Source organism: Pinus tabuliformis, chromosome Q (genome assembly GCF_031772625.1).
Source record: "Pinus tabuliformis cultivar Carrire ecotype Pingquan chromosome Q, CPIR1, whole genome shotgun sequence".
Lineage (NCBI taxonomy): Eukaryota > Viridiplantae > Streptophyta > Pinopsida > Pinales > Pinaceae > Pinus > Pinus tabuliformis.
The window spans coordinates 734,874,799-734,946,887 of record NC_142296.1 but is presented as its reverse complement, the minus strand read 5'-3'; the positions used below and the strand labels follow the sequence as shown (position 1 = coordinate 734,946,887).

The following is a 72,089-nucleotide window of genomic DNA, read 5'->3' as shown; positions in this document are numbered from 1 at the left end:
CTTTTGTTTTTTCTCGACTCTTTAAAATTGAAAAAACAAGTTGTGTCAAAGCGTCTAAAATTTATTTTAAACGGAATAATCATCACCCTTTCCTACATTGATCTTGGGTTGAGAAAATGGAACCCACCAACCAAGGAATTCCCCTTGGAGGAAATCCTAGTCCCTTCTCCTCTTGGGGAGATGTTGGTGCACCCCATATGGCCACATTGTCGCTTCCAGGACTGACAATCGGCTTGCCTGTATGGCTCTTCTCAACCTCTGTCGTTCAGAACACCGCAATTCCTGAACAATCGAGTCAGCAACTAGACGATTCCAGAGTTACCCACCAACCTTCTACTTCCTCCAATTCTTCCTCTCCTCCTTCCTCTTCGCTTGATGGGGCTGGTAAAGCCAAAAGTCAAGTACCTGAGAAGAAGAAGGAAAAGAAGAAGAAAGAGAAGAAGAAGAAGGAGCCAAAAGCAAAAGGGGGAAACCAAGCATCGTCTAGAGAAAATCCACACACTGCACCGACCAGGCCTAAATCGCCATGTGTCATTTGTAAAGGAGACCACTATCATAGAGATTGTCCTTGCATCCCTCGGATCTTAAGGGACTAGTCTCCTCGTTTGCACAACCCAGTGTCGTCAACCTTTGATGATCATGTTGAAAACACACCGTCGACTAGTGAAAGTGAAGCCCCAGGACAAAAAGGAAAATATAGATTTCCTTGTAAAGTGTGCAAAGGCGATCATGTCGTCCACCATTGTCCCTTCTTAGACGAAGCTAAAAGAGTTTTGGACGATCGTCCGGTTTCACCGTTACGACTTCCTCCTAGATATAAAAAACTCTTGCCGAGTCCGTCACTAGTTGAAAATCCGGCTGGCCCGCTCAAGTGGTCAGCTGAAGCATCTATCATTGAAGACAAACCATCTGAACCCATACCAGACGAAAGTCAAAAGGTCGAGGTGGCAGTTGACCCGGTCTTGCCTTCAAAGGTTCCATCTTCAGATGATACAGTCACTGAAGAGAACAAGGATGACACCGTCCAAATTCTTTTCGTAAGCACAGACTTCGATGAACATGGGGGCAATTTACCCATTCCTTTACCGCAGGAAGGAAGTTCGTCAGAGTCGTACCTGGCCGTCTATTCGGTCCCACCTCCAAGCAACCTAGTTGTCTCCTTTGACTGGAACCAACTAGGCAGACCCCGCTTACCGACTAGTGTACCATTCCGAATCATTGTTCAAATATATAGAATGGTTATGGCTGGTGCCATCATAGATGAAGGGGCTTCTGTGAGTATCCTTTCCTCGACTGCTTGGAAAGCGCTTGGTTCACCATCGCTTTTGCCTGAGATGAGAAATCTAACAGGCTTTGACAAAGGAACCAGTCGACCGTTAGGGATCCTTCCCAATGTGCCCATAACATTGAGAGGGAAAACCGTTCAAATGAACGTAATGGTAGTCCAAGGACCCCTGGATTATAATCTACTCCTTGGACGAGACTATATTTATTGCATGGGAGCGATTGTCTCCTCACTCTTTAGAGTAATGTGTTTTCCGCACGAAGGAAGAGTGGTCAAGCTCGTAGACCAGCTTTCATTCCCCGGTTCACGCATAGCAAATAGTCATATACCATCCCTGAATGGTCTTTTCACGCAAGAAATGTCTCAATCCCCAGTCTGTCCACCCGATGAGCGCAAGTGATTCGGGGGACATGACTGAAACCCAGGGGGCATGCACCCTGGTCTGCTTCGGCAGGAAAACTTCGGGTATAGGGTAGGTTTCCGCGAGAGTATATGACCTCCGTACTCCCGTCCGTGATTGGAAGAGGGAGTTGGACTGGAATAAGATTCTCTTGTCAAAGTTATGTGGGTTGGCAGGCATTGCCACTCACCTTTGTTTATTTCGATAAACATCGCCGAAGAAGTGTTTTGTTTACGCCGTGAATAGAACAATCTTTGGTAACCTGTAAGAGGTAGACCTCTCTCGGTAAAACAAATGTTTTAACGGAAAGAAGAAGGGGTAACCTTGAAATTTTGTTTTATACCTGGGGGCATGCAAACCTTTTGGAGTGCAAGCAAAGAGCGATCATTTATCTGTTTTTTGGATTGGTCGTTTCCTAACTTGCATCAAGAAAGGATGTGGGGCAAAATTCTAAAAATTGCCGTTTTAAATGGGACATTCTTATTATACGACTGGATTAATCGAGCAGTTTTAGCGCGGACTTCATGCTCGTTAAAAAATAAACATAAGCAATGAGCACATGTTCCTCCAGAGTTTAAGCTCATTAAAAAATGAACCAATTTCTAGTAAATAACCATCGTGAATGTAATACTTCAGCCTTTAAAGCCTTGGTCGTGTTTGCACCGTCACCTCCACTTTTACATTGGCCGATCATTCACCTCCATTTGATTGTTTACCCATTTTGAGGGACAGCTGCGAAGAGTGATCATGTTAGCCATCCTTGTAACACTACCGTGATTGGAAAATTCCAAACCTTACCTAGAATCAGCTGCTACCCATTTTATCACTCGTTCCTTAAAAGACGAGTCTCCTTTAAGCTCTTTTCAATTGACTCGTAAAATATGAAAAGATTTTGAGCCATTGGCCTCTCCAGCTCGTTAAAGGGACCAGAAGTGCTATCCCTCCTCTATATTTTAATCTTTTTGGACCTGAGGGATTATTACACAAAAAGATTGAGCGCTTGTCTTGTTCGGCTCGTTAAAAGGATCGAAAATTCATCCCTTCTGTATTGTTTTATACTTTTTCGGACTTAAGGGAATAGATGACGAAAAAGGAATTTTGGAGTTGCCTTTACGTTCCTTTTCAGACTCTCTAAAATTGAAAAGGACCGAGTTATCTTTGTCATTAAACTCGTTAAAAATTAATAGCGACAAACTTGTCTATAGACGAGAACGAGTTTCACTATCGCTAGGCTCGTTAAAACATAGCGATGGGTTTGCCCGAAGGGAAAATTATAGAACAAGCATATGTTATCCTCCTCAAGCTTGACAAAAATAAAGAGGTACTGGTCAGCAATGACTGGGGAAAAATTGGGAAGAAAACTTGAAGAAACTTTGTTGGTAGCAAGTCGCTCTTGAACATGACACTTTCACTCCGCATCTGAGTCGGGTTGGGTTGTTTCATTCACCGGTCACATCACCATGGTCTCATCACACCATCCACATTTGGGGTTAATGCTACCAATCCATCACGTCAGTGTCGTTGATATGTTCAAGAGAAGTCATTCAGAGAATTCACCTGTGTCTCACCCACTACAATACATTTATACTCCATTCTTTCATGACCGCCACCCTGAACCTTATATCACCAGATCATTTTCACCTCCATTAAAATCATTTGCTCCGTTCCGTGTCATTGATGTGGGATTCATTAATGCCCTCCTGTGACGGATTGCTTCTTGTCGACATCAACTCATTATCCAAGAAGTTGATCTAGGAACACTCCATTCAGTACTTTGAAGCTTGCATGCCTTAATGGCAATTTTCTCACTTCCGGCGATAGGTTTACATCAATGGCCTTAGACCGAAAGATTTTGCGTGGTGTTCGACGCCAAGTCCTTTATTCACACCATGTGAATTGTACTGCAGTACCTTGAGGGTCATTATCATTATCGGTGATTCCTCTCGCGCCTGTTAACAGCTTACATCATTGGCTGGTAATCAGGCGATGTCTTTCCATGTTCGACGCCAGAACATCTCTCACATGGATCGACTTGTACTTCGAGTGAAGATCGAACGAGATTGAAGACCCCGGATCTAGTTTCATCCATCCGGGCTGCGATATATATTCAGGGAAATAAAGACATTAAATGTACATTGTTGCTGCACAGATAATCATCCAATCAAAGGGATGATGGCTCTACCAGAATCATCAGTCTACACTCAGACGATTGTCTGTCCTATGTACATGAAAATGAATTTATAAAGTTGAGCATGGGAATGCCTGCCTCAGCTAGATCATGAAAATATTATGAAGATAATGTATTGTATTGTATCTTATTACAGGTCTCCTCCCAGCTTGAAATAACTTCGGATCCTCATGATAAAGCATTTCACCCGACATCAAAAAGATTAACGACCTCTTGCTTTAGGGGGCAACTGTTATAGACATTTTTGGGGACTACAACCCCAAGCATGAAATGTCCATAAACCAAGGGCTCCTAAGTCCCTAAAAGTGTTGTTCTAACCCCTAAAGGAATAAGGTCAACTGATTACAGCTTCTCCCAGAAGTTCTCCTTGAAAAACTGCTCAGAGTTGGTCAAAACAGGATCATTTCAGCTGCTCCATAGGCTAAGTGCGTTGCATCTCACCTAAACACACTGTGTGGGTTTGTTGCATTTCAAAAAGCCCTTCTATGGGGTGCGATGGGCGAGAAGTGACAAATGGCAGTGTCATTCCGCGAGGTGGAGAGGCATGGAAAATTCCAGAAACTTCTCCTGTGACACTTGCCTCTCTGAATTTGACCAAGGATGAGTAAGAGATCATCAATCTCCAAGTGGAAGCAAGAACTACCAGAGGGAAGACACTAATCAAATCACAAGCTGACTCATCTCCCTTACAGATATCTATATATGGATCCCTCATCCCAGAGATCCAGAGGATGGAATTTTGCATATTGTAAGGAATTGTTGTTGGTTTCTTGAGATAAAACATCAGATTGTTGGGTGATCTAAGCTTTGTATGAGGTGAAGAGGGGCTTCCTTGCTGAGAGGATGATGCTGGGTCAGAACAACTGGTTGTAACTCCCCTTGGCTCTTTCTTGTTTATCAATAAAAGCTATTCAAGTTTTCCTCCATACTCTTATGTCATTTATGTTTGTTGCATTTGTATGGTCAATTTACATCTGATCCTAGATTGTTTATGATTATAGATCTGTGTTCTTGTATAGTGCTATGCTATTGTGATCTTACAGGTACTCTATGAAGCTGGGCGTGCAAGGGAACGAGTAGCGAAAGACTATCAAGAAAGAGAGGAATCGAACCAGGAGATTAGCACAAGACAGAGGTTGGTCTTCTTTGTTCTTCTCTATCTATACTTCATAAAGGAAAAATGAAAGTAGCTTTACTTTGTTTGTTTCTAAGGCAACTATCACACCTTAGTGGGATAAACAGTTCTGAGTAGACACTTTTCCCTGTAACACCATCCTAGTCCAAACCCCCTTCTTGGACTTATTATCCTCCATATCCTCCTCAACTTGTCAACCATCCTTTTCAGCTATATCCACCCCAATATTCTCAATGGGGAAACCCATCACAAGGGTGGAGGCCTCAAGTTAACCAACCTACTTATTTACTACCTCCGCCCCAACCTCAAACACAACTCACTCATCCTACTCCAACTAACCAACCTCAAATGCTTGCTCAACCAAATACAAACCCGAACAACAAGAAAGACCAACATGTCTACAATGGAGAGACATATTAATCTACTTATGTTGTGGAAATCTAGGAGATTAAACTTCAGTCTGGGAGAGTGCTTCCAGATAACCACCCACCTTCTCCACTTGAAGAGATTAAAGGAGAGAAGGAAGATAGTGTTCCTCAAGTCAATCCACCTCCTTTTCCTAAGGGGATGATCCACTATAGCTAGCACACCCCAGAAGAGGTTGAACTTTTTGGAGAATTGAAGAATTTGTGTGTTAAAATACCCCTTATCCAGGCTATTAAATATGATCCCATCTATAATAATCTCATCAAGGAGAAATGTTTCAAACATCCTAGGAGAATAAAAAGAGACACCCCCACCATAAATGTTGTTGGACAATTATCTGATTTGATGTTTGGGAGGGTGATCTTCTCGAAATATCTAGAACTTGAAATCTCCATAGTATATGTGCACATTGATGGCCTTATAGTCCCTAACACCTTGATTGATCTTGGGGCTACCATCAATGTGATGACTAAGGAAACTATGCTAAAGATAAACCTCTAAGGAGTTTTGAGAAAGGCCACCAAAGTGCTACAGCTGTAGACAGATCCGCAATAGCTTTTGAGGGAGTTGTTGAAGATGTTATTGTCTCCATTGACTCTTGGGAGTATCCTATTGATTTCATGTTTCTCCATCCCAAAATCAAGTTTAATATCTATTGTCTTATCTTGGGAAGGCCATGGTTAGCCACTGTTGGTTCTTATATTAGTTGTAGGGTTGGGAACATGACCATTAAGAATGAATATTTGTTTAAACAATTGGTATTGTATCCTCCTACTCAGTATTCCATTGAGCATGACTTACCTTTATGGCTATAAGAGGAAGAAGAAGATGAACTATATCATAACACCCCCCACCCAATATACACTCTGGACATCATTACAGGAGGGGGGAAAGCTGATGAAGATGATCTCATTGACCACATCCTTCAAAATCAACTTTCCACTCCCATACCCATTGATGAGTTGATGAAAGGATCTGAGAGTAATCCTTGGGCTGACTTATGCCCTATTGACTCATGTCCAAAACATGTCAAGACTGTAGATTTTGGGACATCCAAAACCTTAAATATCAACCCTTCTCTCTTGGCCAAACAAGAAGAACAATTGTGCAAAGCGCTGAGGCAACACTTGGATACTTTTTATTGGGACTATAAGGAAATGAAAGGTGTGCATTCCTCAGTCTATACCCACCATATTTACATCAAGGAGGGATTCAATCATGTGCGCCAACTCCAGAGGAGGATGAACCCAACTCTTAAGGATATTGTGAAGGAAGAACTGCAAAAACAATTAGATGTAGGGTTCATATACCCTATTTAAGATAGTGAGTGGGTGTCACCTCTAGTGTTAGTTCCCAAGAAGAATGGGATGTGGAGGATATTTGTGGATTATAGGGAGCTCAAAAAATCCACAAAGGACCATTTCCCCTTGCCCTTCATTGACTAAGTCCTAGATGGCCTTATCAGGGAAGAAATTCTTCTCCTTCCTGGATGGATTTAGTGGATACAATCAAACCAATATTAGCCTCGAAGATCAAGATAAGGTCACATTCACATGTCCCTGGGGTACCTTTTCTTATAGAGTCCTTCCATTTTGTTTTTACAATGCCCCTACTACTTTCCAGAGGGAAATTTTGAGTATTTTTGCTGAATTGGTTCTTGATTATGTGGAAATCTACATGGATGATTTAAATCCTTATGGATGTGACTTCCATGAAGCTCTCTCCAATCTGTGAAAGGTTTTGAAAAAATGCATTAAAATGAATCTCTCTCTAAGCCCTGAAAAATGTGAGTTCTTGACGAATGAGGGGATTGTCCTCAACCATTCCATCTCCAAGGGATATAGGTGGACCCAAACAAAATTTCTATCATCAAAAGGGTCCCTACCCCTCATAAGCAAAGGGATGTTAGGAGCTTCTTGGGACTAGCAGGGCATTATAGGAGATTCATCCAAGGCTTTAGTAAAATGGCTTCACCTTTGTTTTGTTTACTGGCCAAAGATGCAATTTTTTTTTGGACCAACAGTTTCAAGAGGCCACTGAAGTGTTTAAAGAAAACTTGACTACTACACCCATCCTAAGAGGTCCCAACTGGGCATTTCCTTTCCATATCCATATTGATGCATCAAAAAAAGCTATGGGGGGAGCCTTGGGACAAGTAGAGGATAAGTTGCCTTATGCTATTTACTTCATTAATAAGAATTTGTCTAAAGCTGAGATGAAAAAGAGCTCTTAGCTATAGTACATTCTTTAAACAAATTTAGGAACTATATCATTGGGTACCAAATTTTTGTTCATACTGATCATGCAACTATTAAATATTTGATGAAAAATCTTGATGTTAATGCTAGGATAATTAGGTGGTTGTTATTGCTACAAAAATTTGATTTGACTATCATTGACAAACTAGGAAAACAAAATATGGTTGCAGATTTTTTTGTCCAGGTTAACCTTGCTTGTAGGTAATGAAGTGATGGTGGATGATCAACTTCCATATGAGCAAATATTTTCTATCTTAGTTCTTTCTCCTTAGTTTGCTAACATAACAAACTACTTGGTCGCTGGGAGGTTCCATCCTAATCTATCACCCAGGGAGAAAAGAAAGAATGTAAGGAAAAACTCTCCTTTCACTTGGATTGGAGGAAATCACTTTAGATTGGGACCAGATTAAATATTGAGAAGATGTGTAAGAGAGAAGGAGGCCTTTGACATCCTCTCATCATGTCATGGTGGTCCTCGTGGAGATCATTTTTTTGCAAAAAGGACAGCCTTTAAAGTTTTACAGGTTGGTTACTATTGGCCCACCTTACATCAAGATGCAAGGAGATATACCACTAGACGTGATCAGTGCCAAAGAATGGGCAAACCCATACCCAGGGATGAAATGCCCCTACAACCTCAAGTGGCCTTAAATCCATTTGACAAGTGGGGCATGGAATTCATTGGGCCAATTGATCCACCATCGGGGCAGAAAAATTACATCATTGTGTGCACTGATTACTTGACAAAATGGGATGAGACAAATGCAGTCAAAGCAACAATTGATTAGAAAGTGGAAGATTTTTTAAGAGATAACATCTTCTATAAGTTTGGGTATCCAAGGGAGGTAGTCACTGATCAAGGAGCGCAGTTCACATCCAATTTGATTGGGGATCTCACGAGGCAACACCATATCAAGCACAAGACATCCATATCACACTCAAGCAAATGGGAAAGTAGAGGTCACAAACAAGAGCAATGGAGAGTATCCTCACCAAAGTTTTTAGCAACAGTAAGAAATATTGGGCAGAGAGACTAGTAGAGGCCACTTGGGCCTACAATACCACTTGGAAAACCACCACTGGATTCACTCCATATGATTTGGTTTATGGGAAGAAACCTCTTCTTTCTATTGCGTTTGAATATAACACTTTGAGAATGGCAACTCAGTTGGACTTAGATGTCACCACAACACAATAAGAAAGGATACTCCAACTGAATGGCTTATATGAGTTCATAATGCAAGCTCTCTTACACACTGAAGTCATACAACTGCAAAGGAAGGTTTGGCATGAAAAACATATCAAGGAAAAGAGTTTTCAAGAACTTGGGGATTGGGACTTGTTATATGATTCTAGGTTCAAATATTTTAAAGGGAAGATAATGACAAGATGGTTGGGCCCATACCTAGTGGAAAAGTGTCATGAAAATAGATCTATTCAGATCATAACCATTGATGAGGAAGGAATTCCCTTGATTTTTAATGGTTATAGGTTGAAGTTATATACAAAACCTCTATCCAAGGAGGAATTTATAAGTTTAGTCAGTAAGGAATTGAATGTGATTGGGGGTGCCATAGCTTCCATTCCATAACACTCTTAGAAATTAAAAAAGAAAAAAAAAAAATAAATAAGAGGTCTAGATGAAAACCTCTATGAGGGATCTGAGGCCAACTCCTGGGTTGAAAACCTCTCTGAGGCAACCCAAGAGAAAAAAGAAGAAGAGAGAAAAGTTAATAAATATCCCTAGGTGAGAACCTCTCTTGAGGCACCTAGGGCAGGTATGCAAGATGAAAACCTCCTCTAAGGTGGCCTATGTGTCTTAAGAAAAAGAAAAATAAAAATAAAAAAGAGAGAAAATAAAAGAGAAAAAGGAAGGAGCTTATATCATATTTTCTAACCTTTCTTTTGTTTTGCAGAGTTGTACATAGTGGAAAATTTCATGGTTACAGGCCAAGACCTACAGGCTTCCATCCATTCCTCTATCCATACATGCCATATCCATCCTCTCCATTCACATTACTATCTCTCTCCACCATCCCATCATCATGAAATCCGAAATTTACCTCCTCTTTGTGTGTCTATAGGAAGGACCTGTGTTGCTACAGGAAGGTCCTGTAAATGAAGGTCCTGTAATGCTACAAGAGGAGACTGTGGAGCTATAGGAGGCAGATCCGAGGAGGAAAATGATCCAAAAGACCATCCACTCATTTCACCAAAATTTTGCTCAAACTTATCCACTATGTCCTACCTTAAAAAATATAGAAGCTATCATTTTCTATCTCTACAGTGCCTACACTAATCCTCCATTATTCTAACCATGCCCTCATCACCCATCATCATCTCCATCATGCCAATTGAAGAATTAAAGGGGAGAACAAGAGACTGCTACATGAAGAAACTCCTCCTGTAGCAGCCTATACAACCACACAACAAACACTGATATTATGTTTTTTCACCACCAGAAGGGATGATGAAGCTCGGTTTGCAGCCATGAAGAAACACCTCATTCTTAGGGAGGATTTCCACCACCAACAACAACTTGGATATTAGAAGAAGCCCCTGCAAACACACAACTACATCAATAGTCAAGGAAACATAAAAAATGAATAGATGCACAAGAAATAAGTCAAAGAGGTCAACTCCCTTGTTCATAATGATGTATGGTCCAACTCCAACATGCAAGCCTTTGCAGTATGTCGATCCATAGGTAGGCTTAGGTATGGAAACCCTAACCTCCTCCCTCTACATAAAAATGACAAAATGTGTTTTGGTAGGCTGGAGGTGGCGAGTGAACTTGGCCACCCTCAATTAGTCAACTCAAATGTGAGTTAAGTCACCAATGCAATGTGGAAATGTCAACTCAAAACAAATTGGTGTCCTAGAAGAGTGGGGTGATAATCATGAGGAGGGATAGATGACTACAATTAGTGGGGACAATGGTCTAAAAGAAGAAACTCGTGTTAATTCCAAGTCACCACAACGCTCCAAGATTTTAACCAAAAAAGGATATTATGTGTTGGATCAACTCCATTTACACCATCACTCATTCCAAAAACTAGTGGAGGAAGGACGAGCTAGTGCATCAAGAAGCTAGAGTGCCACTGAGGAGTTTCGAACCCTACTTGCATAGTGCTATAAGAGGAAGCTACAAGAAGGCCTACAATTGCTATAGGAGGGTTGAGAGGAGCTACAGGTGGAATTGAGAGGAGAGAAATGAGTCACAGTGACTCGATACTATCTCAAAAACTTCATGCACACCCATAATTATGTTGATAAGAAGTAAGTGATACCCTCCTTCTTTATTTCTACACCCAACTTCATGAACAATATGCTTGAAATTAAGAGCATATAACAGTCAATTTATTTGTAGGGGATCCTTTTGGTGGTTTCTATGGTTAAGATAAATGAAATATCTTGGTGAATATAAATTTGAGCACCCTTCTTCCTCACTATCACTAAGCACTATGCCACTGTTTCACCACTGAGACTGCTTGAATTTTTGAAATTCCACACCTACATAGCATCAAGGAGTAATAGAGAATAAATGGGGGGAGGATTTAACATAAGGGAACCCTCAGACACTAGGAGAATTCACCAACACCCTCCTGTAGTTGACATCTTTAGAAACCACCAGTGGTTGGGCTTCTTTGAGCTACTAAAGGGGTATGATGATGACCTTGCCCATGAATTTTCCACAACATTACACTCTCAAGGGGAAGATAGTGCCACAACTGTTGTTAGAGGGTTGGCCATTTCTCTCAGTCTAGAAACTATCAGCAGAGTAACCACCTTGCCTCTAGGAATGAGATGGAGCAAAGAAGACAAGCAAGTAAGTGTCATAGCTAGGAAAAACTTCTTCCTTTCAAAAGAGAAGCATGTAGAAGACAAGAATGGAGTGAGGAGAGAAAGTCTGCCTTACCCTTGGGATGAGGTAGCCTACCATATCCTTAAATACATATCTTGTGAATGGAGATTAAGTGTAGTTTATGCCTACCACTTCAAGTTGCTCCAAGAGCTGAGATTCAAGGTAGAATTACCCATTTCTCAAAGACTTAGTGTCCCTAATTTCCTTCTACAGTCAATCATGGAGATGAGTCAGAAGATAAGAGAAGAAAAACATCAACATTTAGCTCACCACGGCCTCGTCAATATAGTGGTAGATTTTATGAACCATTTGAGAATCCCTGTCTAATGGAACAAATTTGTAGACATCGATAGGGAGACTTTCATAGAAACACAAGCCCTCACACCAAGAGAAACCCCAACCTCTAGTGTTGGAGGAAGAGAGGGAAAAACAAAGGAAGAATAAGGGGAAAAGACAGAAGAGGAAGAGGCAGTAAGGTCAGAAGAAGAAGAAAGAAAGATAGAAGAGGAAGAGGCAACAAGGTCAGAAGAAGAAGAAAGAAACACAGAAGAGGAAGAGGCAACATGAGCAGAAGAAGAAGAAACAAAGGCAAAAGATAAAGAGGCAACGGAGACAAAGGAAGGAGAAGCAGAGATGAAAGGAGAAGAGGAGGAGAAGAAAGGAGAAGAAATAATAAGCCCGGAGAATACTTCTCCACCCCAAGGAACAAATGACACTGAACATGAAGTGGTTGCAACCTTAACTACATTGGGCACTCATGTTAAGACAAAAAGGAAGCAATCAAGACCAAGTCAAATGTATTTCAGAACCAGGAATAGCACTAGAATTAGACAAGGAAAGACACAAACTCCTACAAGGGTGGATATAATTATTGATGAGTCACCAAGAAAACAGGAAGAAATAGAACCCAACGAGGGAAAAATTGAGGCGACCACTCCTCCTAGAACCAAAAACAAGTCACCCATAGCACCTGTGATTAGGCCTACCACTAGGTATGTCACCTTCAAGAAGCCAAGGACACAATCTACATTTGAGGAAGAGGAAAAAGAGAAGCTACATGAGAGACATGGTTTGCTATGGGAGGGGAAGAATTTGCTATAAGCAGAATAGGGGAAGCTACAAGAGCCCAAGAAATATTCACAAGAGGTAGCCACCACCTCAAAAACTATTAAAAAAGACCTAAAAGAGATCCAAGAACCTAGCCCACAACCTAGATTGAGCTCCTACTATAAATTCATTGAAGGAGGGAGGATTATCCTTGAAAAATTTATAGTCCCACTCCTTTATGAGCTAGAGATAGAAAGAGGTAGAACCCATAGGTGGATGAAAATTGCTAAATATAAGAAGGTAGAGGATGTAGGCCTCATGGAATAAAAGGTCATTGAAATGAGCAAAAAATTAAGTGAGATGAGAATGAGGGAGTCTATAATTAAGGAGAAACTACAATCATAAAATATGAGGTTGAGAGAGAGGCAACAGGAGAAAGAAACACAAATTTCCACCATGGAAAGTCTCTCCGTGGAAGCATTGCAATGAAAAAAACCATCAAAGTCTTATGCCCTCTTTCTCAAAGAATAGTGGCTGTAATTCCAAATCAAAAAATTGGCACAACATGGATCTATGCCCTTTTAGGATTACAAACAGTTCATTGAATTTTGCAAACTTTGAAGACACATTCAGGTTGTTGGGAATACAAAGTTTGCAAACTTTCCAGAGGAGATGGCATGCCTTACCCCAAAATCTACAAATAAGAGAACATCACTCTCCTGAAAGGATAAGGAATGCCTTGGAGAGAACACCATTATATAAGAGGATCATGCAGAGGATGAAAGTCAGGTGGATAAGACTCAATCTCACTCCACCCTTGCTTCTAGGCTTACAAGAAGGAAGAGATGAAGCAGGACAACAAAAGGAAGACATAAATAGAGAAGAATACAAGCTTTTACCCCCAAGAGGGAAAACCATCTGAGGAGCCTTGGGATGTCAGGGAGGCCACCAGGGCCATGCAAGATCTGCACATGGATGACTAAGTTTCTCAAAGGATTAGCAATGCTTTCAACAAGGGGTGATGATGAGTCCCATCAATAGGTACATTTTGAAGATTAATATGCCACCTCCAAACTTAAAACTATCCTTCTCTTGCATTAATTCACATTTCTTGTTATATTATGCTTAGTAAGAGGAGTAAAAGGTGTTTGTCATAGTATGTGGATTAATGTGGTCTAATTGCAGGAAAATGAAGCATTTTTTAGGCTATTACTATGAAGGGGATCAATGAAGACAAATAGGATATAATCTAGGGGTTTTTTCCACCTCCTTAACTCCCTAAACTTGGCTTGGGATCACCATATCCTCTCTCACCAGTTCGAGTTCATTGGCAGCTGAGTGACTCCTAGTCCAAGTGAAGATCAGGGAGGACAAGATCCACCATTTTCAAGATCAAGGAGGGAACCATTCCTATTTTCAAGGGAGTTGCTTCAACTACCCTTTTCTATAAATAAACTAGAGGAAGAGCTCATTAGGATTCAAATTTTTTGTTCAGCTAGGTGTAGCTATTGAGCTCCAAGCATTGACATTGTTATTTTCAAATTTTATGTGATGTATTAGACCTGCACCTTTTGATAATGAGAAGTTGGATTTTAAGCTGCATCTGAGTTAGTTTCAGAGGGATGAGACCCTTGGGTTTGGGCCCAACCCAGAGGATTTGGTCCATCTTATTATACTTATGTTTCTTCTTGATTCTAAGAAGTTCATAGTTTCTTTCATTTTAGTAAAAGTTAACCTCTAAAATCCTGTGGTTGCAACATCTACATCACCTCTCTTGTGGGAGAATGAGTGGAAGGTCTCACAACCACAACCCAAAAATATTGTGTTTATGATTTATTGGAAATATATTAGTGTTGGTTGTCCTATTTTACATTTTATTTCTCTAGTTTAGAAGTTAGTTTAGTGATTAGATAAGTGGTTTGTATGAAGTAGATGTCATTTAAATTCAACTCATGTTTTCGATCATAAGTTATTTAATTTTGTAAATGATAAATGGATGCATGTGTGTGATTGATTGCAGGGATGATTGATCTGCATGGAAGAGAACCTTCATCACTTCCATCCTAAGCTCTTTGACCTTCTCCTTCCACCTCCAATCTCTATCCCAAGAAAACCATGTTTAACTTGCTTAATTCATAAAGTATCTTTTGCTAGTGTTTTAACTTGCTTAATTCATAAAAAGTGATGTTAGCCCTAGTATTCTTCATGTCTTCTATGATATTATACTCCATCTCATCAGAAACAATCAACGTTTTTGATGGAGTTGGTGAATCTGTTTGGACTGGACTTGTTTGAATCGCTTTGGGTGACATTTTCTTAGCTACGACTTTATCCTTAGTCATTGAGCTTGTGCTCTTCGGCTTAGGAGTAGGTTGAGGAGGATCGAGTTGATTTCTACTTCTAGTACTGACCGGCGATGCCTCTTGATCCTCTTCATCTGGTAGGATGAAATCCCACATACCTTGTACTTCTACAACTTCTTCTTCATCGGTAGGCTCTTCGTTAGCAATTTCCTCTTCTTCTTCTTCTGATTCAGCATTTGTAATAGCATTGGGAGGCTTTGAATCAGTCGAAGGATTTCTTCTATAAGGCTTGTATGGCTTTTTAGAAGAAGTTTCTGCTACTTGTTTCTTAATGTCAACCATTTCGTTAGACATGGTTTTCAGAACTTTCTGCAATCCTTCTAAATCGAATGGGTCTTTCGATTTTTTCTTTGGATCTTCTTTAAAAGTAACCTTCTTAGATTTTCATTCATCAACAGTGTTTTTCTTTTCTAAGGCTATGATACGTTTCTCTGCTGCTATTGCTTCCTTCATATTGTTAGCTAAAGTTGTTTTGTTAGCCTTATCAACAAAGATTGCTATGTTTGATGGTAAAGCAAATATGTACCATTCACTGCGAACTTCTTCGCTAGGCTTGGAAGCGGTAGGAATTTTGTTCAACAGTTTATTGCAACGTGAGTTAAAATCTTTGATAGGTTCCTTTGACTCAGCCCTAAGGTTAGACAGGTCATTGATCAATGTCGCAGTAGACCTATCATCACCGAACTTAGTCAAGAATTGTTCTCGAAAAATATCCCAACTAGTAATAGATCCGGATGGTAATGAGAAATACCATGATCCAGCTGCTCCTTGCAAAGTGTAAGGAAAGAGCCGACAACAGTGTCTTCATTAGTAACCCCATTGAGATTTAGAGATAACATAAAGTTGTTAATATGTTCTTCTGCTAGCATGCCTGCTTCAGGATGGGCCGGTATTTGACTCAAGGGCGTAGGCATTAAGACTACCCCTGGGTTATTCCATGGAGTTTGGGCCATCGTTGAACTACTAACAGAGGAAAGCGCAGAAGATGATCCCTGTGGTTGGGAAGATGAGGATATTACAATTCCAGAAGATTGAGAAGGAGATGTGGAAGTTCCAGTGGACTGGTGGACAATAATTTGAAGTGGAGGGGTGGATGGTTGGCTTCGCAATGGAGAGGTTGAGATGGATGATGATGACGAAAGAGTCTCGCTATCAGAACCTTTAGGTGATTTCCTTGCTCTCTTCCTTGTAGGTAGAGGTAACTCGGTTAGTTCAATACCAAACTTTCGCTCTTCAATCTAGTAAGAGGATGAGCAGGGTTATATTGCGAAGTCACACTACCTTGAGATTTTTCAAATCTTTGGGGTGATATAGAAAATCATTGAAGTTTATGGATCAAAGATCCGACTTCAGGAGGTTCTATTGTAGATTTCTCTAAAATGTTCGGGTTTGTGGCAATGGTTGTTGTTTTATCGACTTCTTGCTCAAGATTTAAAGATTCTAAATGCGATGAGGAAGTACGGGGAGATAGTGAGGGCGATTTACTCTCATAGTGGTATTTAGATTTAGATTTACTTGCCATTCACAGTTCGGGTCCCTCCTTCTAGCGCTAAATATGTTGAAGCCCCAAAAATCGGGTCTACAACAAGGGGGATACCCACTTGGTCCGGACCTTGGTTAGCAGCTCCTTTTCCGTTTCGTATAGTGGGTCCGACTGGGGATATGGGACCAGTTTCCCAATTTATGTGCATGTGTGTTGAGAATTGATATTTCTTTCCTAATGATTTCTAAGTAAAATGCTTTTATTCTAAATCTAATGTAATTGTATTCTAATGAACAAAAATATCTAATTCTAAAACTAACCTGGGATTTAATCTTTCAGTTATGCAATCTAAAATGATTTCAAATGGCAATTGGTAATAAAGATCATTCAACTGCTATGAGAAAAGAATTCAATAAAGATAAACCATTTCATATGGGAGGGATGGAATTTCCCTCCCATACCCAACGATCTCAAGGAGAGCTGCGACAATCTTCAAACTCATCTCCACAGCATTGCCCCTATAGTAAAAAACAGCATTGATAGTTTCCGATGGGATCCCACAGGTTCTAGTTATACAATTCAAGCTAGCCACCAATATTTGTGCAATAGAGACTATCCTGCTCCTACTTGGACACACTGGAAAATTGTTTGGAAGTCCGAGGCCATCCCCAAAATCAAATTCTTCATCTAGACCCTTTTGAAAGGGAGAATCCTCACCACTGATAATTTGCAAAAGAGGGGTATAGTTGGGCCTTCTTGATGCCCAAACTGTCAAGAAGCAGAAGAAACCATCCAGCATCTTTTCATCACATGTCCCTTTGCAATTTCTTGCTGGAGTGGAATTTCCCCTAATGACCATCCCCCATGGAACCCCCAGAATTCCATTGGCGAGGTTCTGAGTCTCTGGAAGAAGAGTTACCCTTGGCAGCATAAGAAGAACAATATAGCTAAAAGGGTTTGGGATGCTCTCCCCTATGCCCTTCTGTGGAAAATTTGGCTTGCAAGGAACCACAAGATCTTCAAAGACAAGGAAACCATCACAAGGAAACTCTGCAGCAAGGCAAAAAGTTTAACGCTAGAAACCATCTCTGCTAAAAACATGAAGAAAATTGATGTTGTCGGCCTCTGTGTCGAAGAAAGAGATTTTATTGGCTGTTTGATAGATAAAAGCAGGAGCAATCAGATAGAAAACAATGCCAGCATCCAATCCAGCACCCCCAAACACAGTTGGAAAATAAGAATCAAAGAAGAAGAATTCTCAAGATGGCTCCGAAACAACAATTCCCACTACCTCTTCTTCGATGGAGCCTCTAAATCCAATCCTGGAACAACAGGTGCAGGCGGAGTTATTTATAATCCCAGTGGTAACATCATAGCCACTTTTGAGTGGGGACTGGGTCCATTATCCAACAACAGGGCAGAAGCTCTTGCCCTCTACCAAGGACTAAATCAACTTCAAAAATTTGGAATTAGTAAAGCGATGATATTTGGAGACTCAGCCACCATCATCAGTCTCATGGTTAGCAATCGAAAGGCATCCAATATCTTCCTTCAGCAAACAATAAACAGGTGTCAAGCACTAAACTGTCAAAATATGGATCTTCGATTTTACCATGTGCTCCGCTCTCTCAACAAAGAAGCTGACAGTTGTGCCAGCAGAGCATGCTGCAGATCCAAAGGCAATCTTCTCTGCAACAATTTAGAGTCCCAACATCACCTCCCTTGACCAAATTTCTCTACATGATCTGTGGCAGCACAATTGATCCAAATCTCTGCAGCATTTTCAAGGGATATTCTGACAGGGTAATATTCCACCACTGTCAAATCTCTATCCGTGATCTTCTCACCTCCCTTATGTCCCGTCACCCATCCCGCGCTCTCTCACTTGAGTCGATCCCCTCTCTCCCATGACTCCTTCCTCCTCTCCCTCATGATTCCATCCCTCCTCTCCAGTGGTCCTCTCTCTTTAAATTCGATTTCCCTCCCTCACTCTAGCATACAGTTGCTCTGGTCCCCTCTGGTCCCCTCTGTGTCCCTTTATGTTTGTTCCTCGATCCCCTGCTTGGCTGGGTTCTCTGCTTTCCCTCCAGCTCACTGCTGCTTCCCATTCCACCCTTGCTTTCATTCCCCTTCGCTATCTGTCCTTTGCTCCTTCCTCCCCCCTCCTCTGCAGCGTAAGCTCTTTACGCTCCCTTCCCTCGACCCCGAAGGGCTGCTCCTTCTCCTGTTCTAATCTTCAGGGCATTCTCAGTCTCTATCCATCTCTGTTCTCAGCGGCAAGGCAGATTACCTCACATACAACAGGCCCCTCTCACTTCAACCAGAATAGCAAGACAACATTCAGCATCCAAGAAATGGCAAGGAACGAAGACTGCCTGCACTGCGCAGACCTTCAGGCGGAACTGGAGCAAATACGCGCGCATCAAAAAATCCTGGACTCTAAAATTGATTCCCATGCCAGAATGACCAGTGAGAAATACGAAGCAGACCTCAACCTCTTCCTTCACAGAGTCTCCTCGCTCCAGGAACAGTTTAATGATCTGGCCAACAGATGCAGCCATGCTCAGGAATCAATTGACATCCTTAAATACATGATGGAGAAATGAAATGCGCCCAACACCAGTTCTTCAAGTTTCAAGAATGTTGAAGCCAACAACAAGCCAGAAGAATCAACAGCACGCCAGATCAGCCATATTAGCATAGATTAAGATGTATTGCAGATATTGCTTACTATTGTCTCAGTTTGTTAGAATTTTCACTTGCTCTTGTTTTCCACAAGTCAGAAATGACAGAAGCAAAGGAGAAAATTGTCTTTCTAATCATCTCCTAGCTTCGCCTACGGGCCTAAAAATCTTGTATCTCAGGAGCTCAGTCTCCCAATCTTTTTTGGAATATAAATAGCAACCGACTATGTTAAAATATATATATATATATATATATATATATATATAATATTTTAATTAGTTTTTAAATTTTATTTAATTCGGTTAATAATTAATCTGTAAATAATTTAGATTAATATCATAATTAAAATTAGATTAGCATTAATTAAAATTAATTGTATATATTAGTTAACTAATAATTAAGTTAGAATTAATTATTAAATAATTAAAATCTAATTTAGGATTAGAATTTAATTAATAAATTCTGATTTTTGGGCCTAGGCAACAAAATTTCTAGAATTTTGTCAGATTTGACTCATCAACTTTGGAAACTCATAGATTGAGTTTTACTTGGCCAAATGAGGCTCAGGATGGCTTATTGGAAAGATAAAATCATGGAAAACATTTATGATGAGGTTTCATTAACATATTTGATCATTTATTGGGTCCAAAATCTAGCATAAGATCAAGCTCCGAATTTTGAATAAAACTAATTTTCTTGAGTTTTATTTTCTGCATTTTCATTTGCCCAAGCCTCTTCTGAATGAAAATCCATTTGTCAATGATATCCTTGGCCAATTAAATCAGCACAAGCATCAATAGAAAGCAAATATTTCCTTTTCAATTATTTATTTAATTGAATTTGATTAGATTTCTTTTAATTCCAGATTTGGCATTTTGATTTTATTTTTACATTTTAATTTTCTTCTGATTTGATTTTGTAGGAAAACAGTTGAAGATATGAAGAGAAAAGAATCTCAATCAACAAAAAGCTCCAGAAATAGAAGAATGGAATTTTGTGCTAATGAAAATTAATTAAACATATTTATTCTTCAACAAACTTTCTTATTCTAAATTCCTTTGTAAATATTATAAATACCAGATTGTAGAATGCAATAAGGGCTTCTCTCCTCTGCAATTCTGGAATTCTAAAAGCACTTATGTAATAGGGATTTAGAGTTGTAGGTAGGAGGAGAGGAATCTCATATCTAGATATTATTGAGGTTTTTCTTTTACATTCTGAGTTATGTATAATGAACAGAGTTTTCACTATTGTAACTCTGGTTTTGAAAGCAGAAGCTCAGGCACTGTAAAAGACTGTTGGAGACCAGAGCCAGATAATGGATTCAATAAAATTGGTATTTCGAATACTATTATTTTAAATACTTGTTTAATTTTACAATGACAGGAATGTGTCAATTTACTCCCATGTTTGTGTGTTTTTGTCGATATGGTAATTTGTCTCAATTTTATGTTATTATGTATCTCTACTCTTATGGATTAAATTCTAATTTCTGAGTAACTATTTACTCATAAATTTGTCTTATAAAACTGATTTATTGAATAGTGATATGTTGTGAACTTCTTCTGCATATTATTATTTAATTATTCAAGTTACTAATTAAATTATCAATATCATTTTGCGAACTTCTTCCTTAGTGTTGTTGGTTGATTATTTCAGTTAAGAGGTCTCAATAAGATGTGTTTCGGTATTCATAATGTCAATTAATTGAACTACTTCATTAACTTGATATTCATTATAAACCAGACATATTTAAGTCCCAATTATTTAAAATTATCTTGCTCTTAATTGGGTTAGATCTATATCTGCCTAATTGAGATAGGATTAAGATGGTTCCTTTTTATTGCATATTAGAATAATTTTGCATATAGATTAATTTCTACATTCTAATAAGTCCTCTTCACAAAGAGGCAAAACTTTAGTAGTGGCTTGGCTGAGCCCCAAATTAGCTTAAGGATCAATTTCTTGCCCGATCAGCAAGAGGGTTGCTCTGATGTCTCTTCCCCATTGGTAAATGAAAGTCGTATTTTAAAGCCATTGGAGATTAAGAGAAGGTAATTGGACCTAGTTGAACCAGTCAGAACCACCATTCCAAACTGAAAAGGAGTTGCTTTAAGGTCCGGACGGAGTGGTCATCCCTCATGTTGTTGCAGCGATTTTGCTTCAATAGAACCTTAGACATTGGCATTAAATATATTGATCCTTTTGATGTTAAATTGATAGGTTTTTCAGATTCAGACTGGGCTGGAAATCTTGATGACAGAAGATCCATAATAGGTTATGCTTTCAACATTGGGTCCAGGGTCATTTCTTGGAGTAGCAAGAAGCAGAGTATTGTATCCTTATCTTCAACAAAAGTAGAGTATCAAGTTGTATGTGCAGCCACTTGTGAAGCAATTTGGTTGAAGAGACTTCTTCATGATACTGGAGAAGAACAAAAATATGCTACAGTGATTATAGTGATTAAATGTGACAACCAAAATTCAATCAAGCTGGAAATAACCTTGTGTTTCATAAAAACACAAAACATATTGATACTTAGTTTCACTTTGTTAGAGAAAAGGTTCTGTCTAAAGAAATTTTCATTGAATATTGTAATGCATGTGAGAATGCAGCAGATATCTTCACCAAGCCCCTTGGGAGGATTAAATTTGAATTGTTTAGGGAGATGTTAGGTGTGCAAGTGAACCCTTTCTCCATTAAGGGGGAGAGTTGAAAATAATGGAGAATATGTATTATTGGAGAGAGTTTGTTTCACAGTTGTGTGTGTGTCCTATATTAGGATTAGTTCCTATTTTCTAGGAGTCAGTTCTAATCTCCCTAAAATGATGTAAACTGATATATTTTTTATTTTTATGATTAATTGACATAGCGTTCTACTTGAGAAGTCTCCAGGTGCAGCTTGCTCACCTGTGAGCTGCTAGTTTCAGAATATAAGTTGTATCTTCCATTTTTAACAATTATCCTCGAGTGGGAATCCATCTCAGTGGACTATATGTCTGGCCTTCCTTCTACCAAGCATGGTAATGGTTATGTGTTTGTCGTCATTGATAGATTTTCTAAGATGGCAATCTTGGCTGCTACAAGAAGAGTATCACAGCAGAAGCCATTTCCAAGCTCTTCTTCAAACGAATGTAGGTATATTTTCGGATCCCACAGACCATCACATTATATCAAGATATTAGATTCCTAAGCACATTTTGGTTGAGCCTTTGGTCATTGTTGGACACCAAGCTCACCAAATTAACTGCCTTCCACCCCCATACTAATGGCCAAACAAATGTCATCAATAAGATGATCATGCACATTTTGTGCATGTAAAAATCCAGGCATCCACGAACATGGGATGGGAGTATTCCTTATGTTTAGCAGAGCTACAACATACCTCTCCATAGTTCAATTCGCCAAAACCTCTTTCAGGTGGGCTTGGGATCTCAACCATTGGGTCCCATTAATGTCGCACTGCCCCTTACAACTACATAAGACAAATCTACACTTGTTCAATCGAAAGTGGAAAAAGCTACCAAGTTTACTGAACGAATTCAACACATCCATCAACAGGTCTATGACATCTTGTGAAACACCAATAATAAATATAAACAATGTGATGATCAACATCGGGTGCCACACAAATTTCAAGTGGGAGACAAGATTTGGTTGCATTCAATCAATTACATATTTAAATGTTATCATTTTTTAGTTCAACTGAATTCATATTCATTTATTATGTTTCTACATAATGGGGAAGAAAAAGTCTTAAATGATGAGGAAGGCACTAAAATTTTTTCATGCCAAATTCATTTCATTTCATTATATGTGCACATCTTTTCATGCATTGTGGTATAGCAAGTTGACTTTTAATCCCTCAAGTGGTAGTGTACCCCTTGTTTACATGCACAAAAATTTCATGGTTATTGTACGATTTAATTTCTAATTTCATCATTGAAGTATTTTATATATACATGATTCTTTTCTTCCATGTGAAATTGATTAAATGTTAGTGTAGCGAAATTTCATAATTGTTTTTATGAATGCATGGCTTATTACACTTATAGTGTGAGATTTATGAAATGTTAGTTAGGTATTACATTTATATATATACATGGTTTTTCTCTCATGATTAAAGTATGTTGTAAGATAGACTTATGCTAATCATCAATCTAATCAACATTTAAATATTAAAAAAATAATAGTTATTTAATGATTCATTAATTACTAGTAATTAAATCAATAAAAATAATTAAATAATTACTAGTAATAACATTGCTATTCTTATGTTAAAATAAAAAGACTTAGGTGCATAAACGACTCTCAATAGGCATAAATACAATGCAAAGGATGTAGTAACAACACAAAACTAACTCTAGCATAACCCATCAATGGTGTAATTCAACACTAATATGACATAAAATGAATAGTAAACAATGCGTTGGTAGCTCTAGATGAGGATAATATGACTCAAAATGACTAAAAAGGTAATGATTGTTGTTGTTATAATGACTCTAGTATGACACATACATGATGTCATAATGACATGTAATATGAAATAGTGACACCCATATTGACACACTTGGATGCTACTTGGATATGAAAAACAAACCTCAAATGCAAAATCAATGTAAGAATGAGTCCATGGGTGTTTTTTGGCCCAAGAAAATGGTGTCAAACGATGTTAATTTGATAATAAATGAAGTTCTAATGTTACTCTTATCATTAAAACATTTCCTTGCAAAGTATATGTTGAATTTAATGATGTGGGAATGAAAAGAATTTGATAGAAAAATCTTGAGGTCACCTATTGCATCATGTTTTGCATCCCCTTGCTTTAATTTTTATCTCAAAATAATGCACTAGGAGATAACATTAATTACTATGCTACAACCTCACATTTTAGTAGTACATGGATTTTATTTCTCATAATTCTCAGTGCCTCTACTATGCCCATGGGAATTTCCTAGATTTACTGGCCATTATGTTTCATCTCAACATCTTCTACATCCAATTCTTCCTTTTGTCTATATACCTCAAAGTTCGAAGCAATACAAATCAAGCCCGTGATTTCTTTTCTACATATTTTTTATAAAAAGCATAAATATATTTTATTTTCTAGATATATAGATGTCTTGAGAATATATCTTCTTCTCAGGAAACATTTCTAAAGACCATAAATGTATATATATCTTCTCCTTGGAATAAGTTTCTAATAACTTTAAGGTTTTCTAAAATAAATGCTAACATTATCTATTACATGTTATAGGAGTTAGGAATTACTTGACCTTTTCATTATTTTCTCTAATACAAAAATAAAAATGAGATCAACCTCTATAACTTCTAGAAAAAAATCAACAAATAACTAACATAAAGTTATATCAATTATTTACAGAATTTAAAATGTTGATCAATTTAACAATTTGTGTGTAAGGAAATCGTCTCCTACTAGTTTATATATTTTTTGAAAAATAGAAATTTTACCATTTTGTGACATAAGCTCATCTTTAAGTGCAAAAAGGTACACTTGTTTATCTCCCAAGCAATAATAAAGTGATTTTTTTCCAAACTTAAATGTTGCCCAGAATCCATTGGAGATTCAATTCTAATAACATTATTTCTTCCAATTCCAAATGCCACCAAATATTGTAGGTCTTTCTTCATAGGGAATAGCGATTTTCCTCTCCCATGATTATTTAATTTATTTAAAGAATTCCCCAAAATCATTTCTAATATTTAAAATCTCTAAAAGATTTCCCAAAATAGTTTCTAAATTTTGGGCTACTACATATTTGACTCTTATTAACAATTTTTTTGAACTATTGAATATATATCATAATTTACCCCAATAAAATTTCAAATTTAACTCTTTATATATATATATATATATATATATATATATATATATATATATATATATATTTATATTTATATTTATAGTTAAATTTAATAAAATATTTTTATTTAAAATCTAAAATTAATTTATATATATAGTTAAATTTGATCAAATAATTTTATCAGATAAATTAATTTTAGATTTTAAATAAAATTATTTTATCAAATTTAACTATAAAAATCATAAAAGGATTGTCAAATTTCAAATTTTTTATCCTTTTATGAACAATCTATTTTCTTTTGGAAATGGAAAGTTCTTTTTCTTTTTAGATAAAATGAGTTGACTTTAATTTAGATAGTGTATTTATCTTCATAAAATTATGTATTGGTTGAGCTCACCTACTATTTAAATGTGATATTTATATGGTTTTTGAAATTGGAAAGGGGTTTACAAGGAAAATGGAAGTAAAAATTTTGATTAATTTTTTTGATAAAATATTATAATATAAAAAAATATATATATTATTTTTAAATTAAATTATTAATTAATTAGAATAAGAAAATATTTTTATTATTGTTATTATTAATTATATTAATTTAATCGTTTCATATTTATAATAAATGCTTTTTATAAATATATAAATAATATTTTCATAAAAATCTTATTTTATTATTATTAGCGCTCACACTTGCCTAACTTTTTGATGTTAGCTTTTACTACAAACAAAACCTTAGTTACAAGACCTTTTCCTACATTAAAAAAAATCTTCACAACTAAGGTATACTTTTTAAGAAAAAATCTAATTTAAGCATTGGGTTGGTTTCCCACATTTCTTTCCAAACATCTTAGTGCTCATTCTTTTGGAAAAAATGCATCACTTTACACCATCTTGATAGATGGTCATAATGAATAAATGATTATTGAGACATAAGTTATTGATTTGTTTGTTAATGTATGTAGATTATATAAGAGAGCAAGGTATATATCTAATAATAGTAAATTTTCTCTTTGGGATAGATCAATTGGCAATGGTGGAAAGGAAGTCTCACCGAACCAGAAGTCTTGGGTTCAAATCTTGTGTTATCCCCCAATCGAAGTGAAAAGTTGGACATGTTGAAGATGTAGTCCTACCAAGCTTATAAAATAAAGATAAAAATTTGTAGTAAATTAAGAACAAAAGTCTTTTAGCCATTTACAGAACAAACATCTTTGCATAAGTCTAAGAATAAAGAACATAAATTTAATTTCAGAAGGTAATGTTGATAGAGAAAGTGACCATATAGTCCTTGTTCACTGGCATTATTCCTTTTTAGATTTTTGTAACATCTCCGACACATCACATTTACAATAATTGCAAAAAAAAAATATTACATAGTTCATTCATATGCTCCTATCTCGAGATGATAAAGCTCTGCACCTTACTTTTAATGTTTTCGGTACCACCGTACCCATGATTTCGATTTCCTGATTAAAGGTTGGTTGTCATGCTTAATTAGTTGACTTGCGTTGATATTGAGGTGGATTTATTTAATGACATGTGAGCCACGCAGCTTCTAGCCACTTCCTTTCTGTTTTTCGTGCTCACTGCCATCACATGGCTTACTTCGTTTGTTGTTGTCTGTCATTAATCCTTCTGCTTCGTCCTGTACGTGGCACGGGCAGGCCGTCCTGCCTCGGCTGCACCTCTTGGAACTCCCGTCCTCATCGACGGTGTAGAGTCCTCCTCGCGATCCAATGGTGGGACTGCTCCTGGGGTTTTACTCTTCTCCGGTTAGCATTGAAGGTGGTTTCATTTGTTAGGAAACTTTTCCTCGGAGCCTGCTCTGGTGTCGCCCTTCCTTTGCAGTTCTGTTTCGGTTTGACAACTAGAGCCATGACGCGAATGGCTTTGTAGTCTCAGCTTCATGGCCTGGTTGCTGGCGAGCCTTCATCGGGTAAGCTTAGTGTTTCAAGCTAATCCTTACTATATTTCTTTATTTATCTCAGTTAACGCATAACTTATGTTGCCAGATGCTCTAATCGACTTCTTTGATTGATTTACCTTACAGGAGGCTTGGTTCCAGATTCAGGGCTCTCAGCTATACCCGGTGGGGAGGCTCTTCTCCAGCTTCTATCTTCAAAGGCTTCTGGGTAAGAATCCATCTCGGATTGGTGCTCATTGTCTGGAGGATTACTGCCCTAGGCTGTTGACTAGGTCTTGGCTCTCTGCGAATTTTATGGCTCTTCTCTCTGGATGATAGTTTTGCAGTCAAAGTATGATTAATGTTATTTTGGGGTTTTCCTTCAAGTTTATCATGTGAAATCCCTCTGGGGTTTTGGGGTTTTATTATGCACATCCCCTGAAAATAGAGGGCTTTGCTTCCCGCTACGGGTTCTGAACTTTCTATAACACTGGAATGTCTAAAGGTTTTGTTTGTTTTTTTGAATGTATATGGGAGTTTAAGGTTCACAAACTAAATTGTATTTTCCTAATTTCATTTCAGTTGTCTTGGGTTCGTAGCCGGAACGATGCCTTCATGAATCGAATTCTTTTCCTCTATTGATATATAGTTCATTGATTGGACAATCAATATCCATGTATGATTGTTGTGTAGAGTTTATTCAGTTTTGGGGAAGCATTTACATTGGATTCATGGTTTCACTGCTTGAAATGTGGCCTTCGGACCAACATGTTAATTTGTTCTTAAGATGTAAATTCCGAATGTCAGAAACAAAGTTATTTCGGAAACTCGCATTTGGGGTTTCTGCCATTACGCATGCATGTTTATAATATGATTTCATTTTCTCTAGTTACCAATTCTTTTAGCATATTCGTTCACTATTTGCTGGCTCTATGAAATTATTGACAAAGGATTTCACCCCTCGTAGGGTTCTAGAAGAACGGCCAGGTAGGGTTTTGTTATTGATAGTCCAAACTCAAGAATTTTGACTAGGTACGTCTAGGGTTTTTTTCCCTGAACCCTGGCCTGAGCGACCCCTACTATGCACACTCTCTGGGGCTTGGCGACTACTCTAGAACTTAATTCTTCTGCAAATAATTTGAAGGATACATATAATCAAGAAGTTTAACTGTCAGTTCTTTCTACAATTATGTACAAAAACTCCTTCGTTTTTTTCTTGGGTGTTTAAAGTCTGCACAGAGTTCTGTAATTTCTTACTATTACTATAACAGTCTATATATTCTCTGAAATTTGTAAATTTTAGCCAGTGGGCTTAACCGTGTTTTTCCATTGTGGTCTTATTTTCTTATTCCAGCATTTAATAGAATTGTAAAATTGTTTTCTTTATACTTAGAATATTTGTCATTCTTCTTGCATTTATAGACTGCAAGAACTGAACTTTTCAATAATAAATATAAACTAATTTTATAGTGAGAATGTCTCGCTTCGACAGTTTTTCATTTTTTTCTAAATTCTTCTGAAGTAGTAATCACTGTAAATATGTCCTACTGTAGACTATAAATAGAAGTGCATCTAAGTCATACTATAATTATTCCAGTTATAATCTTAGAATCCTTTCACTCACAGTATAAAACATCTAATTCAGTTCGATGTAACAGTGTAAATTCCATAAGGTACCTCATACCTGAGTTGCTTTTAAGTAAGTAACTCCAATGGAAGAGGTCACCTCTGGTTTCGTAGCTAGTCAAACCTCCCGACCATGAGATTGTCTTTCGGGACCAAATCTCCCCCCTAGCTTGCTCACAAGACCTTCAGTCTTCTACAAGTTGCTCGCGCACAACGCTCTTGCTATCTGATCATCACCAGACATAGAAAGTTTTTCCTCTTCTCACTGCCTGTCCCTACAGCGCAGTTTTTCCTCCCCCCTACTTCCTTTTCCTTTGTATGCCTTGCATAGTTAGGAGAGGTAGTTAGGGTTTTTTTCCAACGATTTTTTCTTTTAACTTCCTTCCCTCAGAAGTTACATGATCTGCTGCCACTAGAAATCATTTCTCATTTTTCAATAAATAAAAATATTATTTAATTCAAACAGATAATAACACCAATTATTCAGTTTGTTCTTATTGCAGTAAATAAAATATTTATAGCTTTCTGGGGATATTACATCTCCCCCTCTTGAAATCAAACATCGTCCCGATGTTTTCCAGCTGCAAACAATCCGGGATAAACTTCTCTCATGAGTTTTTCATCCTCCCAGGTGGCCTCATCTGGCCCAAAGTGTTGTCATTGAACTTTAACCTAGGTGATGGCTCGTTTCCGCAGCGTTACTTCTCTTCGATCTAGTATATTCAGTGGCTTGACCAAGATTTCTCCTTCCAGTTATTTAAGTCAGTTTTTCCTTAGTCAACAAATTTGATTAGTCTACCTAGGATACTTTCTTACATGTATATCATGCCAACTGACGTGCTTAGGATCATAGACGTATTTTTTTAGTACTAACACATGGAAGACATTGTGGACCCAAATATGACTTGGCGAGCAAGCTGGTATGCCACCGGGCCAACTCTCTCCATGATCTGAAATGGTCTGCAAAACCGGGGTGCCAGTTTGGCGCTCCCACTCCATTGCAGCGTGCTCTTTTTAGCTCAAATTCTCACATACACATGATCTCCTACTTGGTATTCCTTAAAATTCTTCTTTTGGTCGGCAAAATTCTTTTGCCTATCTTGGGCTGCCTTTAAATTTGTCTGTACTTTCCTGACCATTTCCTCCATTTCCTTGAGCATTTCGGGGCCCAGCATCAGCTTGTCCTCTGGTCCCCCCCAGCTTGAGGGTGTGTGACATTTCCGTCCATACAGCACTTCAAACGGGCTCATCTGCAGGGACGTATGATAGCCGTTGTTGTATGCGAACTCGACGAAATGCAGGTAATCTTCCCACTTAGATGGTTGCTGCATTACATATGCCCTTAACATGTCTTCTACCACCTAGTTCACCCATTTCGTTTGTCCATCGGTCTGAGGATGATACACGGTACTAAAGTTCAGTTGCGTCCCCAATTCCCCAAACAGAATTCTCCAAAAGATTGATGTAAATTTTACGTCACTGTCAAATATTATAGTCTTTGGTAACCCATGCAGCCTAAAAATATTTTGCATAAAGATATGGGCAATCTGCACTTCTCTGTAGGTAGATTGTACTAGTATAAAATGAGTTGATTTACTTAACTTGTCCACCACTACCATTATGGAATCATTGTTTCTTTTTTACTTGGGTAATCCTGTTATGAAGTCCATAGAAATGGTTTCCCATTTCCACTCTGGGATTGGTAGCGGATGTAATAACCCAGCAGGGTGCTAGTGTTCCGCTTTAACTTGCTAGCATTCCAAGCAGCGAGTTAAATATTCTGCTACATCTTTTTTCATCCCCAGCCAATAGTATTCCTTCCGGAGTGCAGTAATCATTTTCTGATACCCCGGGTGCCCAACATAATGACTTTTATGAAATTCATCTAGAATCAAGCTTTTAATGCTGTTTTGGTTGGGCACATACAACCTTTTTTTATAATTCAGCAAGCTAGCAGCATCCATAGTATATCCTTGTTGGTTGGATTCTGAGCTTGCTGTCCTATTTGTTGATATCTTGAATCTTGTTCTGTTGCCTTTTTTATCATTTCATCGAAGGTACTTCACCCCTCGCTACAAGAAATCTCATAGAGGCATTGTACTTTTTGACTTAAAGCGTCCGCCACCCAGTTCTCCTTCCCTTTCAGATGCTTAATCTCGAAATCGAAACCATTTAAGAAATCTACCCACCGTGCTTGCCTAGCATTTAAGGTAGGCTGACTAAAATAGCTAGTCAAGTTGTGATGGTCCGTCAATAATAGAAACCTTTTACCCATTAAATAATGGCACCACATCTTTAAGGCGTGGATAACATCTATCAACTCCAAATCATAAGTGGAATATTTCTGCTCATGTTCTTTTAATTTCCTAGACTCGTAGGTGATTACCTTTCCCTCTTGCATAAGTACTCCCCCTACCCCTTACTCGCATCTGTGCACACCACATAGTCCTTACCCGGATCAGCTATGCTTAGTATAGGCGCAGTGGTGAGTAGATGCTTGAGTTGTTCAAAACTCTTTTGGCATTCTGCTGTCCATTTAAAAGTTTTCCCCTTTTTCTGCAAGGAAGTGATGGGGTAAGCCACTCTTGAAAATCCTTCCACGAACCACCTATAGTAACCTGCTAGTCCCATGAAGGATCTTATGTCCGTCACATCCTTTGGCACTGGCCATTCCATTATGGTTCTTATCTTTTCAGGATCCACAACGATCCCATCTTTAGTAATTATATGCCCCAAGTATTGAATCTGTTCCTTAAAGAAGTCGCACTTGTTGTATTTAGCATATAATTTATGTTCTCGGAGGGTTTGCAATACCAATCTGAGGTGCTACTTGTGTTCCTCCATATTTCGGGGAATATATCAATATATCGTCATTAAAAATTAATGCAAACTTGTCTAGATACTGATGAAATATGTTGTTCATTAAGCACATAAAGGTTGCAGGGGTGTTGGTTAACCCAAATGGTAACATCACAAACTCGTAGTGTCCATATTGTGTTTTAAAAGAAGTTTTGGCTATGTCTTCCTCTTTAATTCTGATTTGGTGGTATCCTGATCGTAAGTCAATCTTTGAGAATACCGTTTCCCCTTTTACCTGATCAAAAAGTTCATCAATACAGGGTAAAGGGTATTTATTCTTGATTGTCAATTTATTCAATTGACGATAGTCCATACACATACAAAGGGTCCCATCTTTCTTTTTAACAAACAACACAAGGGCTCCCTAGGGTGACACGCTGGGGCGGATGTAGTTTTTGTCCAACAGCTCCTGCAACTGCATTTTCAATTCTATTAATTATGGCGTGCTCATCCGATAAGGAGCTCGAGATACCGGGGCTGCCCCTGGCACCAATTCGATAGTGAAGTCTATGTCTCTTTTGGGTGGCAGTCCTGGTATGTCCTCTAGAAACACATCTGCAAATTATCGTATTACTGGAATACTTTCCAATGTGGCAGTCTTGTCTTTTGTGTTGGCATAACCCACTTGGATGGCATAAATCTGACATCCTTTTCTGATACATTTTGCCAATTGAGAGGTAGTTATTGGCCGAATCTGCACTGGCCTCTGAATACCTTGCATTTCCTGCTTTTCCCCGAGCTCATCCCTGTAACAGATAGTCTTTGTTTTACAGTTTATAATGGACCAGCGCCTTTCCAACCAGTCCATGCCTATCAACACGTCATACGAACCAAGGGGAAGCACGTTTAGATCCGCCATCACCGGCTGACCTGCTATCTTCAAGGGGCAGTTATTTACCTTAGCTATCACACGTCTTTTTGCCCCTGTTGCTAGCTGTACTAGCCAAGGGTCTTTAAACTTAACAGTTGGCAGTTTACATTGTTCCACAACTTTAGGACTAACATAGCTTAATGTAGCTCCAGGATCAATTAAAACAGTTACAGTATAATCAAAGATCTTACCTTCAAACTCCACCATAGTCGGCTGGTAGTCTGCCTGTCGATCTTCTAGAGCAGCATTAATTCTTGGTAAACTCCAGCCCATATCACCAACTGTAGATGCTTCGTGGATTTGCGAAACCTGTTCAATACCTTTTCGATGAGGACAGTTTTTAACATAATGAGGCCCTCCACAACCACAACATTGTACTGGAGGCCTTACTGTCCCTTCATTGTCAATTTTTCTAGATTGTTCGTTGATTCTAGACTCAATGGGTGGCTTTAATCTGAGTGGGTTCTTTTGCAGATTTCTGTTATTCTGCCCTTTGGAAAATCCTTTATTAACATTGCCACGATTTCCTTTAGAGTTCCCAATCACCTTATTACCTCTCTTGTCAACCCACCACTTTCCTAGAATCTCTCCCTTCTACTTACTTTGATGATAACAAATCCTGGCCTTTCGTATCACCTCATCCATCGTCTTTGGGTTATCAAACTCAATCCTCTCCCTCATCGTCAAGGGTAAACTACTGACGAACCGTTGTACCTTAGCCTTCTCCTCTTGTATGTAAGGCACATAGCAGAGTAACGAGGTAAATCGGGTGATAAAATCTTCCATAGTTTGATGTCCGAGTCACAGGTCATGGAATTCCTTTGCTTTCTCGTCGTAAAACCACTCAGTCAAGTATATTTCCTTGAAGTACTTTTGAAAATTTTCCCAAGTTATATTCTGTTCACTTACCCCCCGTACAATCTTGACCTCTTCCCACCACACGGTGGCCTTCCCTTACAATTGGAAAATGGCCAGCCACGCCTTGAGATTGTGATCGTATTCGTATAATTGAAAATATTTGTTCATGTTAATCAACCAAGCTTTGGCTGCCTCCTCCAGCTCTCCATCGAAGTGTGGCGGTTTTATTTTCCGGAACTCCCCTTGTAATTCTATTCACTATCTTTTCGATGTCTGGTGCTTGGAGGCATTATCCGACTTCTCCTCTCATTTCTTTTCCCTTCCTTCTGACTCTTCTTGATCTATGTGGTAGCAAGGATAATTTTAGGGGCGAATGTTCGCCCTTTGGCGAAATTAAGGGGTTTTAAATTTTTAGTGGGCGATATTTTGTATCATAGTACATTTTTACAAATCACCTCAAATAGCCCACCTTATTTTAAGGGAGAGGGTAAAAAAGGTAAATTTAGCCTTGAAATTAGGACTTACAACCTTCCATTCGCCCATTTTCAAGAATAGGTTTTATTTAAGTGAATCCATTCGCCCATTTTCAAGAATAGGTTTTATTTAAGTGAATCCTATGGGCCAAATACCATATTTATAAAAGAGGTATGGTAAATTAATAAAAATATAAATAAATGAGAGGTATGGTAAATAAATAAAACATTTTTTATATTTACTCCATAAGTCACCTTATATACATGTAAGGGTGTAAACAAATAAAAATATAAGTAAAGTGGAGGTATGGTAAATAAATAAAACGTCTTTTTATACTTACTCAAAAGGTATGGTAAATAAATAAAAATATAAATAAACTAGACGTATCGTAAATACATAAAACCTCTTTTTATATTTAATCCATAACCCTCGTTCTATTTATGAAGGCTCAAGAAAGAGGTTTTATTTAAGTGAATCCTATGGGCCAAATACCATATTTGTAAAAGAGGTATGGTAAATTAATAAAAATATAAATAAACGAGAGGTATGGTAAAAAAGTAAAACATTTTTTTATATTTACTCCATAAGTCACGTTATATTTAAGAACACTCAAAAAATGGGTTATATTTAGGTGAAACCTATGGCCAAAATACTATGGGACAAATACCATGGACTAGATTGTTATTAATACCATGCAAAAAACCATTATTAACCCTAACATTAGAATTAATAAAAATAAAAATAGCACATGGTATTGACCCATGGTATTCAAAAAATTGGCACATGGTATTGACCCATGGTATTCACGTGGAATGTAGCCTATTTAAATGGGGGAATTAAACCAGCATGTAGCCTATGCTAAGATTCACTAGGACTTTACAAAGTTTTATTATTTAGTGAAAGACTCGCCAAGATCTTACAAGATTTTATAATTGAGTAAAATATTCGCCATGCCTGGTGAGAGATTCGCCAAAAAATTATATATACATATTATATTATTGATAAAATCGCCTTCCATTTTTCCTATATACCATGGAGATTTGCCCATTTATTATATTTATAAATTTAGGGGGGTTCTTAAAATTTTCCCTGTGTGGTAGCCTTGTTCTTCTAACACTCGTGGTTGCTCAGGGCTGGGGTTCGGTTGGCACTGATTCTGCTTGTCATATAGGCTTTTCATGATCTTTTCATGTTCCATAGTTAATCTCGCATTGTCTTCCCGTAGGCAGGCCATCTCATTCTTTAGTTCCTGGACTGTCTCTAATATCACCAGATTCATGTTGCGGGTCTCTTCTCCTAGTTGTACCCATATCTCAGGGTTAGTTTGAGGGCCTGTTGCAGGTCCCTGTCCGGTCACATTTCTGTGTGGGATGTTGTCCGTTCTCCTCATAATCTGTTGTCGTCTGTTTCCTGAGCTATACACAAGTTAAATATAAAAAAATAGCACAATAACTATTTTTTTTGTGAGGAAAACAAAAGAATGACACATGATCTGTTTATCTCCATTGGATATACTTGCCAGAGGCCATAGTTTTTTGTAACTTAGCTCTGATACCACTTATAACATCTCCGACACATCACATTTATAACAATTGCAAAAATAAAAAATAAATAAATATATTACATAGTTCATTCATACGCTCCTATCTCGAGATGATAAAGCTCTGCACATTACTTTTAATGTTTTCGGTACCACCATACCCATGATTTCGATTTCCTGATTAAAGGTTGGTTGTCATGCTTAATTAGTTGACTTGCGTTGATATTGAGGTGGATTTGTTTAATGACATGTGAGCCATGCGGCTTCCAGCCACTTCCTTTCTATTTTTTGTGCTCACTACCATCACATGTATTACTTCGTTTGTTGTTGTCTGTCATTAATCCTTCAGCTCCATCATGTACGTGGCATGGGTAGGCCGTCCTGCCTCGGTTGCACCTCTCGGAACTCCCGTCCTCATTGACGGTGTAGAGTCTGCCTCACAATCCAACGATGGGACTACTCCTGGGGTTTTACTCTTCTCCGGTTAGCGTTGAAGGTGGTTTCATTTGTTTGGAAACTTTTCCTCAGAGCCTGCTCTGGTGCCGCCCTTAGTTTTGCAGTTCTATTTCGGTTTGACAACTAGAGCCACGACGCGGATGGCTTTGCAGTCTCAGCTTCATGGCCTGGTTGTTGGCGAGCCTTTATCGGGTAATCTTGGTGTTTCAAGCTAATCCTTACTGTATTTCTTTATTTATCTCAATTAACGCATAAATTATGTTGCCAGACGCTCTAATCGACTTCTTTGACTGATTTACCTTGCAGGAGGCTTGGTTCCAGATTCGAGGCTCTCAGTTATACCTGGTGGGGAGGCTCTTCTCTAGCTTCTGTCTTCAAAGGCTTCCGGGTAAGAATCCATCCCAGATTGGTGCTCACTGTCTGGAGGATTACTACCCTAGGCTGTTGACTAGGTCTCGGCTCTCTGCGAATTTTATGGCTCTTCTCTTCGGATGATAGTTTTGCAGTCAATGTATGATTAAGGTTATTTTGGGGTTTTCCTTTAAGTTTATCATGTGAACTCCCTCTGGGGTTTTGGGGTTTTCTTATGTACATCCCCTGAAAATAGAGGGCTTTGCTTCCCGCTACAGGTTCTAAAGTTTTTATAGTACTGGACTGTCTAAAGATTTTGTCTGTTTTTCTGAATGTATATGGGAGTTTAAGGTTCACAAACTGAATTGTATTTTCCTAATTTCATTTCGGTTGTCCTGGGTTCATAGCCGGAACTATGCCTTCATGAATCGAATTCTTTTCCTCTGTTTATATATAATTCATTGATTGGACAATCAATACCCTTATATGATTGTTGTGTAGAGTTTATTCAGTTTTAGGGAAGCATTTACGTTGGATTCATGGTTTCACTGCTTGAAATGTGGCCCTCGGACCAACATGTTAATTTTTTCTTAAGATGTAAATTCTGAATGTCAGAAACAGAGTTATTTCGGAAACTCGCATTTGGGGTTTCTGCCATTACACATGCATGTTTATAATGTAATTTCGTTTTCTCTAGTTACCAATTCTTTTAGTGTATTCGTTCACTGTTTGTTGGCTCTATGAAATTATTGACAAAGGATTTCACCCCTCGTAGGGTTCTAGAACGGCCAGGTAGGGTCCTGTTATTGATAGTCCAAACTCGGGGATTTTTACTAGGTTCATCTAGGGTTTTTATCCCTGAACCCTGGCTTGGGCGACCCCTACTATGCGCACTCTCTGGGGCTTGGCAACTACTCCAGAACTTAATTCTTCTGCAAATAATTTTAAGGATACATATAATCAAGAAGTTTAACTGTCAATTCTTTCTACGGTTATGTACAAAAACTCCTTCGTTTTTTTCTTGGGCGTTTAAAGTCTGCACAAAGTTCTGTAATTTCTTACTATTACTATAACAGTCTATATCTTCTCTGAAATTTGTAAATTTTAGCCAGGTGGGTTTAACCGTGTTTTTCCATTGTGGTCATATTTTCTTATTCCAGCAATTAATAGAACTGTAAAATTGTTTTCTTTACATTTAGAATATTGGTCATTCTTCCTACATTTATAGACTACAAGAACTGAACTTTTCAATAATAAATATAAACTAATTTTACAGTGAGAATGTCTCGCTTCGACAATTTTCATTTTTTTCTAAATTTTTCTGAAGTAGTAATCACTGTAAATATGTGCTACTGTAGACTATAAATAAAAGTGCATATGAGTCATACTATAATTATTCCAGTTATAATCTTAGAAGCCTTTCACTCACATTAGAAAACATCTAATTCAGTTCGATGTAACAGTGTAAATTCCATAAGGTACCTCATACTTGAGTTGCTTTTAAGTAAGTAACTCCAATGGAAGAGGTCACATCTGGTTTCATAGCTAGTCAAACCTCTCGACCATGAGATTGTCTTTCGGGACCAAATCTCCCCCCTAGCTTGCTCACAAGACCTTCAATCTTCTGCAAGTTGCTCGCGCACAATGCTCTTGCTATCTGATCATCACCAGACATAGCAAGTTTTTCCCCTTCTCACTGCCTGTCCCTACAGCGCAGTTTTTCCTCCCCCCTACTTCCTTTTCCTTTGGAAGCCTTGCACAGTTAGGGGAGGTAGTTAGGGTTTTTTTCTAGCAACTATTTCTTTTAACTTCCTTCCCTCAGAAGTTACATGATCTACTGCCACTAGAAATCATTTCTCATTTTTCAATAAATAAAAATATTATTTAATTCACACAGATAATAACACCAATTATTCAATTTGTTCTTACTACAGTAAATAAATATTTACAGCTTTCTGGGGGATTACAATTTTGAGACGCATACACTCTTTCAAGGATCATCATTTCTGTTGTGGTTTTTGTTTTTACAGTTTTTATTATTTTGGTATTTTGGACACTCACTATGACATGGCCAGACTTTAATCTATACATCCATGTTCATATGCAAGTGTTGAATTTTAGGTTGTTTGATTTTGCATGACTCATAGATAGTTTTATTACTCTTGTGACTGCTATGGGTTGGAGGATAAGTTTTTATATATGCTTATATATGTTGCTATATGGTGAAATGTTTAAATGCATGTGCTCATGTAACTTTTTATATATCTTGATAACAAGTTACGACTTGTTTGCGGCAAATAAAAATAAAAATAAAATAAAATAAATAGAGCAAGTGACCTACAAAATCATCTTTATAAACTTATAAACAACTATAATTGTAATTTAGGATATTTTTAAAAGTTTAGATATTATACCTTAGTATAGTGTTCTAGGGGATTATTTCAAATTGAAAAATATCATCCATATAAACATATTTTTTCAGCACGAAAAAACTTAATATTATTTTTATAAGCCATGATGATACATACAGTGCCAGCATTCTATAATAATGAAACAGCCTGTAGATTTCATTGGATAGATGACGTATCCCAACACTCGAAGTTCCAGGATACATACTCGGGAGCTGAGAGAAAGCTACGGAACTTAGATTGATTGAGCTCAAAATGATTCAAAAAAAACTGCAGAGAATGTATATAAAGGAAGAAAATACCTATACTGTTTGAAAACTAACATATATGCATAAGACGAATTAAAGTTAACCAAAATTTCCCCCAGTTATCACTATATGCCTAGAAGATGGAAATCCTCGATCTGGTAGATATTGTTGTCGACCTTTATCTGCATTCTCCCTAAACCCTGTTGTTGTTCTTCCCATCCACATAAACATATTTTATGCAAAAAAGAAAAAGAAAAATTGAAAGGTTAAAATAGCTAATTGATGAATTTATTTATGAAGAATTAAAGTATGTCGGTCATTAAAAAATGGTGGCAAATTTAAAATCTATACCCTGAATAATTAATAATTAATTAAGTTTTATTTTCTAACTTATAATTAGTTGCAATTATTTATCTATTGATTGAAATATATTATATTTTTCTAGATTTATGATAGAAATTAGTGTCTAAGATGAATCAAGAGTATTGATAGCTCTTTAATTCATATGTTTTATTATTACATATTTAAATATTAGCATTGTTTTTAGTTCATTGAATTCATGTTTATTTATTATATTTTTCAACATAACTTGGAAGGGGATGGCTTAAAAGATGCGAAGGGTATTGACAATTTTTTAATCAATTTTTAATGTCAAATTCATTTTATTTCATTATATGTGTATACATTTTTTTTATACTATGTTGTATAGAAAGTTTATTTTAATCTCTCGATTAATAGTTAAAAGTGTACCACTTGTTCACATGTAAGAAAACATTGCATGGATATTGTACAATTTAATTTAAAATTTCATTATTAACGCATTTATATATACATGTTTTTTTTTTTTGAAATTGATGGAATATTAATGCCATAAAATTTCATAATTGTATTTATGTATGTTTAGTTTCCTACTCTCTTGGTGTGAACTTCATCAAATATTAAAGCGGTATTACATTTATATATACATGATTTTGCTCTCATGATTAATATGTTGTAATATAGAATTATGTTAATCATCAATCTCATCAAAATTTAATTACTAAAAATATAATAATTAAATATTAACAAGTAATTATTATATATATATATATATATATATATATATATATATATATATAATATGAATATAAAATATTTGGGAGAATTAATAACTTTGAAAGATCAATTGTTACTATTACATTAGATATAACTATTTCATAAATTTCACAATTCAGCCAATTACAACATTGGAAACTAACCCAAAAAACGTTCACCAAACTACTCAAACTAAAATCATTTGATAATTACTAATAATTAAATTATTTATAATTATATTAAAAATAATGGCATTACGACTCCAATGTTAAAACAAAGGAACTTTAACCAAATAACTCTCTACACAAATAACTCTCTACACACATCAATACAAGGCCAAAGAAAAAAAAGCAACACTAGGATGACTCAACAATGGTGTAATACAATACTACTCTGACATAAAATGAAAAGTAAAAATGCATTGGTAACTCCAATATTACTACAATATGACTCAAAATGACTAAAAGAGTTTTAGTCATTGATGTTATAATGACTAGTACGACACATGTGGAATTTAATGACGTGGGAATGAAACAAATTTTACGGAAATTTTGAGGTCACTTGCCACATCATGTTTTGCATTCCCATACTTTAAATTTTATATTAAAAAATGCACTATGAGCTAGCACTAATTACTATGCTACAACCCATATTTTAAAAATACATGTAATTTTAGGTTTCATTTCAACGTATTCTATATTTAGTTTTTCCTCATGGGTATGTGAGTCAAAATACATTACAGTGCAAATGAAGCCCATAATATTTCTTCTACATAATTTTATAAAAAATCATAGAGATATTTTAATCGCCTAAATGTATAGAGGTTTTTTCTTTAGGAAAAATTCTAACAACTATGAATGTATAGATATCTTTTTTTGGAGCAAATTTCTAACCACTTTAATATTTTTTAAAATAAACATTAATACTATTTTTGATATATTTTAAAAACAAAAATTATTTAGTATATGTTTTAAAAACAAAAATGTAAATATTTTTTAAAAACAAAAATGTAAATATATTTTAAAAAACAAAAATCACATAGTAGTTAGTATTTGGTATTTAATTTAAATATAGCTTAATTAAATTAAAAATAATAAAAATAGATTTCACAAAAATAAAACAATTAATAAATATTATAGTGTTGAATATTATCACCAAAAATTAAGAAATATGATTAACTAATATTGTTTATATTAACATATATGTGTTATTTTTGTATTAATATATATAATTTTTATAATTAAATTTATTAAAATATGTTTTTAATATAATAATAAATCATCTTAAATTGAAAATATGAAAAAAAATTATAATTCATGTAAATGGAAATAATAGAAGAACATTAAAAAAAATTCAAAAAATTAATTAAAAAGAAATAAAACTAAAAACTAAAAATTAGTAACTAATAGAAATGAAGTTACTAAATAATCCATAATAAGACCTCAACCAATCACCTTTGAGACAAATACATTTAAATAATAATAAAAATAACAAAAAATGAATTCCCAAAATTAAAGTATAGATAAGTGACATAAATTTTTGGTCAAAGACAAACTAATGTACAGTCAAAAACAAAATTTAATGCGTAATACAATACCTAATAAAAAATTATTAAACTTTTCATCACTTTTCTAATACAAAATAACTATGAAAAGAACTTCTACCAATTAAAAAAATTAAAAAAAAAAATATCAACAATATGTGAAATCAATTTAACAACTTATGTGAAATGAAATCTCACTCTTATTACTTCAAGTATTTCTCACATATCAACATCTTTTTAAAATATATATTTGTCTATCTCAAATATATTTATCTATCTCCCAAAAACAATAAAGCAAATATTTTTATTTATCTATCTCCCCAATAACAATAAAGTAAATATTTTTATTTATATATCTCCCAAATAACAATAAAGTAAATATTTTTCCATAGAAATTCTATTCCTACGGAGATTATTTCTTCCAAGTCTAAATGCTCTAACATGTTATATGTCATCATTTCCGGAAAATAAACTTTTCCTTCTACCCATTTTATGGAGTTTTCTTATTTTTTAATCATTAAGTTTTATAAAAAAAATTCAAAATAATTTAATCCTTAATTTTTTTGAGTTATCCAATAGATTGTCTACCATCATAAAATGTGGAATTTGGCCCTTTTTTATATATAAAAGTTTAGTATGAAAAATTCCAAAAGCTTATCAAGACTTGGTATGGATTTTGTAATTGATTTTGATAAAATAATTTTATTTGAAATTATTAATTTAATTTCTTTATTTACAAAATTTATTAATTTTTTATAATATTAAATATATTTTTTTATTAAATATTAATATAAATATATATTTATACTAAGAAAAATATTTAAATAATTAAAATGATTATCTCATAGTAAAAATTTCAATTATTTTTATCCTTATTTTATAATAATTTTATTTTCTTTTGAAGATGGAAAATCCTTATTCTCTTTACATAAAATGAGTTAACTTGAAATAAGTTGTGGTTTAATTATCTTTATAAAAATTAATCAATATAGAATGATTAGGTTTATGCAACTTATAACTTAAATAATTTATAAACTAAATATGATATTTATACAAAAAAAAAATATTTTGAAATTGGACAAAAATTATAAATTTTTTTTCCATAAAAAATTATTAATATGAAATAATAAATATTATTTTTAAATTAAATTTCAAATAGCTAAAATAAAACCTTATTTATTTTCTTATCATTAATATTTATATTAATATAATTATCTATTTTTTTAATAAATATCAAAAAAAAAATTTACATAAAAATCTTATTTTCTTATTATTAATAATTACACTGAACTTTAATACCATTTCAAGACTTTTTACTACGTAGAAAAACTTAGCTACATTACTTCCTCTTTCTACATCAAGCTATAGTACCTCTTTTTACATTAAAAAACCTTCAAAACTAAGGTACAATTTGTAAGGAAAAATACACTTAAACATTGGATTGATCCCATAATTCTTCAAGAACATCTCAGCGCCTAATAATTTGTAAAACACATCACTTTAAACCTCCGTACAAATTCAAGAATGAATAAATAACGATTAAGACATAAGTTATTATGACCATTGTTAGTAAGTTGATGTACATAAATTACATTAAATAAAGAAAAAAATAAAGAAAATATTATGCAGCCATTGAGGGAATAAAGATCTTTACACAAGTCTAAAAACAAAGTACACAAATTTAATTCCACGGTGTAATTGTGTTGATAGAGCAACTGGACATAAATATCTCATTTTTATATAAATAAGGGTATTTAAAAAAAAAATTGGTGTAATTGTGTTGATAGAGCAATTGGACATAAATATCTCATTTTTATATAAAAAAATAAGGGTGTTTAAAAAAAATAGTGTAATTGTGTTAATAGAGCAACTGGACATAAATATCTCATTTTTATATATTTAAAAAAAAATCAAATATTATAACTTCGTATGGTGTTTTAGGAGATTATTTTAAACTGAAAAAATCACACATATAGATATATGTGAATGAATATTTAGTAGAAAAAATACAATTTAATGTTAAAACTTGTAAGGGTATTTAGACGGGTTTAGCTAATTCTTATGACTCGTTAAATTTTAGTAATTTGAGATGAAGTGTTTTGATGTTTAATGGATTGATGTGTACATGTAATTTATTTAATTTATAGGTTTATAGTAGTTTATTGTATTTTTATATATTATGAAAAATAATATTTCAAAAGATGAGAAGGGCATTACAGCTTTTCATTTAATTTTTAATGTCAAATTCATCTCATTTCTTTATATGTGTAGATGTTTTTTTATACAATGTTGTATAGAAAGTTGACTTTTAATCCTTTAAAAGTAGCTTACCACTTGTTTAAAGGTAAAACAAATTACATGGTGGTTGTATGATTTAATTTTAAATTTCATGGTTAATGCGCACATGAGCAAGACTTTTTTGCTTCTATTTGAAATTTGATTGAAAGCTAGTATAGTAAAATTTCATAATTATGTTAATGTTTGCATGGTTTCTTACTCTTATGGTATGAAATTCGTAAAATGTTAGTAGGGTATTGTATTTATATATAGGGTATTGTGTTTATATATATATATGGTTTTTTTTTCATGATTATATGTTATAAAATATACTAATCATCAATTTCATCAAAATTGAAATCTAATAAATAATTAATGATTAATGATTATTAATTATTACTACTTAAATTAATAATAATAATAAACTTACTAAAAATAATTGAATCATACTTTAAAACGAAGGAACTTTTACACACAAATGACTCTAGATAACCATCAATACAATGTATATGAAATATTAACAACACAAAACTAACCTTGGTATGATTCAACAATGGTGTAATACAACATATGACATAAAATGAATAGTACAATGCATCAATAACTCTGATATGATGATAATATGACTCAAAAGGACTTATTTTTTATTATTATTGATGCTATAATGCCTCTAGTATGGCACACAGATGATGTCATAATGCCATCTAATATGAAATAGTGACATCCATATTGACAATTTTTCTAAAGAAAAAATCACAATTTTCATTGATAGTATATGAAAAATACATTTTAAATATGTGATGTGGCGCATTCAATAGGCTGTAATGAAAACAAGCATCCACAAAAATAAAACAGAAGTCATGCCTTTTAAAAGGCCGATATCCATTCCATCAGAAGTTCATTAGTTGCAAACAATATGTCATAAATACATAGCAAAAAACAAGGTAACCTCCTTCTGGGAATTATATATCAAATCAATAGCAAGAAAGGAAAAGTATGATTTTAGTTAGGAATAGTGTCCATCTGCATGCCTTCTATAAAAGGCCTGTGATAAATTCAAAGGTTGTATCATATAACTATTCTATGATCTTACATATGCCCAAACTTTGTTCAACATCCACGTTAGAGAGAGCATTTGTAGAAGTGTTTCTTTGCCTATAGATATGAAAACAAGAAATCTTATTAGAAACTTGTTTTAGTTGTAAAATTTCTTCAAGGATTGGTATCATTGTGTGAATGTGTCATCTTGTAGTCTCATTGAGCCAATTAATAATAATCAAGAAGTCCACAAAGATCTATAAACATCAGTAGCCCTTCTCTATAGTAAATAAAAGGAGAAGTATGAGACTATATAGTTCTACATAGTTGTGTGTGCCTCTGCCCAATCCACTTTGTAACTTAAAAAACTGTTCTTTCCAGAGAAATAAAACAACTCCCTCCCATTCACCCCCAACAAGGGAGGCCCCATCAAAATATACATAGGTATAGGAATGATCAACAAATTCTATAGTAATGTTGTGTTGTTGGGGCATAGACTCAACTACAAACAACAAAATGAAAGTGGCCCAAACCTGTGCGCTCACCATTTCAGGAGTGGTGAATTTTCCTTAAAATGTATCATTCCCATATTGACACACTTAAGTGCTACTAAGATGCAAAAAAAACAAACAACAAATGCAAAACCAATACTAGAATGAGTCCATGGGTGTTTTCTACCCCAAAAAATGGTGTTAAAAGATGTTAAATAAAGTTGTGATGTTATTCTTGTTGTTAAGATGATGCCTTACAAAGCACATGTTGAATTTAATGATGTGGGATTGAAACAAATTTGATAGAAACCTTGAGTTTACATATGACATCATATTTGAATCTCAATACTTTATTTTTTATTTCAAAAAAATGCATTGGGAAATAATACTAATTGATATGCTACAACATCATATTTTAGTAGTCCATGGATTTGATTTCTCATCATTCTTATTGCCTCTACTATCTCCATAGAAATTTATTAGTTTTAGTGACCGCTAGGTTCCATCTAAAGAGCTTCTACATTCAGTTCTTACTTATGGGTATATACCTCAAATTTTAGAGCAATCCAAATCAATCCGAATATATTTCTTCCACATATTTTTTATAAAAAATTATATAGATATTTTAGTTTCCTAAATGAATAGATGTCTTCTCCTAGAATCTAATGATTAAATGCAAACTAGGTATTGGACTAGGCACAAATTTTACAGTTGAACTCCTTGCTATGTGGTGTGCCATGAGGATTTCCCTTTGGAAGCTGGTAAAATATTCAGATTGTATGGGGATTCAAAAGTCCTTATGGACTAGTTTAATGGAAGAGCTAACTTAAGGGTCCTTCATTTAGAATCATGTCAAAGGAAAATCCACCAGTTATAGGAGCAATATGATGATGTGAAATTTTTTCATACATACAACGAAAATAATGCCTTGGTGGATACATTATCCAAAGAAGCTCTGCTATTAGATGTTGGGTTAGTATCCATCTCAAAGGTGTTTAATGGTAATGTGTTGTCTATTTTGTTCTTCAATTTGATTGATCCTTTTCAAATAGGATTTCGTTAAACTTCAAGATATGTTTAAGGCCTAAGATACATCTAGGATTTTGTTCTCAACCCCATTTTTAAGTTATCAAGTGTGCTGCTATGTAATGAAGAGTATGTACTTTTTGATTTCCTATGAAATATCAAAAGTATGTTAAAAAAGAAAGAATATGTCTTCTCCTCAACAAATTTCTAACAACTATAAGGTTTACCAAAATAAACACTAACACTATTTACTACATGTTATATAAGTCATGAATTAACTAGACATTTTCATCACTTTTTCTAATGGAAGAATAAGTATGAGGCCGACTTCAACAACTTATAGGAAAGAATAAATAACCAACAAAAAAATGTATCAATTGTTGAAAAAATTCAAGGTGTTGATATAACTCATATGCAATAAAATCATACTCTAATTAATTTATGCATTTCTCACAAATTAACGATTTTACATTTTTGGTGAATAGTTTTCATTATTGAAAGTGTCACAATTTAGCAGAGGGAATTCTTGAGCTCTAAAAACACACAGAACTAGGGTTTGCAGCAGGATTTCAGAGTTGGGCACCATGGAGGGGCGAGAAGGGGGGAGCTCCACTCCCTCCTACAGTCATGTTGTATCAAACCGCTTCAAGAAGCCCATGGAAGTGGAAACCAGGGGTACAGACAGAGGAAAACAAGAAAACAGCAGAGCACAGAGGCAGGCAAAAACGCAAGAGGAAGTCAGAAGAGAGAAGCATACAGGAGTAGACAGTCAGAAGGCTAACCCCAACAGTAGGACAGGACCATGTAAACCTAAGGCATCCATCACACCCCGAGTGGTGTTAAGTGATCCAGCACTACAGGCGCACAGGGAGCACATGGCGACTTATGCAGTGATATGTAAATTCATGGGGTTTTGGCCAACGGAGAAGGCACTACACGCATGGATAAAGAACCATTGGAAACCTAAGGGAGAAATAGATCTACACCTTGGATCCAAAGGTTTCTTCACAGTTGTGTTTACGAACCTAGTGGATAAAGACAGGGTGTTTGAAGGAGGACCTTACTTCTATGTGGTTGTAGGCCTCTATATGAGGCCATGGGTAATGAACTTTGTTCCGGAGCAAGAAACATTTACATCGGTGTCGGTATGGGTAAGACTATATTCCCTACCTCTAGATTATTGGCTGCCAGAATCATTAAAAGCCATAGGTAATAAACTAGGGCATTTTTTAAAAATATCAGAAGCCACTCTGTGAGGAAAATATACCTCCTTTGCCAGAATATGCATGGAAATGGACCTTTCTGGGGCTTTGTTGGATGAAATAATTCTAGAAGTATATGATGAAGAATGGGTACAGGCGGTGGACTATGAGCATGTACCCTTCAGATGTCGCAAATGCCATGAACACGGGAACCTCTTCAAAGACTGCCCTTTAAGTAAAATGGAGAGTAGTACCAAAGCAACCTCAGGTAAAGAGACTGAAAGCTTTACCAAGGTGGGGGGTAGAGGAAAAGGAGGGAGAAAAAACCAAAAAAAAGCTATGAGGAAAAACAACCTAGTCATAATAGGTTCAAGATATTAGAAGAAGAAGAGGGGGATGAAAGAACAAATCAAGTAATGAAGGACAATCCTGTAGAGAAGGAAAAGGATGAGAGCATGGAGGATAGACTTGATAAAAGCCAGCAAAGGGAGGATCAGCCAAGCACTATGGAACTTGATAGGGACCAAGAGATGACCCCAAGCGAAGTGGGTACGGAGGATCATGAACTGCAGGACATACTGGAAAGGGAGCATCTCGATCTAGAAAAGTTCCTAGAGGAAGGAACAACCAAAGGAGTGGATTCGCTACCTCAAGATGAATTTAACAGAGTACAACAACTCTTCCTCTGGAGAACGCAGGAAAAGGGTGCAGGGGTCAAAAGAAACTATGATAGTCAGGATAATGGAGGGGTTAAAACTATGGAGGCAACAGGGGGACAAGCTCCCAAGAACCCAGGAAGGAAAAGAGGAAGAAAAAAACAGAATGAGTTGTTGATTGAATGTGGAAAACTCATGATCAACTCAGGTAAGATGAAAGACCTAACTAGTTACTCATTTACAAATCTTTCTTAATGAAGCTTACAACATGGAATATTAGGGGTCTAGGAAGCAAAAGGAAACAAATAAATCTCAGTAATAGAATGAAAGAAGAAAACCCATATATGATATTTATCCAGGAAACAAAATGTTCAATAGAAAAAATAAGAGAAATACACAGAAAATGGCTGATTAAATATGAATATCTAGAAGTTAAAGCAGATAAAATAGCAGGAGGAATTCTCACACTTTGGAACCCTCAGAAAATAGGAATCCTAGATGCTGAAGCATCCAGGAACTATCTATCAATGGTCATCCAACCTTTGGGGGACAAGGAAGTTTATTTGATCACAAATGTTTATGGTCCACAAAAGCCTGAAGACAAACTCAGGCTTCTTACCTCACTGGAGGAATTAAGAAACAGACATTCGGGTATCCCCTGGATTCTGGGAGGGGACTTTAACATGATCAGGTCCCTATCAGAAAAAAAAGGTGGAACCAGATCACTAGGCAGAGATTCCATAGCATTTCAGAATTTCATAAACAACATGAGGCTAGTAGATACAAAGACAAGTAATGGTATCTTCACCTGGAATAATAAAAGGGGAGGAGAGTCTCAAGTGGCCTCAAAACTAGACAGATTTATTATCTCGGAGGACCTCATCCTTACAGGCCTTGACTTGTCAGCTACGATACTCCCTTTTGGTGGCTCAGATCACTGGCCTGTTCAACTTGAAGCATCCTTTATAAGAACTCCAAGAAACAGACCTTTCAGGTTTGAAAACATTTGGCTTACCATTCATGACTTTATCAACAATATTGAAAAATGGTGGATAGAGGATATCCAAGTTCAGGGCACTAAAATGTTCCTCCTACATAAAATATTGAAACACATCAAACTCAGGCTTAAAGATTGGAATAAGAATGAGTTTGGCAACATTTTTGAAGCCAAAAAAGTAGTTGAACGGAAGCTACAAGAAATTAACTAGATCCTCATCACAGATGGCTTCAACGAGGAGAGAAAGGAACAAGCTGACCATCATCAACAGGAATGGGAAGGATTATGCAAGCAAGAGGAGATATTCTGGAAACAAAAATCAAGGGTACAATGGTTAAAAGAAGGAGAAAGGAATACACGGTTTTTTCACAAATCTACCATGGATCACAGGTCTCATAACAAGATTTCAAAAATCAAAGATTCTCAAGGAAATCAACTCAATACCCACAAAGAAATAGAAGTTGCTCTGGTTCAACATTTCCAAGGCATAGCTGAGGAACCTCTCTTAGACAGATCACAATTCATCAATGACTTTACAAAGCACATTCCTAAGCTTGTGACAAGAGAAGACAATTATAATCTAAACAGACTAGTGAATGAAGAGGAGGTCAGTGGAGTCATCAAAGAGATGCAAAATGGAAAAGCGCCAGGTCCGGATGGTTTCAATGTTGACTTCTTTAAAGCATGTTGGGGAATAGTCAAGCACGATATCATCGATGTGGTGGAGGACTCAAGGAAAAACAAAACTGTTTTGAAGGCGCTCAATACCTCTTTCATATCCTTGATTCCAAAGTAGGATAATGCTATGACACCAGATAGATTTAGACCAATAGCATTATGCAATGTGGTGTACAAAATTATTTCCAAAATAATTTCCAACAGGCTTAAGCCCCTTCTTCCCACTCTCATGTTTGAGGAGCAAACTGGTTATGTGGAAGGCAGGCAAATTCTCAACAAGATCATTCAAGCTCATGAGGTGGTTCACTCACTTAAGAGCAATAGGTAGGCATGAATGATTATACAACTTGACCTAGAAAAGGCTTATGATAAGCTAAGCTAGGCTTACATAAGGGAAGTTCTAATAGCTTATGGCTTTGACCATAACTGGATAAGATGGGTAATGGCCCTTGTAACTACCTCTAGTTTTTCAATCCTGTTAAATGGTTCACCATCCACAACCTTTAAACCTTCGAGAGGTCTCAAACAAGGAGATCCACTGTCACCCTTCCTCTTTATTCTCATGATGGAAGGGCTAGGAAATGCTATCAAATTTTCCAAAGCAGAAGGCCAAATCCAGGGTCTCAAACTCACCATGAATGGAGATGCTTTGAACCATCAACAATTTGTGGACGATACCATGTTGCAAGGTACACCCACGATCAAGGAAGCTCTAGCCTACAAACAAATCCTGAAAGACTTTGCAATGGCTGTGGGTACAGAGGTAAGACTTACCAAATCAAAGATTTTAATACTAACATTGCTATTCATAGAAATATATCTAGAATTCTAGGCTTTCAAAGAGATATGCTACCCTCCAAATATTTGGGAGTACCTCTAACAGACAAACCTCTAAGCAAGGTAGTTTGGGAGCCTGTGACTAATAAGCTCCAGGACAAAATCCAGAAATGGACAAACAGGTCTTTGAATTTAGCAGGATGACTAGTGCTCACAAAAGTTGTCCTACAAACTGTCCCCATCTTTATGTTTTCAGCCCTTCCAGCTCCTAAAGGAGTTATGCAACAATGAAGAAATATCCAAAGAGATTTTCTTTGGGGCAAAGGGGAAGAGAAAAAAAATGGGCTTTGGTAGCCTGGGAAAAGATCTGTAAACCTAAGACACATGGAGGTTTGGGACTTGATGACCTTGAAATACTTAACAAAGTTTTGGGGGCAAAACTATGGTGGAGATGGCTAAAAGATTCGGCTTCACCTTGGGCCAAAATTTGGAAACAGAAATATGCAAACAATTGGCAAGAAAGGGATCACATTAGAATGTCTGGGCTCATCAAAGGCTCCCACATTTGGAACAAAGCTTGGGAGAATAGAGCCATTGTTTAGAAACACAGTTTCTGGGAAATAAGAGATGGAAACCTTGCTTGGTTTTGGGAAGATAATTGGCAACATGAACCTAAGCTGTTAAGAGAAGAATTCTCCAATCTCAAGAACGATACTGACAACAAAGGGTTACTCAGGGTAAATGACTTTTGGGATCAGGAAAGAAGCGAGGGAAAATGGAGAATATGGAAGAACCTAGTATACAATGATGACTCCTCGTTGAAGGCACATGCAAAAGCTTTAACAACCATCTTGGAACAGAGAAATATTCTAACATCAGCAGATTCAGACCAATTGAGATGGGGCAAAAACAATGAAGGCAACTTTAACCTCAAAGAGGCCAAGCGCATAGCCCTTGGGCTTGACTTTCCAAACCTTGATTGGGTATGGAAGGACCTATGGCAGAACCAAAGCTGGATGAAAATCAAACTGTTCACGTGGTTAGTGCAACATAAAAAAATTCTGACCTGGGAAAACCTTAGGAAAAGAGGGGTATCCGGTCCATCTAGATGCTAGCTATGTGAATTACAAGAAGAAACTATGGATCACCTACTCAACTTCTGCCCATTCACATCCACCTTGTGGAATTGGGTAGCTTCAATATTCAGACAAACAGACAGGGACATGGGCAACATTACCAACACTTTGAAGAAGTGGAGGAAAAATTTCTTTGATAATGAAATAATCAACAAAGCTTGGGCTTTAGTTCCAGGCTTTCTAATCTGGGATGTCTGGAAAGAATGCAACAACAAAATATTCAAGAACAGGAAAGGTTCTTCCCAGAGCATCATGGCTCATATTTTAAGACAGCTCAATGAGACGGTAGGAACCCTCATTAAAAACCCCCCTGAGGACCAACCAAAAGATACAGATGAGCATCTACTACTACATTTGGGTCTTTAGGGGCTTGTCTCACAAGGCAAAAACATGAATGTAAGTCATATACTAACTGATAAGGATTTCTGGCAACCTCCCCCTAAGGGTTTTATGAAATGCAATATAGATGGGGCCTCAAAAGGAAACTCGGGTATGGCTGGGTATGGAGGAGTAATAAGAGATGAAAAGGGTTTCATAAAAACCATCTTTCATAGTCATTTGGGGAAAACCACTAATAATATGGCAGAGCTCATGGCCCTTGAGTAATGCCTAGAAATCTTGAGGGACTCAAATCTTCATAATACCATAATTGAAGCTGATTCCGAATTGATTATTAATTCGGTCAAGAAAATTTTCTATGGCTCAGCTCCATATAAAGTATTGAGACATTGGTGGCTTTTGCAAGTTTTTCGACAGATTCAATCCCACCTGCAGGACATGAGAACCCTTAGTTTTACTCATGTGCACCGAATAACCAACAAATTAGCGGATATATTAGCTAATGAAGGCGTACTCTGTGCTAAGAGCAATAAAAAATATGATTGGATAGAGACCCCCAAGGTAGATTGAGGGAAGAGTGTCTCAGATAGGTGAATGCGGATAGGGAGTTCTATCATAGCAGGAGAAACTAGCAGGAGGTAGACCAATGGAAACAGAGGAATTTTGGTCTATAAGGTGAAGCAGTGCATGGAAATATGCGAACAGGATATCTGGTCTTCGGGCGGGAATATGTACCCAGAACTCTAAAAACCCAAAGTTCGCGAGTGGGAGTCAATATATAGGACAAGTCTTTTTATGAAAACAAAATTCACTAAAGATCGCCTTTCGTTTTGCTATGCCGGGAGCTTAGTTAACGTGCTGGCAGATAGGAAAAATAGAGGCAATCCTAGGAATTTTGCATGGTATATAGCAAGGTGGTTACCATGCCAAACAGACCCGAAATTAACTTAAGTGGTGGCTGTTAGCCTCCTGCTGCAGCAGGTTAATCATCTTTCATGATCAACATTTTTACATGCCAAATATGTCGTACTATGCATGCTGCAATGCTCCATATTTGCTACAGATGGCCAAAGAACTGCCCATGAAAGCGTGCTAGTCTAAATGCCACTGCTGTGTTCCAATTTTTGGTAAGCAATTCATTTTTAGTTTGAGGCAGTTTGTTCAGTTGGAGGACTTCAAGCGAGGCATGTCTAACTTCCCCTTCTTCCTCTTTTCCCAAATCTCTCACTAACTTCCCCTAAAAGAGGTCAAGATCTGCTTGATACCTCTTAGTTTCATCATTCTCCATATCATTTGCCTTGGTGAAGATCTGCTTCACTCAAGGAATGTTCACACTTCTTCTATCAGTCATTTTCCCCCATTTGATAGCCTAAGACATCATACTTAGCGCTTTTTCTCATCATTGTCATATTAACTATTAACTTTACTATGTAGCTCCCTATTTATTTCCCCTTCCCCTACTAAAACTATGTATATTACTCCCCTATATACTTATCCCTCCCCCTGGTTGAAAAATAACCTTATACATCCTCGGGAATTGCTAAGTTTATCTGAAACTTAGCAAGAGCCCTCAATACCCCCTCTAACCATCTCCCAAATGCATAAGGACTCATTCCTTTGCATAGTTTCCCTTCATATGTATAAAAATCATCCTTTTGGCCTTGTTTTACCTTTTTAAGGTATGAACCCCTTTTTTATAGGCCTAAACCCTCCTCCGATCCGAATCCCCTCCCTCCGACGCGATATCGCTGTCGGAGGTGCTAACAGTGTTGGCCGCATATATATATATATATATATATATATATATATATATATATAACACCATTTCCCTCTCCTCCGATGCGATATCGCTATCGGAGGCCCCCCTTATCATATCTCCCCTTTATCGCATTTTACATATCGCGGCCGTCCGATCAAGCCTCAGATCCGACGGCCCGTATTAAGTCGCAAACCCCATTTCGGCGATCGCAACAAAAATGAAGTCACGCCCCATGCTCTCCTCCGACGCGAAATGCCGACTTAATCTCCGCCGTCCATTTGGCCCTCAGATCAACGACCCGTTTTTGATCGCATTGCCCCATATATTGCTCCGACTGGCCGGAGCCGAAATAATAATAAGGCACGACATATATATTTTTCGGGTCCGTAAATGGCCCCTTGTACAGCGAAATGGAAAGGCTCCGACGGGCCAGAGCCGAAAAGTTATAAAGAGCAGTTTTAATGGGTTTCGGGTCCGCTTATCATTTTTATTAAAATCCGCCGAGTTGGGTTCGCCGATGGGCCAGACCCGATCTCCATAAAGAAAGAGCCTATAAGCATTTCGGGTCCGCAAAGATTGGTACTGTGCGCCCCATATCCGGATCCGATAAATTATAAAGAGCAGTTGAAAGGGATTTCGGGTCCGATGACTCATTTTCATTCAAATCCACCGATAAGAGTTCGTCGATGGGCCGGACCCGATATAAATCATAAGGGAGCCTATAATGCATTTCGGGTCCGCGGGGTTCATCGCTCATCGGAGGCATTATGGTTTGGGATCCGCCGATCCGCCGATCGCTGATTTAGCGCCAGTCGTTGGATTTGCCTTCTCGCGATCCAACGGCCATGATTTAATAGAATGCACAGTGTTGCGGCAGTGCCAATTTTCAATGAAAATTCATGTTTTTTAAGCATTCGCGCGTTATAAGGAAAGGGGCATTTGTTAAAGTTTTGTTTATACAGCGCTCCTGCCCGCCACAACTGCAAAGCATTTTTTGAAGATTTAAGCATCATTTTTGATCGGCCAAGCGCCGATAGCATCCCAAAGGCCACGGAAGCATTTGCAACAGTTATTCTTGCATTAAATTGGCAGATAAAGGGGCGATTAGACAGTTAAAGAGTATCAGAGAGAGAAAGTGGCCTGATTCAGTGTCAAAGTGTATCAGAGGAAGCGGCAAAGAGTATCAGATCAAAATATCAGCAGCCCGAAGCAGCAGAACATTAAAGAGGCCCCCATCAAAGTCAATAAAGCAGCTCAGAGCCATCAAAGCCCACCAGATCACAGTTATGAGCCTTAAAGCCACTCTACAACAGCATAACCGCCTAGAGGGGCAATTCAAGTGTTTAAAGCCCAGATTTTGCAGAGACAGTGTACAAAGACACATATGAGCAGCGTAGCAAGTCCCAAGGCACAGTTATTGCAGAAGTGCCAGCGCATTGCTCAAAAGACCAATAATTTATTCATTCTTATGGCTGCAGTCCCTGCGCAGCTGGTAGATAGGCATTCTTTCATTTATTTTCAATAAATGTTAGGTTAGAAGCATTCATTTCTCCAGATCTGCTATCAGATCTGCTGTTGTAGATATTTTGTAGATATTTTCTCTATTTATACCACCCTCTAGATAGTGTAAAGGGTTGGTTGTATTTCTCATTCCAGACTTGCGCTATAAGCTTAAGAACTTCTGTAATCAAAGATTGCTGGAATATTTGCATCTGAACTGGCTAGTTGTGCTTTCAATGTCTGAAGAGCTTGATATGGAATTCTCGTGCTTGCTCATGGTCCAATAAGTCTTTCCTCCCTCTGTTGTCAGCTTATATGTATTTGTATCATCTATATATCATAATCTAAGTTGCAGGAAGAAGGAATAGTTTAGAAATGGTTTTCATGCCCTCTGTGCTCAATTCTTGTAACTTTTGTATGTTTTCCTCCGAATTAGTGATGAATATGCATACTTAATTGATCATGTTTAAGCTATTTCCTTCACATATGAATGCTGTCTAGGAAACTCTTCATTGCTCCTATTTAGCCTTCATCCACTTTCCCTCTTTGGCTGGATGAGAGATCCTTAATTGCCTCTCATCCCCTGACCTCCATTTCATCCTTGTTCCAGCATTAATCATTGTGCCATGTGTAGCTATCCTGCTCCATATTCCCCTCTTCTGCCAAGGAAAACACACCCTTCAGTTCATATTCATTGACTCCATGCCCAATGGTTTGAACTTCTTACACTTTGTATGCCAACTTTGCTTGAATAGATCAACCATCCCACCAAACTCAAACAAAACCCATGTGCATCATATCTAGCCTAAAATCATCCCTTAAACAAAGCTAAATCCTAAAGAGAGAGCCCTCTCTGATTGCAGGTAGGCTAGGACCTGCAGTCCAAAGATTGGTTTGTGGTTACCTCGGTCGTATCCCTTTGGGAGTCAAAAGGGACAACCTGAGTGATAACAATGGCTTTATTAGACTTCGGGTTCGTGGGCATTGTTAATTACCGTGAGGTTGGGGTCGGTGGATTTCGGGCAGATTACATGCTCGAGGGTTATCCTCCCAGGCGGACCTGAAATCTTTATATTGCTGTCTCTATATCCTTTTCGGGTCCGATTCAAAGCTTAAAGGGTTTGCATGTTAGCTTTCCGAAATAGATCCTCGACCGTAAGATCTCGGGAGGTGGATCACACGGTCTTGGCGAAAGATTGAAGTATGGAGGTCAAGATGTAATGTTTTGTGGGCCCTTGGCTCGGCTCCAAGGCTTTGTGTGGCTCGATAACTTTATGGCCCACATCTTCTTTGGGTATGTTGTACTTTACGTAATTTGTTTTTATGATACAATTAAGAAGAAGAAAAAAGTACATTGGTCTATCTCCCACTTAATGTATAACCCATTTTTAAATACAAAAAAGTACATTGATCTATCTCCCAATTAATAGTAAAATAGTTTTTTTTCCTAAAATTAAAATATTATTTATTATCTATAAAGATTCTCTCCTAATAAAATTATTTCTTTTAATTTAATATTTAAAATAATTACCTAAAATATTATAATTACTATTTTAAATCATTCTTTGAATTCTTACAAAATTTACTCAAAATAATTTCTTTACAAAATTCCTCAAAATAATTTTAAAATTTTAATTTATTATATGTTTTTGATTAATAACTTTTTGAATTATTCCATAAATATGGAAAAAATGTGAAAATTAGAATTTCTTTATATAAGATATAATAGGAAAAAGCCTTATCAAAATTGCTGTGATTAATTTTAATATAATAATTTTATTTAAAATTTAAAATTAATTTATTTTTTATAAAATAATATGTATAATTAATTATAAATACTTTATTTATTATAAATATAATAATCCATTTACATCATAAACAATAAACAAAATAGTATTATAAATAAATATCTATATAATATTATAAATAAAATATCTATTTTAACGATTAAAAGAAAGACTCTTACAGTTTCGATTTTTTATCCTCCTGCCCACTATCAATTTTTTTAATCCTCTTTCGTGACCATTCTATCTTCTTTTGGTGATGGAAGAGCCCTTTTCTCTTTCTTCAGATGAAATGAGTTGCTTTACTTTTAGATGGTGTGAAGTTGTAATAATTCAAGAAGTTTTAATAATTTATTAGTTAAATGTGGTCTTTATTATGAATATTATTTGTGAATAAAATTTATAAGAAAATGATTATATATATATATATATATGGGTGGTTTAATTTAGAGATGAAATAAATTTTTTTATTAGAATTTGTTACAATAATTTAAAAAAAGATATGATTTTTTTTTTATTTAAAATGTATTTTTGAACGCATAAATAGATTCAGTGTTTTGAGGTATTTGATAGATTAAACAACTTAAACTCAAATTTTTAAAAATCTCCCAGAATTTTTGATTAAAATTAACTAGAAAAAATATTATAAAAAAATCATTTCAACTATAAATTAAATTATACCTATATATAATACAAATATATATGAATGAAATTGTAAATATTATTTTTAAATTAGATCATAAAATAACTATATTAAACATTAACTAATTTTTTTATTAATATTAATTATAAACATTTTATATTATAAAAATTTCCCAATTATATAAAATGTCTTTCACTTATTTTCTTATAACTAATGTTCACTCTTTAACTCTATCATTACACTGCAAGACCTCTTACTACATTAAGAAACCTTAGCTATATGACTTTTCTCTGCATTAGAAAAACCTTGGTTACAAAATCTCTTCCTACTTCAAGAAAACCTGCATAACTAAGGTACATTTTTTAAGAAAAAAAAACCAAACCAGGAATTGGGTTGATCCCCACACTACTTTAGCAGCATCTCAGTGCCCATTAATTGGACAAAATATCTCACTTCTCACCACCCTGACAGATGTCAAAGGGTAAAAATAAATGATGATTGAGACCATCATCCCAATTTTTTGTAAGATGGCCTCCTCAAACACATAAGACATTTCATTGGTTATATCTCTGCACCTTAATCAATTCCTCCCCTGTGCCTCTGATTGGGATGGGATGGGATGATGAGGTGGCCTCCCCCACTTGAATGAATGTGATGAAGACACATGTTCATGGACCCTCCTCATCAATTTCAACTACCTGTTCATACCATAAAGTTGCAGAAAACGACTTCACTGAGCAAGCTTTCTGAGGTTCATATCCTCATAATTAACCCTGGTTTTCTCATGTAGCGAAGCTGAGCATTATCCCATTCCCACCACACTCGCGGACCATAGGAGAATACAGTGAGTCTTCTCCCCACCAAATCCAAATCTGCATCGGCCCCATTCAATAAAACCCCATGGCTCCATGGTACGCTTTTTCAGAACGTGCATGCCAGAGCTCGTGACGCAATTGCAAATAAATTTCTTCCATAGAACCGATTGCAATCGATCCCACGTGTTTTCGGCAGCCCATCTGCCCGAACCGCCTGCTTAACCCCACCAACACCAATACCAAACTCGTGGATTTACGCGCACATATATATATATTATATGTATATATACCTTTTGAACATTTGTGTTAGTCCACAGACAGCAGCTCTAACCAACCGGTCCAAGTCCACCAGGCGGGTCCTGCCCAACTCCACCAATGCCTCTGTCACAAAACAAGAAACCAAAAGGCTTCCTCCTCTGAGCTTTTCATGGAAGGTAAAGAGAGAGACAATAAAATGGTTCTCAGCAAGCCTACTCCTTCCCGACCCACCACGGTTCGAATCTCATGCCCTACTACGACACTAGCTTCCTTCCCACTTGCTCCTCCTGCGGTTGCGGACCCCTACGATCGCGATCCTGGTTGCCGGTCTTTCTCCGAGCTACTCGCGGGCGCTATGGCCTCCTCCCCTCCGCCCACGGAGAGCCCTGCTCGAGCCGCGGGAACCAGCAGTGGGGGAGCGCTCCGCCCTAAGACCGTGAGGCTCAAGCCGCTCGCTACGCTGCCGCCACCGCCATCACCGCCGCTCCATGTTCCAGCCGTTCGGAAGACGCCTGCACAGGTGTGATTTTGTCGTGGTCAAATGTTTGGCTTGAATTTTGGAATTTAAATGTTGTTTTTCTATGTGTGTGGTTTGATTTCGGTTTGTGCAGACTGAAGAGTCATGTGCTCCAGCGATAGAAGTCCCATCGGAACCCCAGGCCTCCGATAGCCACGGGGAAGCTAAAGAAAGGGCGACTGTGGTGTTTAAGCCACTGGCAAAGTTGGGGACGATGAACCCAGCCCTCTCATCCCTTGCAAATCTTGTAAGTTTATTGCTGGCGAGGATTGAACTTGAAACCTGTGTCTCGCAAACTAGGCCGTAGCTAGTCATCTTTCTATTGTTTATAACTGTTGTTGCTATTCCCGTTTGTATCTTCTGTCAGGGTTCATTTGGAATTTCTCATCAGCAAGCACTGGCTCAGGTTCAGGCTCAAGCTCGAGCTCAGGCTCAGGTGCAATCCCAGCCTGTTTCTTCGCCCATGCCTGTATCATCGGCAGCAACAACATTTCCAGTTCATCAGGTTTCATCTTCTGCAGCATTGACTCCTACTTCTCTGTCTAGTGCACCTGGGTTTAATGCTTATTATGTTCAGCAAAAGGTGTCACTGAAGTCAGAAACTAAGCAAGCAATTGAGTCTCCAAATCCAGTTCCACAGAATACAGAGCAAATTCAACGATCTTTGCCTCCTATTCCTATAGCAGATAGGCCCTCTTTTGATGGGTATAATTGGCGGAAGTATGGCCAGAAGCAGGTCAAGGGTAGTGAATATCCCCGTAGCTATTATAAATGTACTCATCCTAATTGCCCTGTGAAGAAAAAGGTTGAACGGTCTCATGATGGGCAGATAACTGAAATAGTTTACAAAGGTGAGCACAGTCATTTGAAACCTCAACCTACAAGACGCTTGCCTACTGGTAGTACACAGAACCCTAATGGCTTGGATGTAAATGGGCGAGAGATGGAGTCCCCCAGAGGTGAAAAGAATGAGTACTTTGATGTAAATGCAGATCAATCTAGTCCAGGATTTTTTGCAGATCCAGGTGGCAGGACTGAAAGGTTAGCATTAACAAATGTTTCAGATCCCTCAACTCCTGCCAGGGGAGTTAACTATGGGAATGGAAGCCCTGACCTGTCACCTTGTCTAAGTGATGATGGTGAGGGTGCAAATAGAGCAGATGATGAAGATGACGACGAACCTGTTTCTAAGCGCAGGTAAGGAGTTTTAAAATTTTGGCTTGGCATGGGTGGTTTGTGTACTCCAACTGAATTGAATCCCAGCAGATTTCCGTTGGCACTCTAAAAGGGTTTGTGTTTCTTTTTGTTTTTCTGTAGGAAGAAAGACAAGAAATTAAAGGATTTGCTTGCTCCAGAAAGGTCAAGTCGCGAGCCTCGTGTTGTTGTGCAGACAAGCGATGCAGATATTCTGGAAGATGGTTTTCGCTGGCGGAAATATGGACAGAAAGTGGTTAAGGGAAACCCTTACCCGAGGTAGTGATATTCTAATTTGTGTTCTGTATCTTGTTCATGGTTTTTTTTTTTCTCAATATTCTGGATGTGGGTATTTTATATTCTGATATTGTATGTATAGAAATGCTGGACCTGTGCTAAAATTCGGAGTGGTTGATAAGATCCTATCGAGACTTTGTGTGTCTGAAAGGCATACTGTCTATTGCAATCAATTCTAGAATACAGTACCTAGACACAGGTTAGGACATGTATTTGATATATCTGAAACACAAACTCTGTAATTTTTAGGAATTTTGTTGGATTTCATAATGCGATATGTTGTGCAAAGCATGGGTGGAGGTATCAGTAAACATGTTAAAATGATGTTCCCCTTTGTTGTCATGTCGATTACCTTTATGTACTCACTTCATTCTCTTTGTGGAACAACTTTAGATAAATGCTATTGTACTCAATTTATAAACTACGAACTCTGCCCACAAACTCTGTCTATTGCAATCAATTCTAGAATACAGTACCTAGACACAGGTTAGGACATGTATTTGATATATCTGAAACACAAACTCTGTAATTTTTAGGAATTTTGTTGGATTTCATAATGCAATATGTTGTGCAAAGCATGGGTGGAGGTATCAGTAAACATGTTAAAAAGATGTTCCCCTTTGTTGTCATGTCGATTACCTTTATGTACTCACTTCATTCTCTTTGTGGAAGTTTGGAACAACTTTAGATAAATGATATTGTACTCAATTTATAAACAATTTTTTTTATAATAAGCATTCTAAGAGTCAAGAGTGTTCTTCTTGTTGCTCTCCGTCTCTTCCATTTTATACGCTTTGCTTTCGTTTCCCTTGTAGTTCTTGTCTGTGTTAGTCCTGGTCATCTCTTTTTGGTTCTTGCCTTCTTGGTCCGTGATGATGCCAGGCTTTTCAGAGAGCCCTTGCTTCCACATCTTCCAGAATTTAACTTCCAGAGCATGTTTTTATTAGGAGTATTTTTGCATCAAGCACAAGTGAAGCATCTTAAAGCCTCTGTTTTCTCATCTGTAATTGTTTTTTGTTTGTTGATTTCTGATTCTATGTGTGAAGGGACGTTGTCTACCGAAAGAGTGGCTACAACTGACGTAGATGGTTAACACAGTTATTTTGTTTTCCAGGAGTTACTACAAGTGTACCAGCTTGAAATGTGTTGTCCGCAAACATGTGGAAAGGGCATCTGATGATCCTAAAGCTGTTATAACAACTTATGAGGGAAAGCACAACCATGATCCACCTTTGGCAAGAAACAGCAACCAAGATGCTGCAGGCATTAGTTCCCCGGGTCTGAGTGGAAACGGTGCTAATGCAGCACAAGACAAACAGATTCAAAACAGGCTGCCTTCTTTTGCAAAAGTTTCACAGGGTGCAGCTGAAGGAGAAGATAGAATGCATGCTGGAGAAGTTGGAGGTGTAAAGCTGATGAGAAATAACAGGCAAAGTGATGTTGAAGATATTGAAAGGGAGGGCTCTTGGCAGTGATGATAATTTTGCTGTTTGAAAAACAGCTGCAATGCTTTGGGAGTGATGCAAAAGGAAGATCATGAAATGACTTCATAGAATAACTAGTTATGTCAAAGCATTTGCCAGAAGTTATGAGATGTTTTATAATCAAGTCATTGGATAGTCAATTCGGAAGATTTCAAATGCTGCGTAAATGTACTATGATGCTTTCTGATGCACCTACAGACATTCCTTCTCCACCTGTGCCTACACAAAACAGAGATATGCTGCTGCTGAGTTCCCGATTTGAAAGTGCAACAATGACATCACCAGTACTGATTTGAACAATAGGCAAATGTTATAACATGGAGTAAATCCAAAATCACATGTTGTAAAGGTTACATAATTATTAGTGTTGCTTGCATATAATCTCTGACTATGGGCAGGAGCTTAAATTTAAACTGCTGGGAGAAAATGCGGGGCTATAGACTTGTCCCTACTATGTGGGACCATATAGAGAATGATTTCTCTGTACATCCTTTTGGTTGCTTGTATATGTGGAGAGGATTGTTTGGGATTTTCTTATTTGTGACATATAGCCCTCGAGAGATTGGTAATGGTTCGCTGATCTCTTATCAAATATATTTTACACAAATCAAGTTGTTGAATGTGAAATGAGCTTCTCTAATCATTCCGAGGTCAAAACGATCAGGCATGCTACAATTTGTGTTGATGCAGTTGTTTCTCAGACTTATGGAAATTGATGTTGAAATTACACGTTAGCATGTTCATGTTCTCCAACTGTTGCGAGTGGGCAAGAAAATCTCAATCCTGGATTTGGGAAATGCATGGATGTCATCATGTAATTGCAACACTCTGTACACAGCATATGCAATTGTTTCATGAACATTTTACAAGAGTTTAAACAAGTACATTTCCAGTTGGAGTAAACTTGCTGATCTTAGAATGGAAAGTTTCATTATTAAGCAATAAAGCAAACCATTAGAATGGCTTTTTATCTGATGAATTAAAATATGTGAAGAGCACTAAAATGCAAGAACATTTCATTTTTATGATCATCTGGATATCTGTTGCATGCTTGTTCCATTAGTTTTAGCTCATTCTTGTAGTTGTGTGCATGATAGATTACAGCCCAGTCAAATCAGATCACTTTTAGAGCACTTACAGTTGAACAATCTCTATCATTTTTCCCCTGCAACATGCAACATACTAGAAGTTGCAATTGTTCCGGTATATTTTAATAAACTTATATAATTATTGCTTTTTCCCCTGCAACATCCAACATACTAGAGGTTGCAATTGTTCTAGTATATTTTAATAAACTTCAAACGTCTGATCAAACTTGTCGCTAACTAGCACAATATGTTATCATTTAAAGTCACTGAGAAAATCATTACGATACCTGTTTAGTTTATGAACCTAGGACTCTGAAGTGGATGTTTGTTACTTTGATCACTCCATTGTAGTTATTTCTTTACTCAGTGCTGGATGATTGAAACTTGACAATATCAGATGAATTCTAAAACATTAAAATTAGACCGACCTATGTAGTGATGGATTATCTCTGCATGCTCATTATTCTAACTCTGAGAGCTGCGTCTCCGATTAATATTTTCCCTTTAGTCTAGAATTTGTGTGTATAGTTTCTAATATTTGTCACTGTTAAGTAAGCTAATCTTTTGCACAGAAAAATGTCAACTAAAAGAACCCAAAAATGATTTAATGGCAACAGGGTTGAACACCACACCAATGCATTATCAAAGGGACTAGTACTCTACATTCTGCCTCTGTGTTTCAAGGTGTCATGCCTGCTTCTGTCTTTCAAGGTGTAAGCGTGTTAAGTGTATATTGCAGATCGTTTTTAATCAAGTTATTAGGCCCATATTTCGATTTACAAAGCATATGCTGCATGTTAAGGCATGTGAATGGTTTGAATGTGGAGTAAACCCGACTGTGACAAGAGTTCAACTATTTTTGATTAGATAATAGTTGTGATTTAATTAGCACTTTAATTATGCCTTTTAGCGCTGACTGCACGTGGTACTTTTCCCAGGCAGCCTGAATGACATGGTCCATCAGCTCCTGAGCAGAAATAGGCATCTGACTACATGATGCAATATGACCCTACTATAACTATTTCATTGGAATTATTGAAGAAACATTATTTAGTTATGGACCGTGCAGATTGTGATGTTTAATTAAGTAATTTATGGGAGTTTGGATGAGTGTGGAAAATGACTTTTTCCTGATGTCATTTTGGTTCGAATTTGGTTATTAACATATTGTTTAGTTTTAGGTTAATTTGATGTAGTTCCAGAGGTTGGATGTGGTTTGAGTAGTTAGGAAAAATGTTGTTATTCTTTCGACTGAGTTGAATTTTTATATCTGACATAACATATTTAAGCTCACGATGAATATTTTAAGCTCATGATGAATATATTCTTGTAATGATTTTGATGAATATATTCTTGTTATGATTGTGAATCTGCTTATCTAAAAATCTTTCCAAAACCGAAACATCTTATAGCATTGTTATTCTGTTATACCAAAGTTGGATATTTTCAACCAAATCCATGCCCATTTAACATGGAATTATCTTTGATTCTGAAGCTTTAGCCAACTCGAAATCGATATCAAAATTTTAACATGATGGCGTATTGGCTAACTTTCCACACATTGGGAATAGAGTAGTACATACCGCGGTGTTATCCACTGTCCTCTGCATAGTAGGACAATTCTAATCAGTGCACAAAGAAAACTACCCAATTGTCTGTGCATACCAATCAATTCAAAGCAAAAGGACTTCAGAGCTCGCATTAACGTGAAACAGATAAACTGAGTACGATGCCATTGGAATCCACTAACAGATCGGACCACATTGGATGCAGGATCCCGTGTTGACGTATAAAGAGTCCTTTACTTGTAGTGTTACATATTAGGTGACGTATAAAGAGTCCTTTACTTGTAGTGTTACATATTAGGTGATGGTGGGTATGTGATGAGGATCATCTAAAATCATACTTTTAGACTTAATAAAATAAGGAAACATTTAGTAAAAAATTGGATGCTCGTTATAATTTTACAGATCAAAATTTCAGGGTATAATTTCTTCAGCGATACAAGGTATTTTTATGATATTTGAATTAATCCATAACCTGGGATATTTTGAAAAAATGATAGGGATAAAGGGGAATTAAAATTTTTGCTTTTTCGAATTTGTAGTTTTTGGTGTTTGAAAGAAAACCAACCTATCCAAATTCTGTTAAGAACTTTCAAGCAACATAGAAAACAAATTCGAACCATCTTAATCTTATTTGCTATATAAACAGGTAGGGCAGGTTGTTGTGAGGTTCTTGATAAGGTTTCCGTGGAGTGAATGATAATAGTAATCATCTAATTTTAAAGTCGATATATTAAATTGTTGTATAAAATTTCATAAAATAAGAGATGCACTTTTACTCTCTAAAATTTACAGAGATCGTGTATATAATTTATCTCTATGGATATTAATAGATTCCATTACTTTATAATCATTTTTGATGCTCTTATGATCAGTTTTGATCCCTCATAATTAATGATGAACAGGGCATATAAAAGTTATTTTGCATAAATAATTGATGTTCCATGTTCTTTTGCATGAATTATTGATGTTCCTTTGCATAATTTTAAGAATGTGGTTAACGAATTTGCAAGTTTTCTACCCTCTTGAGAGCAATGCTTTGGTGAAGACTACACCGCAAACAAAATGCTGCACTTCCTAAATATGATTATAACACAATTCTGATTGGATTCTGGACGATGGATTGTGGTTGCATTTAGATCATGGTTTCACCATGCCTGAAGGGTTTTGGGTGTCTCCAAATGACTTCAAAACCTCATGAAAAATGTATCACGTACTGGGTTAACTGATCTTGGAATGTTGTCTTACCTAATTCCAAAAAACTGCTGCCCAAAAGGCGTATTTTATCTGCAGAATAGACAATGCCCTAAACTTCTAAATTTGATTGCTCGTCCGGAACCAGGATTTTTTTAAGAATATATTTTATATTAATATAGAGATAAATGTCTTCATGATTTGTGATATACGGGCTCAACCAGGACAAATTAATAAACACCTTGGGGTATGTCATTGCAAATTATGGAATACATATACTTCCATTGAAATTCTTCAAATCAAATGATATCTCATATACTGCATCCCTTGAAATTGTTCAAATCAAATGATACCTATCTTAAAATTATAATGCAAAAATTAATCAAATGACGTTTATCCCAAACACTTATGCTACAAAACTTACACAATTTTTACTTTCAAATACCCCCCTAAAATTTACGTTCCACAAATACACATGGATTCCAGCTCCAATTATTTATTTAATTTTTTTAAACCGGAAACTCCCTTTTGGTCTGGCAGTAGGGTCAACTGGATCGACTACATGTAATGTTAAATTCCCAATGGCAGACTTGTCTGTATTTTCAGAGACACAACAGTTTGGCCTGACCCACCTGAGCTCCTGTCAGCCACTCTGTGGGCTCATATAAAGGAGGCCCAGATTTATCGGGACTGTTCATTTTGCCTTGTTAAAAATACTTTTGATTATGTCAACTAAACTGGAACGTTTGTTATGGCCTAAATTCCTTTGACCATTTTATTCCTACCATTCTTATCTCTCTGACTTCAACATGTGATCGCGTTAAAACCTAACTAATCATCCTCTAATTAATTAATCAATTCATCCTCTGACAATAGCAGCTGCCTACCATTCCTCTCGCATTGTGATGCCATCAAAGACTTTTTCCTGGCTTTTTGGTTATTGAGTTGTGTTAGCCCTGTGATGCCATCAAAGACTTTTTCCTTGATTTGTGTTAGCCCTGTGATGCCTCCATCAGCGTTGTCAGAAGGAACTTTTTGTATGAATCTGGAGGATTTTGCACATGATAACTTGTAATCAGAGTGGGGTTATTTGACATGAGATCTATCATATAAATCTTTAACCCAATAATTGGCAGCCAGACCTTTTTGATGATTAATATGGTGATTCCCATGATATTCTAGATTTCCTGTGGTGATTTCACAAGGGCAAAGTTTATAGCAATTCCCATGCTCTCTCAGTGGAATGCTTTCTCACCTACTTTAATCTTACACGTGTAATACGTTTTGGGCCCATCCCTTTCTCACACTGATGTAGTCAGAGTCAATGTAAACAATCATGAAGTAAAAAATTCAGGAAGCAGTGCCACAGAAATCTGGGCTTCCTCCACTAAATCCAATATCATGACTCTCACTTCATTTTGTTAGTCCAATAAAGTAGGTTTAGAATGGATTGAAAAGATGTATAATGACATCAAATTGGTGTATAATATTTTTTTATTTTATTTGGGAAATAACTGGTGTAATAATAATTTGACTATCAACATTGTTTAGCGATTTAGATAATGTTTACCTACGAACTCCATTATTTTTGAATTTAAAATATATTCAAATTATACTAATTAAATATTTTACGATATACTAAATTTTGACATTTATAACCCAACAACCATTTCTCTATCACAAAGATCTGGATCTCTGGCATGTAGACAAAATATTAAATATTTAATATAAATATGTTGCTTTCACGACATCGAAGCATTGATGTAACATTTCTCAAGTCAATTCTTCTTTCAAATTAGGATATGGAAGCTCGTAAATATGTTTCACTGAACAAGTTAAACCGTGAAAGTCATAGCACGAGTTTCTTGGCGGAATTGTTAAACAATGTGGCACGCACAACCACATCCGTCAAAGACTTTTTGGTTCTCATTCTTGTTTTTCAAAATGCGTTTCCAATCAGTGCCAGTAAATTTAGATTTATAAAAATTTGGAAGAAGATGTAAATTATTATTATTTCACTTTTTTAGTGAGGGAGTTTTTCATCCCTTACAACATATATGGCCTAAGTCAGCAGATTTTTTTACATATCGCCGAAGCGAACAGATTTTTACGGCATAGCCGTTACAAATATCGCCATAGCGTGGGGGTCATCAACGAAACAAATAAACGCCTCCCGCAGGTCATCAACGAAACAAATAAACGCCTCCCGCAGGAATCCAACATGGCGGGGGGTGCGAAAGCTATCGGCCCCAACCATAATATCATGCCCCAGAGATTAGATTTAGTTTTTGATACTCAAAATCAAATCATTTTAAATTTAAATTTACAAAATATTAAAAAAAATAAAATTTTAATTTTAATTTTATATATATATATATATATATATATATTTTTTTTTTTTAAATTTTGATACTTGAAATCAAAGCAATTTATATTTATTTTAAATTTAAATTTATTAAACGGGAAAAAATTAATTTTAATTATTTTAATTTTTTTAATAATTATTAAATCAACATTACATTATATAATGTTTTACATAATTAGAATTTTACAATTGTTTACATAACTAGAATTTTACAATTTTTACAATATCTCTATAATACTATCATATTGAACTGCAAAGAGCTTTTCAACCCAATTAAATAAAATGAAATACCAATAATTTTTTATTTTTTATTTGTAAGTAATAAACAATTAAGAGCACCATTTTACTATATGCTTCTCCCAAACGATCTCTGTATAATATTATTGATTTATGTAAAATAATTTATTTTGATACTAACTAAACAAAACCCAGTTACTTGTTATATTATATAACCATCTTAACTCGTTTGTTATTATTATTAATGAGTAAGTGTTTTTAATATATTTATATTGCAAATGCAAGTTTTTTTAATTATCCAACTGACCACATTTTCATCTATTATATATATATTCAAATAAAAACATGGAGAGAGTCTCTTGAAATTAATGTAGTTTATTAATAGGCTTGCTTGGAAGTTATAATAGCAATGTGGAAATTTCTTTGAAATTGATTTTTTTTAATATATAGGCTTGATTCAAAGTTCTAACGGCAAGAAGTATTTGTTTAATATACTAACTCCTTATTTTTATATATATTAAAAAATATATTTTTATTAATATTTTTTTAAATTAAATTTTATATTCATATGAAATATAAAATTATACATTTTTTTTTATGGGTTTTTGAAAATCTCTATTTTCTCCATAAAAATATTTTTAGGTTAAAGATATTTCAAGTGGTTTAAATAGGTTTAGTAAGAGCCTTGAAATTGATATTTATTGTTTGTGAAAACATAATATTTATAAAGGTTATTTTTTTTACCACTTTACCATAATCAATTTTAAAGAAATTGAAAAAAACTTTATAAAATTATTATTATTATTATTTTTTAACTGAAACGGGTATGTTTATTATTTATTTGAAGGTAGATGGTTGGGCCAAAGCCTAAACAACCAAGAGTACAGTTCTCCTTATCCTCTTTCTTATGCTAGGATGGATTACAATTCTGTCAAGAGAAGCAAGATTGGTATGATATCTCGTCATTAATGTTGAGCTGTCCCTTCTGAAGAGCGCACTCTTTATTAGCCATGAGGTCTGCTTCACTGTTCGAATTCCTTAGAATGTGGTAGAATTTGTAGGTGTCGAATTCAAGGAGGGTTCTCTGTAATCTGCTGAGACTTTTGTTGAGGCTTGCATTATTGAACAATTCCTCCGTGTTGAGTTTTTTGATTAGTATTTCTGAGTCTCCAAATGCTTGAAAGTCTTTGATGCCTCTTTCCCTTGCGATTTGGCATGCTTTGAGGAGAGCTAGAATCTCTGCTTGATTGTTGGTTTTTTGCCCAATACCCCAACAAAAGCAATCCCTTCTTGAGCCATCCGGAGAGTACATAATACCCCCTGCTCTAGTAGCACTGGGGTTCCCTTTGGAAGCCCCATCAAAGAAAATTGAGGTTAGATGTTGTTGGCTCCACCAATCTTGGAAAGTGGTGTTAGAATCTCTTTTTCACCATTCAGGGTTTGCAATGGGGGGACCAAGGGGAGCTTTCGAGGTAGAGGGGAAAGAGAATCCAACCATCTCTTTTCTTTAGGAAGGAGATTGAGGTCTTCGTTAAAGTAAGATCGTTGGATTGCTTCTAAAAGGAGGGATTTTGCTTTGGTTGCTACTTTCAAGGGAGTGTAAGAGATTTCTTTGAAAATCTGTTCATTTTGGGGCAGCCAAATTTTCCAACATACGTATTTGGGGATGGCGATACAAATTCTGTTCCATAGAGATTTAGTGGGAATATTGTGGGGATATAGGTGGCTCCATGAGGCAAATAACTCTACTCTAGATTGCCCGGGGGGCAATCTGGAGTTCATGGAGAATGTAGCCCCATACTTCTTTAGCAAAATAGCAATCAATAAAGAGGTGTTTAGTTGTTTCAGTATTGCTTCTGTAGAGGGCACATCTATGCAGTCCTGCGTAGCTTCTCTTGGCTAGATTTTCTCCTGTTAGGACTCTGTTATGCACCAAAATCCAGAAAAAAAATTGACTTTGGGAAGACGTCCAGGATCCCATAATTTTTTCTAGAGACTGGGTGGATGATTGCTAATTTTTGTTGGGTGAAGGGCACTGTAACCAGCAGCTGTGGTATACCTTCCTGAGTGTCCCCATCCCCATGCGTCCTTCATGCTTCGATGAACTGGTGCTACCTCTTCAGGCAATTCGATGAGCTGATTTTGTTACTACAAGAGTCTAACAAGGACGCCGTGGAAGTCCCAACAGCACTAATTGCCTTTGCTGTCCCACCTAGAAAGATCGTAGATGCTATTGATGCCAACGTGTTGGAGCCACTCCTTTATATCTGCGATGTCTTCAGATTCAGATAGAGGAGCATGATCCATAATGCGATCATCCCACAGAAAGGTTTTCTTTCCATTTTTAGGCATGCGATACACCTTCTCTCTGAAGAAGTGTAGACTTTTTTAGCATAAATTCCAGGTTTGGGAGCATCTAACTGAGATGCAGGCTTGCAGATTCCATAGCACAGGACCATCTGCGTACTTGTGCAAGAGTGATTGACTGACCGGGTGCTGTGGATTACAATGCAATTTCCACAGGATTTTGCCACCAAGCACAAGGTTAACCATCGTAGGATCGCGAATCTGTAAACTGCCCTCTGTGATGTCTCTTTTGACTGTGTCCCATTTGATCAGGTGATTTTTTAATGATTCCCTTCCCCCCTTGCCATAGAAAATCCCTCAGGAGTTTAGATATTTGATCCATCACATTTTTAGGAGCAAGAAGAAAAGCAGCTTGATAAATTGGCAACGCATACAACAGAGTTTTAATAAGAATTACTTTTCCTCCTTTTGTTAACTGATAGCCTCCCCAAGATGAGATTTTTGTTTTGATTTTGCTGATAATGTCGCTTCACAGATCCCTTTTGTTAATTCCATTTGTAATGGGCAAACCCAGGTATTTGATCTTGTCCCATTTTGCATAGGCTTTAAAGCCCAGGATTTGAGATATGCTCATGAGCTCTTGTCGTTCCATATTCTAGCCGTAAATTTCACTATTTCTTTCACTTACTAAGGCTCTTGTTACCCTGCAATAAAATTTGAGGACTGAGTCAAACGCCATTGCAATTTTGAGAGAGGCTCCTCCGAGAAGAATAGAGTCATCCGCAAACAGGGCATGGTTTAAGGGATCTATGCCATGGGAAATTCTAAGGCCAGGTAGTGACCCAACGTCTCTTTCAGCAGTGAGCTTTCTGCTCAGAGATTCAACCAGCATAATGTATAGAAAAGGAGAGAGGGGGCAGCCCTGCTTAAGGCCTCTCTGGGCATGAACGAAGCCAGTAGGGCGCCCATTAACCAGGGGGAAATCTAGGGATTGTCAATACAGGCTTTTATAAGATTCACAAACTGGTTCGAGAACCCGAAGGAGCGTAAGAATTTGATGAGGAAGGTGTGATTAACCCTATCAAAAGCATTCACCATGTCTAGTTTTATCAACATTCCTTTTTCTTTTCGCTGTTTACTTGAGTGAATTGTCTCCTGCACTTGGATGACATTATCCAAGATGTGTCTACCTTCAACAAATCCTCCTTGGGAGGAGGAGATGAGCCTTTTGAGTAATGGTTTAATTCTATTTGCTAGCAGCTTGGCCAAAATTTTGTAGGAGGCGTTACATAGAGAT

At 36.5% G+C, this 72,089-nt stretch overlaps 1 protein-coding gene across 2 annotated transcripts; it reads left to right on the top strand.

Annotated features, from left to right (window-relative positions):
• Positions 1 to 58,312: 58,312 nt before the first annotated feature.
• On the top strand, positions 58,313 to 62,679 carry LOC149221637 (putative WRKY transcription factor 4). 2 transcript variants are annotated; one of them, XM_089385160.1, is made up of 6 exons: positions 58,313 to 59,064; positions 59,156 to 59,308; positions 59,429 to 60,258; positions 60,379 to 60,534; positions 60,635 to 60,751; positions 61,667 to 61,814. In XM_089385160.1, the coding sequence occupies exons 1-5, from the start codon at positions 58,714 to 58,716 to the stop codon at positions 60,729 to 60,731; spliced, it is 1,587 nt and encodes a 528-aa protein (XP_089241286.1). In that variant the 5' UTR covers positions 58,313 to 58,713; the 3' UTR covers positions 60,732 to 60,751; positions 61,667 to 61,814. The 2 variants fall into 2 exon arrangements, with proteins under 2 accessions (XP_089241286.1, XP_089241285.1); XM_089385159.1 differs by lacking the exon at positions 60,635 to 60,751 and having other exon boundaries at positions 58,336 to 59,064; positions 61,667 to 62,679.
• Positions 62,680 to 72,089: the final 9,410 nt, after the last annotated feature.

Bases quoted from the DNA above. Each gene is read 5' to 3' on its own strand.
- LOC149221637 (XM_089385159.1), top strand. From the start codon at position 58,714: ATGGAAGGTAAAGAGAGAGACAATAAAATGGTTCTCAGCAAGCCTACT. The intron at 59,309-59,428 runs GTAAGTTTATTG...ATCTTCTGTCAG, and splicing joins TCTCATCCCTTGCAAATCTT to GGTTCATTTGGAATTTCTCA. The intron at 60,535-61,666 runs GTAGTGATATTC...TTTGTTTTCCAG, and splicing joins AAGGGAAACCCTTACCCGAG to GAGTTACTACAAGTGTACCA.